Consider the following 72,089-nt stretch of genomic DNA (forward strand, 5'->3'; position numbering starts at 1 on the left):
GTTTTCTCATATCCTAGTACTTTATGCTTAGACTTGGTTTCATAAGAGATTGCATTTTCTTTAGACATAACATGATCATATATGATATTATCTTTAGGTATATCATAATCATAAATAGTACTAGATCTGACAAATTTATTTTGCCTATATCTGGTTGTAATTTTGTACTATTCTCAGTAAATTGCATTCATTTGTATCAAACAGCCAGTTTTATCATTATCCTGTTTTTGATTATCATGAATCTTATTCAAAGAGACAGGAGACTTGTTCCAAGAATTAATAGTTACAAGAAACTTTTGATTTTCTTTCAGAGTATCTTGGAGCATTTTTCTCATGTTTTCATTCTAAGTAATCAACAGATTTAGCTTTTCTAGTAGACTGTCAAGTTCCTTTAGTTGCATGCAACTAGATTCATTGACTTATCTTTGAGTTTAGAATTTTCTGTTATTACTTCTTCGAATGACTGAGTGAGTTTCATGTAATCTTTAATCATTTTTTGTAGAGCAGTAACTTAATCTTCTTGTGTAAATTCTGAAAATCCAAAATCAAATACCTCATTATTTTCTTCTTCTGGCTGGGACTTGGCCATAAGGCACTGTACCTTCTCGTCATCACTCTCATCTGATAAACTATCAGAACTGGATGATTCCAAATCTGATTCCGCCAATTTGCTTTTGTTGTCATCAGCCACTAGAACTTTTTGTTCTCTTTTCTTCTTGAATGTCCTTCTCTCATCCTTTCCTTTCTTATTTTCGACTGATTATTTATTTTCATTTGTTATGGGCTTGGTGCATTCTGCAATAAAATGGTCTTTATTGACACAGTTATAACACGCAGGACCATAATCTACGTGGTCCTTTTCATATTAAGGCTTAGTGAATTTTGATTGATTTTCCACATAAATTTACCGAACTTTTTGACAAAGAGAGACATGGACTCATTGCTAATTTGTTCTGCTGTCTTTTTTGTTGGAACCTCCTCAACTGGTGAGCATGCAACAGTCATGGTTAATGCTATTGTAGGTAGAGAAGTCGAAGGCTCCTCTTCCATTCTTATTCCAAGTTCAAACTCGTAGGCCTTAAGATCTGCAAATAAATTATGTAGCTCGATCTTTCTTAGATCCTTGGATTCCCGCATAGCGATTGTATTGAAATCCCATTCTCTAGGCAAAGCCCTCATTACCTTCAAAGAAATTTCACGATTAGAGTAAGATTTACCAAGAGAAATGAGTTCACAATCAATATTGCTAAATCGTTGATCAAACTCAGCCATAGTTTCCCCTGGCTTCATCTTGACGTTGTCAAACTTCTGAATGGCAAAAGTGGGCTTGTTTTATTTGGTTTGGTCATTTTCTTCACACATCTGGGTAAGATTCTCCCAGATCTCCTTTGCGGTAGTAAAAGTCTTGATCTTGCTAAACATATTCTTGTCCAATGTTTTTTAGAGGATATATTTGGAAACATTATCAAGGTTTGCTTTCTTTTTATCTTCTGTGGTCCATTTAGATCTATGCTTTTCAACAATTTGAGGTTTTCCCTTTGTCATGGCTGCGGCAGTATTGATTTAGTGATTTTCATAGGACCATCTGTGATAACATACCACATATCATCATCTTGTGTTGATAAATGAGTCTGCATGCAAATTTTCCAATCATCGTAGTCTCCCTTAAAAAACATAAAAATCTTGTTAAAGACAGATGCCATAATGAATATAATATTATCAATGAATAAGAAAAACCCGCTCTGATACCACTTGTTAGGATCGAATATGTGTGTAGAGGGGGAGGGTGAATATACACTTAAAATATTTCAAAATATTTTCCAAAACTTTTCGCGAGCAGTCTTAATAATGTTAATTATCAAGACTCTTTCCATTATTCTCAAAAGCAGTTTAGACTACTAGAATAGTGCGGATAAACAGTCCAAGTGTAATGCCCCGAAAAATACTCAATTAAATAATTTATGAGAATTGGGATTAAATTTCTAAGTTTCATAAATTAAAGAACTGAAATTGAAGTTTGGAATAATCAGGGACTAGATTTCAATTTTGGGAATCTCCAAGGACTAAGATGCAAATATGGGTGGACTTATTAATTGCATCATTTATTTAGTTAGTTGCATGTGATATGCATTCTCCCATTAAGAAGAAGCTACGAGAGAGAAGAAGAAGCCATAGCCGACACCCTCCAAGCTTTTGTTCTTCCGATCCGACTCAATCTGACCTGTAGAATTTCGATTCGAGCACGGTTTTGCGATCCTCACAATAAGGGCTACGTTTCTATGCAAGTATGATTAAATTATACCAAATTCTAATTTTGAGATATTGTTGGATTCGAATTTTAGTTGGATAAATATGTTCTTGAGACAACAGAGATGGTATATCTAAGACGGTTTGAGAAAATACCATCGTTTGTAAATGTTTTTAATTTTTGAAGTATTTTCGGAATTTCTGGAATTTTTGGATGATGATTTTTGAAAATTAGAGATGATTATGATGATGATATTGTGATGGAATTATGATAATATTGGTGTTTGGAATTTTGGAAATACTAGATTATTTGACGTTAAGCCGTCGGATTGAATTTTGAAGAAATTGTTAAATGATTATTTAGAAAAATGTCAAGGAATGATATTGAGAAATAATGTTGTCCATTTAGGAATTTGAATTGGAATTTATTGAACTGGAATCGCAAGAAATCGAGTTGTTTAGAGTTCGATCAAGATTGAGGTTGATTATTGTTTGAAATGCGATTTTTGGATCGAACAAGAAATTGATATGAATTTCATATTGATGTAGCTTTTAAGACTTGAGCATTTCCAGACTTGAAATTGAGGTATGGATAGATAATGAAGAGCTTGGGATTGAATCCTCGAGAAGATTTTGAGATTCTCGAGCCCAATAAAATCAAACACTTATTTGCTATATTATTTGAATTATATGAATTGATTGAATATCGTGAAATTATGAATTTGATTTTATTCGATGATTATCGATATATGATTCATGCTAATGATTTGATATATGAGATTAGATGCTCTGATTGAGCAAAGATTTTGATATATTGAATTGCATCATCTCATTCATATTGAGCTAGATTTGTTCAGATTTAATGGCAGACTTGCCTAAATTGCAGCGGACTTTTGAGTCTATATTTGAGTGGCATGAAATGTAGAGAAACTTTCATGACCAGAATACTCTATATAGTAGTGCCAAAGTCCGGGGTTGAGAAGCTCAACACCCACCCCGATTGTGAGAGTAGGTGGTGATGTTATGTTTTATTTTCCCTTGGGATCCCTTAGACTGAGATTCAGACTGAATCAGAGAATTGATAACCCCATATTCTTGAGCATGTATTTCACCCATGCATTATCCATTTGAGAGTACTTATGGATTTATATTGATATCATTGAAATGTTTAAATGCTCATTTGTTTCTATCATTCATACTGGGTTTTTATACTCACCGGTTTTTCGGCTGTTGCTTTGTCTTGTGTGTGTGCATTGCAACAGGAGGTTCGGGGTCAAACTTTAGAGGACCTTAAAGATTTTAAATGAGAGTAGAAGTGGAGCTCGGGTCTAGCAATCGAATGATTTTAAATAAATGTTGAAAACTTGTTGAATATTTGAAAGTTTCAAACTTGTTGCATTTTATACTCGTTTGAATGATTTTCGGACATCTCTTTATTGTATATTGTGATCAAGACATTGAGAGGTCACCATTCCGGGTCTTTGGAGCAAGAAAATAAGAAAAAAACAGAGATTTCCGAAGCCCCAGAGCGCCCGCACAGCCCAGGGGCGCGGCCGCAGCGCAACGAGGCGCGGGCGCGCGCCCCCTACTCTAAAAAAAAAAAAAATTCTTTCCGCGACGCATTTTTGCGTCGCCAAATGTCTTATTGATTATGTTTTTAAATATTTGCACCCGAGGTCTCCACACCAAGTGCCTTTTTAATATATATATATATATATATATATATATATATATATATATATATATATATATATATATGATAAGTGCACTTTTTGCACTTATATTTTATATGAATTAGCTCGGCTTTTGTTGTGTTTTGAGGGATATTATGCTTTTCTTTTGTTGTTAGTGTCGGTTGCAGGAGTTCAAGTGATATTTATTTTAGTTGATCTAAAGAGTCAAAAAATGCAAAAAGCAAGAAAAGAGAAGATGAAAAATGAATTTAAATTGATCAGGTCAGCGCCCCAGCGCCTGAATTCCAGCGCTCCAGCGCTATACGGAGTCTTCCGAAAGGTGAAAAGTCGAGGAAATAGCGCTCCAGCACTATCATACCAGCGCTCCAGCGCTGTTGAAGAATAAAGTCGGGCGCTCCAGCGCCGAAAGATAGCGCTCCAGCGCTAGGCAGTGTTCAGAATTTTGGAAAGTCTTGATCGAGTTTTTAAAAGGATTTTATGACATATTTTGGAGGATACGAGGGTTTAGAGAGTTTTTAGAGCATAGGGACGACTATTGAGAGTTTTGGATTGCACAAGAGCTCGATAATTTGGTACGAAGACGGTGGCATCCGGCAACGGAGAAGCTTCATTCTAATTCGTTCTAGTTTCTCTTTGAACTCTATTTTTCTTATTCTATGGATTGTTGGAAAAACATATTTTGTTTGATGTTTAAAATTATTATGAACTAATTTCTTAGTCTAGAGGTAGACGGATCTTGACTGGAAACCATGATTGACATATTTTGATTTATATATTTAAATTTCTTTGCACAATTTATTTGTGTTTTCCTGATCTTAATGCTTTCAATTTACTGGCCATAGATTGAATAATAATTTATTTAGAATCTATCACTCGAGAGAGGAGATTTTGAATACGACTTAGGAAAATACATCTTTGGTGTTTATATTGTTCGAGAGGCATATAACTCCATAGAAGTCATTAGAAGAATTCTTGTGCTATTTACCGGATTTAATAATTGAACTTTGATAGAGATATTGAGTTTGTTATTGAATAAGAATTTCTGTTTGACACTCGAGAGAGGTAGTAGAAAATAATAGGGATTCTTGGCTAAAAAACTAGAAGAATTGATAATTGAACAATAATTAGAAATAAATTGTGGTAGACAGTCAAGTGAAGTCGAACCTCTAGCATTCATCGCTTATTGAATTTTCATCTCGTGAACTCGTGGTTATTTAATTTTATTTCTTGCAAATTTTAGTTTAAAAAAATCAAACCATTTTCGTAGCTCTACATAGGAATAGGATTTTATTAGTTGCAAATATTTGATATAATATCATTTATTCATTCTCCGTGGGATCGATCTGGACTTAAATTCCTATATTATAACTTGACATCGTGCGCTTGCGAGCGAAATCACGCAACAAGTTTTTGGCACCGTTGCCGGGGAATTGAATTTTATTTGATTTATATTAAATTGTGCTAATTAGTCTTAATTTTCATTTAGAGCATTTTATTTTATTTTGTTGGTTCTAATTTTAAATCTTTCTTGTCTATGCAGTTTATGCGAAAAAGCCAAAGTTACGACTCACTGCCCTTTGATCCGGAAATCAAGAAAAATGCTAAAGCTTTGAGAAAAGCTAGAAGAGAAGAGTTGCAACAAATGGCTGAAGAAAGAGAAAGAGAAAGAGTTGTCAATAATGCCCCAGTGCCGATCAGAGATCTCTTTCGACCGGTGATCAATACTCATTATTATGGGATAGCTAGGCAGAACATCACGACAAATAATTTTGAGTTGAAGCCAGCTCTGATTAATATGGTGCAGCAGAATCAGTTCAGGGGTGCAGCTACTGAAGATCCAAATCTGCATCTGCATACTTTTCTAAAGATTGCTGACACAGTGAAGATTCATGGTGTTACTGAGGACACCATCAAACTACGATTGTTCCCGTTTTCTTTTAGGGACAATGCTCGTAGTTGGTTGCAATCAGTACCAATTGGGAGTATCACTACATGGGAGGATATGGCTTCCAAATTTCTGGCTAAGTATTTCCCACCTGCTAAATCGGCTCAGTTGAAAATAGAGATCACTACATTCAAACAGAAAGATTTTGAGCAGTTGTATGAAGCATGGGAGCGGTACAAAGAATTGCTTAGGAAGTGTCAGAACCATAATTTTCCGGATTGGGAACAGATCGAATTATTCTACAATGGTTTGAATGGCCCAACGAGGATTTCTGTGGATGCTGTAGCTGGAGGTTCAATATTTTCTAAATTTCCTGAGCAGGCTTATGAGATGCTTGAGCAAATGACTGTTAACAGTTATCAGTGGCCGAGTGAGAGATCTGCAATAAGAAAGCCTGCTGGAATTCATGAGGTTGATGCATTCACTGCTTTGACTGCTCAGATGACTACTATTTCTATACAGTTGGCTGCACTGACCAAAGGGAATCAAAGTTCTACTGAGACAACATCACTGTCGACTGCAGTAAATTCTGCTGATGGATTTGAGAGTGTGGAGCAAGCGCAATATGTGAACAACAGGAATTACAACAATTATCGAGGTAATCCTGTACCCAATCAGTATCATCCTAGTTTGCGTAATCATGAGAATTTTTCCTATGCAAACAATAAGAATGTGTTGAATCCTCCACCGGGGTTCAATACTCAGAATGGTAAGGGTAAAGCATCGTTGGAAGATTTGGTGAGTAATTTTATTGCAGAATCATCCACAAGATTTAAGAGGAATGAAAATAGGCTTGACAGTATGGAGACGCACTTGACCAATGTGAGCGCTTCTATGAAAAATCTTGAAACACATGTTGGAAAACTGGCGAGTTCCCAGACCAATTACGATTGATACCCGGTGCAGCGGAAGTTTAAAAATTTTTCATGGAACGTTTCCATGGTATGGGTATCAACCGTTCATAGATTGAATTACGTGTGTGTAAAATTTAAATAACAATTAAATAAATTTTACCTCAAATCTCGCAACGAGATTAATGGACACCAACAGAACAATTCTGCTCTTGTTGTCTCTCCCTGGAACCGATGAACGCCTTCAATCAGGTCCACGAACAGAGGTTTAATCCCTCTGATAGATTGCACTAGAAAATCTATCAGAAGTTTTCTGCGAAGAGATTACACGAATCTGATTCGTTATTCCTGACCGCGATTCAAAATCACAGACCGGAATTTTCTCGGGCAGAGCAAAGGGAGGGGACGGCCGATCGGTTTTGAGAGGGTCTAGGGTTTTCGAAATTTGCTCTCAAAATTTATGACCTGTTGTGTGTAATTTCTGTACTGAAATAACTTATTTATAATGCAGGCCACTAACACCTTAGGGCCCATTAGTCATAAGCTGGGGCCCGACAAGCAAAGCCCGCTCGTTCAGAAATTAATATAAAATTCATCGTGACTCCGATTGATGAAACGATTTCACCAATGTGCACAGAAACCATTTCTGCACGTTTTAAAGTCAAAATAAATTTTCCTGAATCCGAATTCAGTGGTTTCCAAAAATGTCCATCCCTATGTCATTTTAGGAAACCCTACTCCCTTACTCTTAATTAAGAAGTCCAACTCCTTAGTTCATTAAATTTAACTCTTTAAATTTAACTATCTCAACGGGGATTAAAACTCCATTACACTGTGTGACCCTCAATGGTTCAGGGATACAGCTAGCCGTGGGCTCACAACTCCTTGTGACTCGGAACAACACTTTCCGACTTGCCCAACGAATCATGGTAAAGCGCCTAGCAACATCGCCCCATGATTCCCTAGGTATCACTGATAGTGCCTACAAGAACCAGTAGATTTTGGTTAGCGTACAGTACGGTCCCTTCATCCATATATCCCGATCGAATCAACAACCATTGGTATATCGAGAGTCGCTCAAGATTCGATAACTATGCAATGCATCTTGAAGATCAAATTAGTGACATCGCATGTGCTACTAAGAAACCATTTCTTAAATCACATCAAGTACTCTGGCCAGAGATTTGTCACACTAATATCTCCTCAGATCGCATAGGATATCCACACTCGCAAGTATGTGGTGAATCCTTGACAACAATGCATTGACTCCTATATGTGTCGTAACTGTACCCAATCTCGACACCTGATGACCCCCTCAGAGTCGGTAAACGAGTCAAAGCACAGTACTAGCATATAGAGTCTCCATGATGTTTCAAGTCGTAAGGACTAATGGTGTACAACCAAAACCGCGGACTTTATCCACTCGATAAGTGATAACCACTTGGAAAGTCCGGATAGGGTAGTTCGACTATTCATCCTATGAATATCCATTTGCATGCTTCGAACATCTCCATGTTCCCTACCAATGAAACGTGGTACTCCGCATCGCAAATGCTAGTCTCAAACTCGAGCGATCCTTATCCTTATTATCGGACGGCTCAATCGACTAGGAACGGTTTTAGAATATACAGTGACTATAAGATGTATTTCATGATAGACATCTCCATGTTCTACCACATCTTACATACACTATAGTATATTCAAGGTCTTTATCAAAACAACAATAGTATATCACAATATAACAATATGAAGTAATATAAAGTCATTGCCATAAAAGTGTAAATAATATTAAACAAAAGATTGTTTATACAAAGAGTCAACAAAGCCCATAGCCACACAGTTGGCTCACTGGGCACCCACTCTTACAATCTCCCACTTGCCCTATAGCCAACTAGTCATACTACATAGACCCATTGCTTCGCGATGTTTGTCAAACAATGGTCCTGGCAAAGGCTTAGTAAGTGGATCAGCGATATTGTCTGCAGAGGCCACTCGTTCGACACTGATGTCTCCTCTTTCCACAATCTCCCGGATTATGTGGTATTTCCTCAGTACGTGTTTGGATCTTTGATGAGACCTTGGTTCCTTTGCTTGAGCAACGGCACCCGTGTTGTCGCAGTACACCGGGACTGGACCAACAAATTCAGGAATGACGCCCAACTCTTGGACGAAATTCCTCATCCAAACGGCCTCTTTAGCAGCAGCTGATGCTGCAATGTATTCAGCCTCAGTGGTGGAATCCGCTGTGGTGTCCTGCTTGGAACTCTTCCAAGAGACAGCACCGCCATTGAGCATGAACACAAATCCAGAGGTTGACTTCGAGTCATCCACATCACTTTGGAAGCTAGAGTCGGTATAGCCTTCCAGTTTGAGTTCTCGTCCTCCATAAACCATGAACATATTCTTAGTCCTTCGCAAGTACTTAAGAATGTCCTTCACGGCTTTCCAATGCATCTGACCAGGATTAGACTGATATCTGCTCGTGACACTCAGAGCAAATGCTACATCCGGTCTGGTAGATATCATCCCATACATGATGCTACCTATAGCTGACGCATATGGTACATGTGTCATATTCTCTATCTCTGCATCAGTCTTGGGACACATAGACTTGGATAGAGAAACTCCATGACACATGGGTAGATGTCCTCTCTTGGACCCATCCATTGAAAACCGTTTCAATATGGTATCGATGTAGGTTGATTGAGTGAGTCCTATCATTCTCTTAGATCTATCCCTATAGATCTGTATCCCAAGAATGTAGGATGCCTCACCCAAATCCTTCATCGAAAATCTACCTGATAACCATATCTTTGTTGACTGCAACATCCCTACATCATTCCCAATGAGTAGGATGTCATCAACATAAAGTACTAAGAATGTCACCGCATCCTTAACTACTTTCTTGTACACGCAAGGTTCCTCCGGGTTCTTGATGAAACCAAAGTCTTTAATTGTTTCATCAAATTTCTGGTTCCAACTTCTTGATGCTTGTTTTAGACCATAAATTGATCTCTGAAGCTTGCATACCTTATGCTCGCTTCCCATGGATGTGTACCCCTCAGGCTGCTTCATATAGATTTCTTCCTTAATGTCTCCATTAAGAAAAGCAGTCTTCACATCCATTTGCCATATCTCATAGTCATACCATGCAGCTATGGCAATTAGGATTCTTATGGACTTGAACATTGCGACTGGTGAAAAGGTTTCATCATAGTCAACTCCTTGCCTTTGAGTATAACCTTTCGCCACCAATCGCGCCTTGTAGGTCAATACCTTACCATCAGGCCCAAGCTTTCTTTTGTAGATCCATTTACACCCTATTGGAACAATTCCATCGGGAGGATCCACTAAAGTCCAGACTTGGTTAGTATGCATCGAATCCAATTCTGACTGCATAGCTTCAAGCCATAAATTCGAATCCGCATCAGAAATTGCTTCCTTGAAGCTTCTTGGATCACATCCAATGTCGGGTTCATCTTGACCCTCTTCAAGAAGAAGACCATATCGAACTGGAGGTCTAGAAGTCCTCTCGGATCTTCTAGGTGCAGGCGTGTCCAGCAATGGTTCCTGAGGTGTGGGATCGTTATTTTGTATTTCGGGTTCTTCTCGAACTTCTTCGAGTTCCATCATCTCGCCTTTCTTATCCAATAAGAATTCCTTCTCCAAGAAGGTGGCATTCCTAGAAACAAACACCTTTGTTTCAGCAGGATAATAGAAATAATATCCGATTGAATTCTTCGGATACCCCACAAAATAACACAAGCTGGATCGACTATCCAACTTATCTCCCACTGTCCGCTTCACGTAAGCAGGACATCCCCAAATCCTCAAGTACGAATACTTAGGAGCTTTGCCATTCCATAACTCGTATGGTGTTTTGTCCACTGCTTTAGTGTGGACGTTGTTCAACAACAATACCGCCGTTTCAAGCGCATAGCCCCAAAACGAAGGTGGAAGCTCAGTGAAGCTCATCATGGATCGAACCATGTCCAACAAAGTTCGATTACGACGCTCCGATACACCATTAAGCTGTGGTGTCATAGGAGGAGTCCACTGAGAGAGAATCCCATTCTCTTTCAGATAGTCCAAAAACTCGGTACTCAAGTATTCTCCACCTCGATCCGATCGAAGTGCTTTAATACTTTTACCTAGCTTGTTTTCTACTTCAGCCCTGAATTCTTTGAACTTTTCAAATGCTTCAGACTTATATTTCATTAAATATAAATACCCATACCTTGAATAATCATCAGTAAAGGTAATGAAGTAGGTGTGGCCATGTTGAGTCCCTACTCTAAATGGACCACAAACATCTGTATGGATCAAATCCAACAGATTTTGACTACGTTCAGGCTTCCCCTTAAAAGGAGATTTAGTCATTTTCCCTTTTAGGCAGGATTCACAAGTAGGTAGAGAGTTAATATCAGACATATCAAACATGCCCTCTCCCACTAGCTTGTTCATCCTCCTTGAGGAAATATGACCTAGTCTAGCGTGCCATAGGTTTGCCGGGTTTTGACTATCGATTTTCCTTTTGTTTGTTGTTGCCGGTTTGTCAATACAATTCACTGGAACGTCTTTTAGTTTTAAATTGTATAGATCGTTTTCAAGTTGTCCATTTCCAATTAAACATTCATTCTTGTAAATACTGCAAATCCCATTCACAAAATTACAAGAATAACCATCTCTATCAAGCATAGAAATAGAAATAATGTTTTTAATTAAATCTGGCACAAATAAAACATCTCTCAACAATAATTTAAAACCATTCTGCAAAATCAAACAAACATCTCCAATGGCCGTAGCTTCAACTCTGGAACCATTCCCGAGCCTCAGCTGGGTCTCACCCATTCTAAGCCTGCGACTTCTTGTCATCACCTGCAAATCATTGCAAATGTGAGAACCACATCCGGTATCCAATACCCAAGAAGTTGTATTAAGTGACATGTTTATTTCGATATAGAACATACCCTTTGCAGTTCCCAACTGCTCAAGATACTCCTTGCAGTTGCGCTTCCAATGACCCGGCTTCTTGCAGTAATGGCAAACATCCTTGGATTTTCCATCGTTTGAAGCCTTTGTCTTTTGCTTCTTCTCGGGTTCCACTTTCTTGGGTGGGGCAGAACGTTTCTTGCCCTTCATACTTGGCCCCTTCTTAGCAGAAGATGAGGAGCCCACCAAGAAAGCTGGCTTATCCTTCTTAAGTGTGGATTCATATGTAACGAGCATATTGACCATCTCTTCAAGGGTGGCCTCTATCTTGTTCATATTAAAATTTATCACGAATCCATCAAATGAAGAAGGAAGAGATAGAAGCAGCAAGTCCACATTGAGTTCATGCTCCAACACCAAATCAAGGGTCGCTAACTTCTGTATGAGCCAAATCACTCGTACCCCATGATCACGGACCGAAGTCCCTTCACGCATGCGGCACGTCATCAACTCCTTAACAGTAGAGAACCTTTCAGCCCTCGACTGAGCCCCAAAAAGTTCCTTGAGTTGCGTGTGAATGTCAGCAGCATTCACCGTGTCCTCAAATCGCCTCTGGAGTTCATCAGACATCGAGGCTTGCATATAGCATTTGGTCTTGATGTCATGGTCACACCATGCATCAAGTTTGGCCAATTCCTCCGGACTTATGTCAGCTGGTGCTTCCTTCGGAGGTGCTTTCTCTAACACGTAGAGCATTTTCTCCGAAGTTAAGACAATCTTCAACTTCCGGAACCATTCCGTATAGTTGGCGCCAGTCAGCTTGTTTTGTTCGAGGATCGAGAATAAAGGATTTCGCGAATTCATTGTATGAAATACTGAAAAGGAAAAACAGACATATATCAATGATTGTTTAACAATTTACTAAGACATAAAATAGGCGAATTTAATTTTATGAATCTCACTCCCACTATTTTAACGATTTCACCACCCTCTAGTGAAAACGGGAAACTTTTTCCTTAGTGAGAACATAGAGTCCAATTGACAAACTTATGGTCCCGAATAATATCAGCCAACCATAATTCTCAAAAGGTAGAGCCCAATTGCTTCCAAAGCAACCCCCATGTATTTACCTCATGTCCAATAAGGGCCCAATAATATGACGCCGTTTAAAGTGACATGTCAAGATGACCCATCAATATTAAGTTGTGATGGACGGTCGCCATGTGGATCCCCCAATAATATGAGCCGATCCCATGGGAGTTCCACCCAACTTACAACATTTGTCGATCCAATGTATAGCTTTCCGACGGACGGGCCCCCCCAATAATATGAGCCGGACCGTATCCGCGGGTAGCATCACATACATTGACCGTTGATGGAAGGTAGAAACATTTAAACAATATTTAAATTTCCTTTATTTATCTTGATATAAATTTTAAATCATATTTAAAATGAGGGATTTTATTTATAAAAATATTTGTCTCATCATTTTTAATTTATTGCATGCATTGCCGGATTCACGCAATTTATGTCTAAACATGCATACAATCATAATATCACATATTATATAGGATGATCGATTCCATTTCTAATTGACCCGTGGTTGCCAATCACGGGTCTTAGTCCAATCCTAGGTAATATGCAGTATGCAAATGCAATCCTATTACATATGCTTCCAATTTACATTTCTTCAGTCTTCATTGTCTGCTGGGCCCACCATCTTCAAATCTTGATCTCCCACTAAATCTAATGTATTTACAATTAAATAACAATGACAAGTAGGGGATACATTTTTAGGGGGTGGGAACGGGCTATAAACCAAGCCCACTTTTATTACATATGACATTCATATCGGGCCATAAACCAGGCCCATTAATAAAACCAACAACAATAAAGACAAAATGTAAATTCCTAACATACACCTACAAAATTGGTCATGGCAATCGATCATCCTTATCCAATAACATTTAATTCAAAATTAATTTATTGGATAACATGCTGTGGCAATTCAAATTTAAACAAGATAAAATCATATTTTATATATAAAATCACATTTCACATATAAAATCATATTTTATCTCCATATCAAATAAAATCATATTTTATCTATAAAATCCAATTTTACAAATAAAATCATATTTTATCTAATATATCATAAGATCATATCTTATCATCAATTGTACCAAAATAATTGATTTCAAAATTCAATTTACGGATAAAATATTAAAATTTTCCAAAAATTCAAATTTATCCAAAATCAATTTTAAAATTTACGGACTCGAACAATTCGATCCGAAATCTCGTGAACCAATCAAAAACAATTTTTGACCGGACCAAAAATAAAATTTTAAATATTAAAATTAATAAAAATATAATTTTTCCCGCGGGCCACCCGGGACACTCCCGGGTTGGCCCGCACCCGGGGCGCGGGCCGGGGGCAGCCCGGCTGCCCCCTTAGGGCAGCGCCTGGCGCCGCCCTGGGCGGCGCCGTGCGCTGCCCTGGGCGGCGCCGAGCGCCGCCCTGCGCAGCGCCCAGCGCTGCGCTGGGCAGCGCCGAGCGCCGCCCCTGGGCAGCGCACAGCGCTGCCCTGGGCGGCGACGGTCGCCGCCTTGGGCGGCGCTGTGCGCCCCCTTTGGGCGGCGCCGTGCGCCGCCCGGGGCAGCAACAATTGCTGCCCCACCGGGCAGCGATCCAATCGCTGCCCGGGTTTTGCCCCGGAAAAATTTTTTTTTTTTTTATTAAAAATATTTATTTTGTTTCATAAACCGAGACTCAAAAATTTTGTACAATTGATTATTCAATCGATTGATCTGAGCAACCTGGCTCTGATACCACTGTTGGAAAACTGGCGAGTTCCCAGACCAATTACGATTGATACCCGGTGCAGCGGAAGTTTAAAAATTTTTCATGGAACGTTTCCATGGTATGGGTATCAACCGTTCATCGATTGAATTACGTGTGTGTAAAATTTAAATAACAATTAAATAAATTTTACCTCAAATCTCGCAACGAGATTAATGGACACCAACAGAACAATTCTGCTCTTGTTGTCTCTCCCTGGAACCGATGAACGCCTTCAATCAGGTCCACGAACAGAGGTTTAATCCCTCTGATAGATTGCACTAGAAAATCTATCAGAAGTTTTCTGCGAAGAGATTACACGAATCTGATTCGTTATTCCTGACCGCGATTCAAAATCACAGACCGGAATTTTCTCGGGCAGAGCAAAGGGAGGGGACGGCCGATCGGTTTTGAGAGGGTCTAGGGTTTTCGAAATTTGCTCTCAAAATTTATGACCTGTTGTGTGTAATTTCTGTACTGAAATAACTTATTTATAATGCAGGCCACTAACACCTTAGGGCCCATTAGTCATAAGCTGGGGCCCGACAAGCAAAGCCCGCTCGTTCAGAAATTAATATAAAATTCATCGTGACTCCGATTGATGAAACGATTTCACCAATGTGCACAGAAACCATTTCTGAACGTTTTAAAGTCAAAATAAATTTTCCTGAATCCGAATTCAGTGGTTTCCAAAAATGTCCATCCCTATGTCATTTTAGGAAACCCTACTCCCTTACTCTTAATTAAGAAGTCCAACTCCTTAGTTCATTAAATTTAACTCTTTAAATTTAACTATCTCAACGGGGATTAAAACTCCATTACACTGTGTGACCCTCAATGGTTCAGGGATACAGCTAGCCGTGGGCTCACAACTCCTTGTGACTCGGAACAACACTTTCCGACTTGCCCAACGAATCATGGTAAAGCGCCTAGCAACATCGCCCCATGATTCCCTAGGTATCACTGATAGTGCCTACAAGAACCAGTAGATTTTGGTTAGCGTACAGTACGGTCCCTTCATCCATATATCCCGATCGAATCAACAACCATTGGTATATCGAGAGTCGCTCAAGATTCGATAACTATGCAATGCATCTTGAAGATCAAATTAGTGACATCGCATGTGCTACTAAGAAACCATTTCTTAAATCACATCAAGTACTCTGGCCAGAGATTTGTCACACTAATATCTCCTCAGATCGCATAGGATATCCACACTCGCAAGTATGTGGTGAATCCTTGACAGCAATGCATTGACTCCTATATGTGTCGTAACTGTACCCAATCTCGACACCTGATGACCCCCTCAGAGTCGGTAAACGAGTCAAAGCACAGTACTAGCATATAGAGTCTCCATGATGTTTCAAGTCGTAAGGACTAATGGTGTACAACCAAAACCGCGGACTTTATCCACTCGATAAGTGATAACCACTTGGAAAGTCCGGATAGGGTAGTTCGACTATTCATCCTATGAATATCCATTTGCATGCTTCGAACATCTCCATGTTCCCTACAAATGAAACGTGGTACTCCGCATCGCAAATGCTAGTCTCAAACTCGAGCGATCCTTATCCTTATTATCGGACGGCTCAATCGACTAGGAACGGTTTTAGAATATACAGTGACTATAAGATGTATTTCATGATAGACATCTCCATGTTCTACCACATCTTACATACACTATAGTATATTCAAGGTCTTTATCAAAACAACAATAGTATATCACAATATAACAATATGAAGTAATATAAAGTCATTGCCATAAAAGTGTAAATAATATTAAACAAAAGATTGTTTATACAAAGAGTCAACAAAGCCCATAGCCACACAGTTGGCTCACTGGGCACCCACTCTTACAATACAAATTGGTCAACTGGCGAATGCATTGAATAATCAGCAGAGAGGTGTGTTTCCTAGCAACACTGAGGTTAATCCTAGAGAGCAATGCAAGGCTGTTATTCTTAGAAGTGGCAAGGAACTTGGAACAGATAAGCCAAAGGCAGTGGATGATGAAGAAGTTGAAGAGATTGTGGTAGAGTCTGAAAAATATAATAGCCAAAATTCCAGCAAGTCTGCAGTTGTGCCTGAGAAACCGCCTGTGCCAAAAGATGTTCTGCCATATCCTCAGCGGTTCAAGAAGAAAGCGTTGGATGAGAAGTTTTCTAAGTTTCTTGATATCTTCAAGAAAATTCATATTAATATTCCATTCACTGATGCTTTGGAACAGATGCCGCATTATGCGAAATTCATGAAGGATGTGATGGCAAGGAAGAGAAAGCTTGAAGAGTTTGAAACAGTGAAGTTGACAGAGGAGTGCAGCGCCATCCTACAAAAGAAACTGCCACAGAAATTGAAAGATCCAGGGAGTTTCACTATTTCTTGTATTATTGGTGGTGCGACTGCTAGTAGAGCATTATGTGATTTAGGTGCAAGTATTAATTTAATGCCTTTGTCTATTTTCAGGTCTTTGGAGCTTGGCGAGGTGAAACCAACCACGATTACTCTGCAGTTGGCTGATCGTTCTCTTACTTATCCTATAGGAGTTGTGGAAGACGTTTTGGTAAAAGTAGATAAATTTATTTTTCCTGCTGATTTTGTAGTGCTTGAAAATACCAAGATGAGGTACATTCTTGTAATCGCATTGATTCATCTGATTCTCATGAAAATAATTTTTGTGCAGGAATGGAGTTGGAGGACGCATTGGCAAGGTGCCTGATTAATTCCATAAATCAAGTGGATGGTGAAGATTGGGAACTTAGAGAGAAAATTCTTGCTCTTGAAAGTTTGCCAAAGAAAAAAGATGGCAAAGACAAAACTGAAGCATTGCCTGAGGAAGTCAGCAAAGAGGTACCAGTTTCTTCTACTCCTGAATTGAAAGAACTGCCTGGTCATTTATGTTATGCATTTTTGGGAGAAAATTCGACTAACCCGGTAATTATTTCATCCTCTCTTACTCATGATGAAAAGGATAAAATATTAAGAGTTTTGAGAAAATTTAAATCGGCTTTGGGTTGGTCAATTTCTGATATCAAGGGAATTAGTCCCAATATTTGAATGCATAAGATTTTAATGGAGGAGTCATATAGTCCATATGTTGATCATCAAAGGAGGTTAAATCATGCGATGAAAGAAGTGGTAAAAGCTGAGGTGTTGAAATTATTGAATGCTGGTATTATTTATGCTATATCTGACAGTTCTTGGGTGTCGCCAGTACAGGTTGTGCCGAAAAAGGGAGGTATGACTGTAGTTAAAAATGAAAAAAACGAGTTGATTTCGACTCGTACTGTTACTAGTTGGAGAGTTTGCATTGATTATAGAAGGTTGAATAAGGCTACTAGAAAAGATCATTTTCCTCTTCTTTTTATTGATCAGATGCTTGACAGGTTGGCAGGTTATAAACATTACTATTTTTTAGATGGTTATTATGGATACAATCAAATTGCTATAGCGCCAGAGGATCAAGAGAAAACAACTTTCACATGTCCCTATGGTACTTATGCTTTTAGGAGAATGCCATTTGGTTTGTGTAATGCACCGGCTACTTTTCAGCGGTGCATGATGGAAATTTTTTCTGACATGGTGGAAGAAGTTATGGAAATTTTTATGGATGATTTTTCTGTGTTTGGGTCTTTCTTTTGATCATTGTTTGCACAATCTGACCCTTGTTTTGCAGCGTTGCCAAGAGAAAAATCTAGTGCTTAACTGGGAAAAATGTCACTTCATGGTGCAAGAAGGCATCGTACTTGGGCATAAAGTGTCATCTAATGGGATTGAGGTGGATCGAGCAAAAGTGTTTGCGATTGAAAAGCTTCCACCGCCAAATAATGTGAAAGCAATTAGAAGCTTCTTGGGACACGCCGGGTTCTATCGTCGCTTTATTAGAGATTTTTCTAAAATTACTAAACCTTTGTGTAATTTATTAGAAAAAGATACATCTTTTATTTTTGATGATGCGTGTTTGCAGGCATTCACAAAGATCAAGGAGACATTAACTTCTGCGCCTATTATGATTGTGCCTGACTGAAAGGAGCCGTTTGAAGTGATGTGTGATGCCAGCAATTATACTGTGGGAGAAGTTTTGGGGAAAAGAAGAGATAAGATGTTTCGGGCGATTTACTACGCTAGTCGCACTCTTGATGGAGCACAACAGAATTACACTACTATGGAAAAAGAGATGTTGGTTGTGGTTTTCTCCTTCGACAAATTCAGGTCCTATCTCATTGGCTCAAAAGTAATTGTTTATATTGACCATGCAGCAATTCGTTATCTATTTGCCAAAAAAGATGCCAAGCCAGGATTGATTCGGTGGATACTCTTACTACAAGAGTTTGATTTTGAAATTAGAGACAAGAAAGGGAGTGAGAATTTAGTGGCGGATCATCTAACTCGCTTGGAGTTGGAAGGAAAAGCTGAATATGAACTCATCAAGGAGCAATTTCCTGATGAGCATCTTTTTTAGGTAACTTCTAAACTTCCTTGGTTTGCTGATTTTGCTAATTTTCTTTCTTGTGGTGTTTTGCCTCCAGATGTTAATCATCACCAAAGGAAGAAATTTTTCCATGATGTCAAGTTTTATCTATGGAATGATCCATTGGTGTACAAGAAGTGTTCGGACCAAGATAAGGAGATGTGTAGATGAAGCTGAAGCAAAATAAATTTTGGAATAATGTCACTCTGCACCGTATGGTGGTCACTTTGGAGCCTCACGAACAGCCGCCAAGGTACTGCAGTCTGGTTTTTATTGGCCAACTTTATTTAAAGACAGTTATACCTTGGCAAAATCCTTTGATAGATGTCAAAGGAAGGGGAATATATCTAGGCGTCATGAATTGCCCCTTACCAATATTTTAGAAGTTGAATTATTTGATGTTTGGGGTATTGATTTTATGGGACCGTTTCCCCCCTCCTTTGGTCAATCTTATATTTTATTGGCTGTTGATTATGTTTCGAAATGGGTGGAAGCAATTGCCACCCCACTAATGATGCTCGTGTAATGGTTAAGTTTGTACAGAAAAATATTTTCACAAGGTTTGGAACCCCAAGATCCATAATCAGTGATGAAGGTACGCATTTTTGCAATAAAATATTATTCATTACTGACAAAATATGGTGTTAGGCATAGAGTGGCGTGTGCATACCATCCGCAAACAAATGGGCAAGCTGAAATATCCAACCGAGAAATTAAGCAAATTCTGGAAAAGACTGTCAACACGAACTGGAAGGATTGGGCAATCAAGTTGGATGATGCACTATGGGCATACCGGACCGCGTTCAAAACTCCTATTGGCATGTTGCCATACAGGTTGGTCTTTGGTTAAGCATGCCATCTGCCAGTGGAGTTAGAGCATCGAGCGTATTGGGCGGTGAAAAAGTTGAATTTTGATATGAAAGCTGCAAGAGAAGAGCGATTGTTGCAGTTGCATGAGATCGAGGAGTTTCGTAATCATTCTTACGAAAATGTCAAGCTCTACAAAGAACAGACCAAAAAGTGGCATGACAAAATATTACTGAAAAGAGAATTCAAGCCGGGACAACATGTATTATTGTTTAATTCTCGTCTCAGATTATTTTTAGGTAAGTTGAAATCTCGTTGGTCTGGTCCGTTCACCGTGGTGAAAGTGCCATATGTAGCCATTGAACTGAGATGTCAAGATGGTCAGACATTCCAAGTCAATGGGCAGAGGTTGAAACATTACTTTGGTAATGAAGTGCGGAACATGGAGAAAGTTGCTTTGATCGAACCTGCGTAAAAACACAAGGAATGTCGGGCTGACGACGTTAAACCAAGCGCTCTTTGGGAGGCAACCCAGGTTTTATTTCGTTTTATTTTTTTTTATTTCTTTTTTTAGTTAATTTTATTGAATTTTAGTAGTTTTATTTATTTTACTACTTTTGGTCCTAATTCGGAGTTTTATTGCAGGTACTTTTCTTCACAAAAATTTCATTTTGGAGTATGAACTTCGAGCAGTAAGCGCCCCAGCTACCTATTCCGCGCTCCAGCGCCCTTCTTAAGCATAAATTAAAATCAAAATTCGAGCATTTAGCGCTCCAGCTCTTGCCATCTAGCGCTCCAGCGCTATTCTGGGAATTCCGAAGTCGAAGCTTTGGTGCTCCAGCGCCACATACGCAGCGCTCCAGCGCTCTCGGACAAGCATCGGGCGCTCCAACGCCATTCATTAGCGCTCCAGCGCTGCTGCGTATATACAGAAAAAAGGGATCTCGCAAATCAGATTTCACCCTTCTCTCTAATTCGTCCGCCTCCAAGCCATCTTTTCCCCTCAGCTTCGAAAAATTCTTCAGAAATCTCCATCACCATCATCGCGTGTCTATTTATTATATCATAGAATCCAAGCTTCTTGTGCGGCGGTCCAATTTCTAGAAAAGTATCAGCTATGTTCTTCGCGCAGACAGTGCATCTGATCGATGGAATACTAACACTTAAATTTGCTCTAAAAATCTCCCAATTCCAGTCGAAATAATCGCAAGTGCATGATTCAAGTTATAATAAGATGTACTGAGTACGAGTATCGTCCTCAGGGACCAACCAATAATAATTTGTTTCTTTGATTTTTAACTACACAAAGTATCAAAAATTTGATTTTGGATTATATCTAACATTTAACACTAAGAACTCAATGTAAATAAAACTAAATTTCACAACCACGAAACCAATTTTCACCACTAAAAGAAATAACAATTTGAAAAGATTTTGTTGGAATTTCGGTTCACCTTCCCCCTAATTGAACTGGATAATTGGAACTTAATTAATGCGCATAAGTTTGACAGAAATCCCTGTAACATTGACACTCTCTCTCGAGGTTATGCCAAACTAATCAAATCAGTGAAACAATTAAATCTCTCTAATTATTTATCACGACCGATTGCTTTGCGTTCTATGAATTCTACAGCTTTCAACCTGGTGGTCTATGGCTATCAACATGTACTAAATACCATATCTCTATGCATATTTTAAGTCCATGGATTCTATCATTCGTCCAGAAATATAAAGTCCTTCTCTTGCTTTCCTCACGGCCGCATGCGTGCAATGCCTTCTCACTATAAATCAGAATTTCCTAGTGATTTTCTGCAGTACAAATAAATAAACCAGAGGAGTGACTACAAACACAATAAAACAAAAAAAACAGAACAAGAATGGTAAGGAACATACACAATGTAACCGAAACGAATGCAAAACAAACACAAAACATGCAAAATAACGCACAAAAACGACTCCTATCAACCTCCCCAAACTAACCTCTTGCTCGCCCTCGAGCAAAATAGGTGACAATTCTAACATGCAGAAACAACAAAATGACGACACAAGTAGGTAAAATCAACCTTCTCAAGCCTCAAAACTTTTTCCAATAGAAACCAATCCAATCATATCAACATGCTGACCAAAAAAAAAATTTAACAATAACTAGCAAACCTTGCAAACTTAAGAATCTCACAACTCCGTTTTTGTAATACTCTACTCCGAATTAAATTCACACATTCTAAGATCATAAGGACTTTTTCAGTTATACTGGGATCAAGATTTAGAAACATTCAATGATACACACACTCACGACTAGTATAACTCAACGAAAAATAGTGTGTGCGTGTTTTGGTCAAGAATCCACATTCATTAACCGTGTCTATCAACAGTTCATCATCAAAATTCCTACAACCCCTCTCCACTAATATATTGGGCAACTGTGACTCGGTCAATAGGTCTTATTCGGATTATAAGGCCAGGCTAGGTTAATGGCTCCAAATGAAGGACAAGAATTCAAAGAGGGAGTAAATGATGATCATTCTGAAAGAGTGGGTGCCCGGTGAGCCAACTTGTGGCTAATGGCTTTGATGACTCTATGTATAAACAATCTTTTGTTTAATATAATTTACACTTTTATAATGGCGTTTACTTTATCTTTTATCATATTATTATGTTGTGACATACTATAAGATGTTTAGATGAAGACCTTGAATATACTATAGTGTATGTAAGATGTGGTGGCACATGGGGATGGCTATCATGAAACACATCTTATAGTCACTGTATATTCTAAACAGTTCCTAGTCGATTGAGCCGTCCGTTAATAAGGATAAGGATCGCTCGAGATTGATAATAGCATTTGCGATGCCGAGTACCACGTTTCATTGGTTTGGAACATAGAGATGTTCAAAGCATGCAAATGGATATTCATACGATGAATGATCGAACTACCCTATCCGTACTTTCCAAGTGGTTATCACTTATCGAGTGGATAAAGTCCGCGGTTTTGGTTGTACACCATTAGTCCTTACTACTTGAAACATCATTGAGACTCTATATGCTAGTACTGTACTTTGACTCGTTTACCGACTCTATTGGGGTCATCAGGTGTCGGGATTGGGTGAAGTTACGATACATATAGGAGTCGATGCTTTGTTGTCAAGGATTCACCACATACTTGCTAGTGTGGATATCCTATGCAATCTGAGGAGATATTAGTGTGACGAATCTCTGGCCAGAGTACATGATGTGTTTTAAGAAATGGTTTCTTAGTAGCACATGCGATGTCACTATTTGATCTTCAAGATGCATTGCATAGTTATCGAATCTCGAACGACTCTCGATTTACCAATGGTTGTTGATTCGATCGGGATATATGGATGAAGGGACCGTACTGTACGCTAACCAAAATTTATTGGTTCTTGCAGGCACTATCAGTGATACCTAGGGATCATGGGGCGATGTTGCTAGGCACTCTTACCATGATTCGATGGGCAAGTCGGAAATTATTGTTCCGAGTCACAAGGAGTTGTGAGCCCACGGCTAGCTGTATCTCTGAACCATTGAGGGTCACACAAGTAATGAATTTTTAATCCCCGTTGAGATAATTAAATTTAAAGAGTTAAATTTAGTGAATAAAGAAGTGGGACTTCTTATATCAGAGTAGAAGAGTAAGATTTCCTAAAATGACATAGGGATGGGCATTTTTGGAAATCACTGAATTCGGATTCAGAAAATTTATCTTGACTTTAAAAGAATGCAGAAATGGTTTTTGTGCACATTGGTGAAATTGGTTTATCAATCTGAGTCACGATGAATTTTATATTAATTTCTGAACATGCGGGCTTTGCTTGTCAGGCTTGAACTTATGACTAATGGGCCCTAAGCTGTTTGCAGCCCACTTTATAAATAAGTTATTGCAGTACAGAAATTACACAACAGAGGCTCATAATTTCGAACACTAGGGTTTTTGAGACCTATAGTGGCCGCCCCCTCTCTGTGTTTTCTCTCTGAAAATTCCAGCCTGTGAATTTTGAATTTGCAGTCTGGTTTAACGGATCAAATTCGTTAATTCTCTTCGTAGAAACTTCTGATAGATTTTCTAGTGCAATCTATCAGAGGGATTAAACTTCTGTTCGTGGACCTGATTGAAGAATTGTTCGTCCATCAGTTCCTGGGATATACAACAAGAGCAGAGTAATCTGTTGGTGTCCATAATCTCGTTTCGAGATTTCATGGTAAAAATTTAATTGTTATTTAATTTTACACGCACAATTTAATCGTAAAGTTTTGATACCTATGATATGAAATCGTTCTATATAAAATTTTTAAACTTCCGCTGCACCGGGTATCAATTCTGATTGATCTGATCACAGTTTTCCAACAGTGGTATCAGAGACAGGTTGCTCAGATCAAGCGATTAAATTAATCGATTGTACAAAAATTTTTAAGCCTTGGTTTTTGAAACAAAAAAGAATTTTAAAAATTTAAAATTAAATTTTTGATGGGCAAAACACGGGTAGCAATTGGATCGCTGCCCAGCGCAGCGCACGGCGCTACCTAGGGCAGCGATCGTCGCTGCCCAAGGGGCAGCGACGGGCTGCCCGGCCCGAGCCCCTTTTGGGGCGCGGGCTGCCCAGGATCGTCCCGGGCGGCCCGGGAAAATTTATTTTTAATTTATTAATTAAAATTTTAATATGTTAAAATTCTATTTTTGGTCCGATCGAAAATTGTTTTTGATTGGTCCACGAGGCGTCGGATCGAATTGTTCGAGTCCGAAAATTTTAAAATTGATTTTTGGATAAATTTGAATTTTTGGAAAATTTATAGATTTTATCCGTTAAATCAGATTTTATGAAATTAATTATTTTTGGTACAATTGATGATAAGATATGATCTTATGGATATATTGAGTAAAATATGATTTTATGTATAAAATTGGATTTTATATGTAAAATATGATTTTATTTGATAAAAAGATAAAATATGATTTTGTATGTAAAATAAGATTTTATATATGGAATATGATTTTATCCTTTTTAAATTTAATTGCCATTGCATGTTATCCAATAAATTAATTTTGAATTAAATATTATTGGATAAGGATGATCGATTGCCATGACCAATTTTGTAGGTGTATGTTAGGAATTTACATTTGTTTTTATTGTTGTTGGATTTATTAATGGGCCTGGTTTATGGCCCAATATGAATTGTCATATGTAATAAAAGTGGGCCTGGTTTATGGCCCGTTCCCACCCCTTAAAATGTATCCCCTACTTGTCATAGTTATTTATTGTAAATACATTATACTTAGTGGGAGATGAAGATTGGAAGCGTGGTGGGCCCAGCAGACAATAAAGACTGAAGAAATGTAAATTGGAAGCACAATGTAATAGGATTGCATTGCATACTTGCATATCACCTAGGATTGGACTTAGACTCGTGATTGGCAACCACGGGTCGATTAGTAATGGAATCGATCATCCTAAAATATAATATATGATATTATCATTGTATGCATGTTTTAGACTAAATTGTATGAATCCCGCAAGCATACAAATTTTAAATGATGAGACAAATTTTCAAAAATTAAAATCCCTCATTTGAAATATGATTTAAAATTGATATCAAGATAAATAAAGGAAATTTAAATATTGTTAAATGTTCCTACCTTCAATCAACGATCAATGTATGAGATGCTACCCGCGGATACGGTCCGGCTCATATTATTGGGGGGCCCGTTCGTCGGAAAGCTGTACATTGGATCGACACGTGTTGTAAGTTGGGTGGAACTCCCATGGGATCGGCTCATATTATTGGGGGATCCACATGGCGACCGTCCATTACAACTTAATATTGATGGGTCATCTTGACATGTCACAATAAACGGCGTCATATTATTGGGCCCTTATTGGACATGAGGTAAAAACGTGGAGGTTGCTTTGGAAGTAATTGGGCTCTACCTTTTGAAAATTATGGTTGGCTGATATTATTCGGGATCATGATTTGTCAATTGGACTCCATGTTCTCACTAAGGAAAACAGTTTTCCGTTTTCACTAGAGGGTAGTGAAATCGTTAAAATAGTGGGAGTGTGATTCATAAAATAAAATTCGCCATATTTTATGTCTTAGTAAATTATTAAACAAATCATCGATTATTGTCTGTTTCATCTCAGTATTTCATTACAATGAATTCGTAATCCACATGTTTCAATTCTCGAACAAAAAAAATTTTCTGGCGCAATCTATACAGGATGGTTCCATAAGTTAAGATTGTCCTGAGTTCGGAAAAGATTTTCTAAGCGTTAGAAAAGGCTTCTCCGAAAACAGCCTCGGCTGATGTAACTACCGAAAGGTTGGCCGAACTAGAGAAATGGTTGGACCATGATCTCAAGGCCAAATGGTACATGCAAAATTCGACAAGTCTAAACAAGTTTGTCATTACTGCAAGAAACCCGGTCATTGGAAACGTAACTGCAAGAAATACCTCGAGCAGTTGAGAACTGCAAAGGGTATGTTTTACATTGAAATAAATGTTTTACTTTATACTACTTCTTGGGTATTGGATACCAGATATAGATCTCACATTTACAATGAGTTGCAAATGATGACAAGAAGTAATAAGCTAAGGATGGGTGAGACCCAGCTAAGGCTCGGGAATGGTTCTAGAGTCGAAGCCAAAGCTATAGGAGACGTTTATTTAATTTTGCAGAACGATTTTAAGTTACTTTTGAGAGATGTTTTATTTGTTCCAGATTTGATTAAAAACATTATTTCTGTTTCTATGCTTGATAGAGATGGTTTTTCTTGCAATTTTGTGAATGAGATTTGCAATATTTACAAGAATGAATGTTTGATTGGAAATGGACAACTTGAAAACGATCTATATAACTTAAAATTAAAAGACGTTCCAATAAATTATGTTGATAAACCGGTAACAACGAACAAAAGGAAAATCGATAGTCAAAACCCGGCAAACCTTTGGCATGCTAGGCTAGGTCATATTTCCTCAAGGAGGATGAACAAGCTAGTGGGAGAGGGCATGTTTGATATGTCTGATATTAACTCTCTACCTACTTGTGAGTCCTGCCTGAAAGGAAAAATGACTAAATCTCCTTTTAAGGGGAAACCTGAGCGTAGTCAAAATCTGTTGGATTTGATCCATACAGATGTTTGTGGTCCATTTAGAATTGGTACTCAATTTGGCCACACCTACTTCATTACCTTTACTGATGATTATTCAAGGTATGGGTATTTATATTTAATGAAATATAAGTCTGAAGCATTTGAAAAGTTCAAAGAATTCAAGGCTGAAGTAGAAAACAAGCTAGGTAAAAGTATTAAAGCACTTCGATCGGATCGAGGTGGAGAATACTTAAGTACCGAGTTTTTGGACTATCTGAAAGAGAATGGGATTCTCTCTCAGTGGACTCCTCCTATGACACCTCAGCTGAATGGTGTATCGGAGCGTCGTAATCGAACTTTGTTGGACATGGTTCGATCCATGATGAGCTTCACTGAGCTTCCACCTTCGTTTTGGGGCTACGCGCTTGAAACAGCGGTGTTGTTGTTGAACAACGTCCATACTAAAGCAGTGAACAAAACACCATACGAGTTATGGAATGGAAAAGCTCCTAAGTATTCGTACTTGAGGATTTGGGGATGTCCTGCTTACGTGAAGCAAACAGTGGGAGATAAGTTGGATAGTCGATCCACCTTATGTTATTTTGTAGGGTATCCGAAGAATTCAATCGGATATTATTTCTATCATCCTACTGAAACAAAAGTGTTTGTTTCAAGGAATGCCACCTTCTTGGAGAAGGAGTTCTTATTGGATAAGAAAGGCGAGATGATGGAACTCGAAGAAATTCGAGAAGAACCCAAGATACAAAATAATGATCCTACACCTCAGGAACCATTGATGGACACGCCTATACCTAGAAGATCCGAGAGGACTTCTAGACCTCCTATTCGATATGGTCTTCTTCTTGAAGGGGATCAAGATGAACCCGACGTTGGATGTGATCCAAGAAACTTCAAGGAAGCAATTTCTGATGCGGATTCAAATTTATGGCTTGAAGCTATGCAGTCGGAAATAGATTCGATGCATACAAACTAAGTTTGGTCTTTAGTAGATCCTCCCGATGGAATTGTTTCAATAGGGTGTAAATGGATCTACAAGAGAAAGCTTGGGCCTGATGGTAAGGTATTGACCTACAAGGCACGATTGGTGGCGAAAGGTTATACTCAAAGACAAGGAGTTGACTATGATGAAACCTTTTCACCAGTTGCAATGTTCAAGTCCATAAGAATCCTTATTGTCATAGCTGCTTGGTATGACTATGAGATATGGCAAATGGATGTGAAGACTGCATTTCTTAATGGAAACATTAAGGAAGAGATCTATATGACGCAGCCTGAGGGATACACATCCATGGGAAGCGAGCATAAGGTATGCAAGCTTCAGAGATCGATCTATGGTCTCAAACAAGTATCAAGAAGTTGGAACCAGAAATTTGATGAAACAATAAAGGATTTTGGTTTCATCAAGAACCCGGAGGAACCGTGCGTGTACAAGAAAGTAGTTAAGGATGCTGTGACATTCTTAGTACTTTATGTTGATGACATCTTACTCATTGGGAATGATGTAGGGATGTTGCAGTCAACAAAGATATGGTTATTAGGTAGATTCTCGATGAAGGATTTGGGTGAGGCATCCTATATTCTAGGGATACAGATCTATAGAGATAGATCTAAGAGAATGATAGGACTCACTCAAGCAACCTACATCGACACAATATTGAAAAGGTTTTCAATGGATGGGTCCAAGAGAGGAATCTACCTATGTGTCATGGAGTTTCTCTATCCAAGTCCATGTTTCCCAAGACTAATGAAGAGATAGAGAAAATGACACATGTACCATATGCGTCAGCCATAGGTAGTATCATGTATGGGATGATATCTACCAGACCGGATGTAGCATTTGCTCTGAGTGTCACGATCAGATATCAAGCCAATCCCGGTCAAATGCATTGGAAAGCCGTGAAGGACATTCTTAAGTACTTACGAAGGACTAAGAATATGTTCATGGTATATGGAGGAAGAGAATTGAAATTGGAAGGCTATACCGACTCTAGCTTCCAAAGTGACGTGGATGACTCGAAGTCAACCTCTGGATTTGTGTTCATGCTCAATGGCGGTGCTGTCTTTTGGAAGAGTTCCAAGCAAGACACCACAACGGATTCCACCACTGAGGCAGAATACATTGCGGCATCAGCTGCTGCAAAAGAGGCCGTTTGGATGAGGAATTTCGTCCTAGAGTTGGGCGTCAATCCTGAAGTTGTTGGTCCAGTCCCGGTGTACTGTGACAACACGGGTGCCGTTGCTCAGGCAAAGGAACCAAGGTCTCATCAAAGATCCAAACACGTACTGAGGAAATACCATATCATCCGGGAGATCGTGGAAAGAGGAGACATCACTGTCGAGAGAGTGGCCTCTGTAGACAATATCGCTGATCCACTTACTAAGCCCTTGCCAGGACCATTATTTGACAAACATCGCAAAGCAATGAGACTGCATAGTATGACTAGTTGGCTTTAGGGCAAGTGAGAGATTGAAAGAGTGGGTGCCCGGTGAGCCAACTTGTGGCTAAGGGCTTTGATGACTCTATGTATAAACAATCTTTTGTTTAATATAATTTACACTTTTATAATGGCGTTTACTTTATCTTTTATCATATTATTATGTTGTGACATACTATAAGATGTTTAGATGAAGACCTTGAATATACTATAGTGTATGTAAGATGTGGTGGCACATGGGGATGGCTATCATGAAACACATCTTATAGTCACTGTATATTCTAAACAGTTCCTAGTCGATTGAGCCGTCCGTTAATAAGGATAAGGATCGCTCGAGATTGAGACTAGCATTTGCGATGCCGAGTACCACGTTTCATTGGTATGGAACATAGAGATGTTCAAAGCAAGCAAATGGATATTCATACGATGAATGATCGAACTACCCTATCCGTACTTTCCAAGTGGTTATCACTTATCGAGTGGATAAAGTCCGCGGTTTTGGTTGTACACCATTAGTCCTTACTACTTGAAACATCATTGAGACTCTATATGCTAGTATTGTACTTTGACTCGTTTACCGACTCTATTGGGGTCATCAGGTGCCGGGATTGGGCGCAGTTACGACACATATAGGAGTCGATGCTTTGTTGTCAAGGATTCACCACATACTTGCTAGTGTGGATATCCTATGCAATCTGAGGAGATATTAGTGTGACGAATCTCTGGCCAGAGTACATGATGTGTTTTAAGAAATGGTTTCTTAGTAGCACATGAGATGTCACTATTTGATCTTCAAGATGCATTGCATAGTTATCGAATCTCGAACGACTCTCGATTTACCAATGGTTGTTGATTCGATCGGGATATATGGATGAAGGGACCGTACTGTACGCTAACCAAAATCTATTGGTTCTTGCAGGCACTATCAGTGATACCTAGGGAATCATGGGGCGATGTTGCTAGGCGCTCTTACCATGATTCGATAGGCAAGTCGGAAATTGTTGTTCCGAGTCACAAGGAGTTGTGAGCCCACGGCTAGCTGTATCCCTGAACCATTGAGGGTCACACAAGTAATGGATTTTTAATCCCCGTTGAGATAATTAAATTTAAAGAGTTAAATTTAGTGAATAAAGAAGTGGGACTGTAGTGACCCTTACCCGGATCACCTACTAAACAGAACTTATGCATGCAATTAACTTAATAAAACAGATATCAGAATAAACTGCGGAATCCAAAAACATTATACAATCCCAAGTAAAGGAATCTGTAATTATCCAATGTTATACAACCAAATCGAATAGCTGTATAAACCCAAACAGCAGTAATAAAACCTAGACGAAGCTCCAGCTGGCCAACCACTGACTAGCCCCTCCTGGATCCACCCTCCTCGTCCAATCGCAAACCTGCCCCATGGAATAGGGTGTCCAGAAAAATACAGAGTACGAGACGTGAGCATAAAATGCTCAGTGCGAGAGTATGAGTATACATGCATGCAAAGTGAACTCCCTATAGACTCGAGGTCAAGGATCAGATAACAGAGACAGACCGGGCCCTGGTATGTAGCATGCTGTGCCGTCGCTTCAGGAGGTGGCTCCCATACCGAGATAACTGTGGATACGCCGGACCCAAATCGATGGAAGTCAATCCACTAACAGGATAGGGTACAACCCTACTAACAGACATCTCGAAGGAGATACAGCAAGATGCAAATGAATGCAGCATAATATCATGGCATATAAATCATGCAGTCATATAATACATGCATACTCAGTCAGGATATCTCGAACAGTACTTTCGTACCTCAATACAGTGCAAGCTCTACCAACTCTAGGTCCACGCCTATAATCTGCTCTACACTGCCAAATGATACTACTATCATCAAAGTGCTCTAAAAGCCTTAACTAAGCTATTGCATACTCCTAAATATTTATAGGAAGCAAAAGCTATACCTTTGTCCGTCGTTAGCCCTTTGATGTCGATGCCTCCAGAACTTGGGCACGACTCTGCTACGACTACCGAACGCCTCTCCGACCTCCGAACCAAGCTTAAGAAAGACTAGAACAGCTCCAAAAGGACTAGAAAGGAAAGGAGAACTCGGAATTGGCAAATGAAAGTGAAGTCTCGGCCTTCTATTTATAGACAACGATCGAAACTTCCGATCCTTGATCGGAACGTCCGAACCTCGATCGGAACGTCCGATCCTGCCATCGGAGCTTCCGAAGATCCTGATCTGCCACGTGTCAAAATATCACTTGTTGACTCCGGATAGGGGTGATCGGAACGTCCAATCCTGATCGGAGCTTCCGATCTAGCCACACGTCATGGATGACGTAATATCATCGGTGCCTCCGATCCTCATCGGAGCTTCCGATCCCGATCGGAGCTTCCGATCGTCCCTTCGGAGCTTCCGATCCGTCCAATCCCCAATTTATTTAATTAGCATTAATCCTTTAATTACTCAATTAGGGTTCGGGCTACTACATTCTCCCCCACTTAAGATATTTCGTCCTCGAAATCAGATCTTAAGTACCGAATGCAAATACAGAAATCAGAAACATTCTTTATTCAATCAAACGTTTACAGAGTTTGCAACTGAATACAACTTAAAGAATGAAATCAAAACAACTCAGGATGGTCTTTACGCATCCTGTCCTCAAGCTCCCAAGTAGCTTCTTCAGTGCCTCGGCGCTGCCACTGAACTAAAACCAAAGGAATGACTTTGTTCCGTAAAACCTTATCCTTATAATCCAGGATACGAAGAGGTTTTTCAACATAAGTCAAATCCTTGTCTACCTGAACCTCAGATCGCTGCAGAATATGAGATTCATCCGCCACATACCGTCGCAACAGAGATACGTGGAAAACGTCGTGAATACTAGATAGATGCGGTGGCAATGCTAGTCGATAAGCCAAATCGCCAATACTCTCCAAGATCTCAAACGGACCGATAAATCTGGGAGACAACTTGCCCTTAAGGCCAAATCTGAGAATCTTGCGGAAAGGTGACACTCTCAGAAACACTTTCTCCCCGACCTCGAACTGCAAAGGCCTACGTTTGATATTAGCATAACTGGCCTGACGATCCTGTGCAGTCTTAATCCGTTTCTTGATCTGATCAACAATGTCTATCGCCTGCTGGATAAACTCGGGTCCTTCAGCCTGTCTCTCCCCCACTTCTTCCCAGAAGAGTGGAGTACGAGAACGTCGCCCATACAACGCTTCAAAAGGTGCCATCCCAATACTAGTGTGATAGCTGTTGTTGTAAGCGAACTCGATCAACGGCAAATGATCCTGCCAGGCTGAACCAAAATCCATGACGCATGCTCTAAGCATATCCTCTAACGTACGGATAGTGCGCTCTGACTGACCATCAGTCTCCGGATGATAGGCTGTACTCAAACTGAGAGTAGTACCCATCGCACGCTGAACACTCCCCCAGAATCTAGAAGTAAACCTGGGGTCCCGATCGCTGACAATGCTCACAGGCACTCCATGAAGTCGGACGATCTCCTGAATGTACAACCGAGCCATGCGATCCACATTGTACTCCCGGCTATAGGCAATGAAATGCGCTGACTTGGTGAGTCGGTCCACCACAACCCAGATAGCATCACAGTTCTTCGGGGATACCGGCAAATGGGTCACAAAGTCCATAGTGATAAACTCCCATTTTCATTCAGGAATAGGCAGACTGTGAAGCAATCCTCCAGGTCGTCGGTGCTCTGCCTTGACTTGTTGACACACCAAACATCTCGAACCAAACTGATAAACACTGCGTTTCATTCCCTTCCACCAGAAACGAGTACGTAGATCCTTGTACATCTTGTTGCTCCCAGGATGAATACTCAACTTAGTGCGATGTGCCTGAGATAAAATCTCCTCTCGCAACTCTTCATCCTGTGGAATCACAAGCCTACCAGACAAACACAGAAAGCCATCTGACTGATAATGAAATCCAGACGAGCTACCCTCGTTAGCTAGACGAGCTAAATGCTGGGTCTTCGAATCAGACATCTGAGCATCTCGGATCCGCGAATACAAGGCTGGCTCAGATAATATCGCAAACATCTGGATACTCTGCATACCTTTCTTATTCTTGAAGGTAAAACCTGAAGTACAACAGTCACTGATCGCACTAGACATCGAACAAGTCTGAAGTGCGGATAGTCGCACCTTGCGACTCAAAGCATCAGCGGTGAGATTAGCAGCTCCCGGTACTTAATCTCGCAATCATAGTCCTTAAGCAAATCCATCCAACGTCTCTGCCTCATGTTCAACTCCGCCTGAGTGAACAAATACTTGAGACTCTTATGGTCGGTGAAGATCTCAAATTTCTCGCCATAAAGATAATGACGCCAGATCTTCAAAGCGAACACAATGGCTGCTAACTCCAAATCATGAACTGGGTAGTTGTCCTCGTGAAGCTTCAGCTGTCTAGAAGCGTATGCGATCACATGCCCATTCTGAGTCAGGACACAACCTAACCCTTGAAGAGAAGCATCCGTGTATACCACATACCCTCCAGATCCAGACGGTAATGCCAACACCGGCGCAGAAGTCAACCGCCGTCGAAGCTCACGGAAATTCTCCTCACACTCGGAGGACCACTCAAAATCCACACCCTTGCGGGTAAGCTGCGTCAACGGTCGAGCTAACTGAGAGAAGTTCAGAATGAAGCGATGATAATACCCTGCTAGACCCAGAAAACTACGGATCTCAGCAACTGTCGTCGAACGCGACCAATTAAGTACCGCTTCAATCTTGCTTGGATCAACAGAAATCCCCTCCCTGGATATGATATGGCCAAGAAAAACCACTCTATCCATCCAGAACTCACACTTGCTCAGCTTGGCGTACAATTGCTCATCTCGAAGAGTCTGCAGTACCAACCGCAAGTGAGAAACATGCTCTTCCGTATTACGCGAATAAACCGGGATGTCGTCAATGAAGACCACGACAAACTTGTCCAAATACTCCCTGAAGACACGGTTCATCAGATCCATGAATATAGCCGGCGCATTAGTCAAACCAAATGGCATCACTAGGAACTCGTAATGCCCATAGCGAGTACGGAATGCAGTCTTGGCTACGTCCTGATCACGGACTCTCAACTGATGATACCCAGATCTCAAGTCAATCTTGGAGTAAATTGATGTGCCCTGCAGCTGGTCAAACAAGTCATCAATGCGAGGCAACGGATACTTGTTCTTCACAGTGACTCGATTCAGCTGCCGATAGTCAATGCACAGCCGCATCGACCCATCCTTCTTCTTCACGAAGAGAATAGGAGCTCCCCAAGGAGATACACTAGGACGAATATACCCCTTGTCCAAAAGATCCTGTAGCTGATTCTTCAACTCACGCATCTCTGACGGAGCCAGACGATACGGTGCTCTAGAAATAGGCGAAGTACCCGGCATCAACTCTATGCCAAACTCGACTTCCCTAGTAGGAGGAAAACCCAGAATCTCATCAGGAAACACATCTGGAAATTCATCCACAACAGGAATGCTCTCTATCCCAATACTCTCAGCGGACAAATCAACTGCATAGATAAGGTAGCCTTCCCCGCCAGACTCTAGAGCTCGACAAGCTCTCAAAGCTGATACCAAAGGCATCGGGGGTCGCGCTCCCTCACCATAGAAAAACCAACTCTCACTCCCTTCCGGATGAAAGCGTACTAATCTCTGATAGCAGTCCACTGAAGCTCGATAGGTAGTCAGCACATCTATTCCCAGAATGCAATCAAAGTCGTCTATCGCCAGGACCATGAGATTCGCCAACAGAACGTTCCCTTAGAACTCTAAAGGGCAACCCATCACTAGACGCTTAGCCAAAGCAGATTGGCCCGTCGGAGTAGAAACAGACATCACTACGTCTAGTGCAATGCATGGTAATTTATGCCTCTTAACAAAACGTGCAGAAATGAAGGAATGAGATGCACCAGTGTCAATATGTACAAGAGCAGGTATACCATAAAGCATAAATGTACCTGCGATGACTTTCTCATTCTCCTCCACAGCCTGATCATGTCTCAGGGCAAACACCTGGCCAGAAGCTCGTGGCCTCAAATGAGAACTCCCAGCAGACTGTCCCTGCGACCTCTGCTGTACGGTAGCCTGAGAACCCGATCCTGAACCAGAACCAGAACCGCCTCCCCCAGACAGTGGACAATCCCTCCGGATATGACCAGTCTCTCCACAACGGAAACAAGCTCCAGAAGCTCTACGGCACTTGTCGGATGGATGGTTCTTCCCACAATGATCACACTTGTCCTTCTTACCGAAACGGACAACACCTCCCGAACCAGAGGAAGAAGAAGATCCAGACTTCTTGAAAGTTTGGGCACGGGGACCCAAAGAACTAGCAGGCCTCGACTGAGGGAAAGACCTGTTCCGCCGAATGCTGTCCTCCGCCTGGTGACAACGGCTCACCAAACCCTCGTAGGACATGTCGTCACCAACCGCCACACGGTCATGGATCTCAGGGTTAAGGCCCTGAAGGAACAGATTATACTTCATCTCTGAGCTATCAGCAATCTCGGGGCAATAGGATAGAAGATCAAAGAACCTCTGCTGATACTCATCGATAGACATGGCTCCCTGTCGCAGACTCAGTAGCTCGCCTGCCTTCGACTGACGGAGTGCAGGAGGAAAATACCGCTTTTGGAAAGCTGTGCGGAACTCGGCCCAGGTGGCCACTCCTCTCGCCGCAACAAAAGGTGCAGAAGTAAACCTCCACCACCTGCGCGCACGCCCATCCAGAAGATAGCCAAGGGTCTCCACCTTCTGCTCATCGGTGCATTGGAAAGTCTGAAAAGTCGTCTCCATGCGGTCTAACCAGTTCTCCGCATCCTCCGGAGACTCACCTCCAACTAAGGGCTTAGGACCCATAGCTAAGAATCGACGCACAGTGAAACGCTCGTCGTCATGGTGACGATGACGCCGTTCTCGACGAGGCTCCCGGTCGGCATCACCCCAACGCCCACCAACACTGCCATGAGAACTCTGGTCGTCACGATTTGACATCTACAAAAATACCTCAAGATGAGACTAAATCCCAAGAAATCTTTTGCATGCTTTGATACCATAAATGTAGTGACCCTTACGCAGATCACCTACTAAACAGAACTTATGCATGCAATTAACTTAATAAAACAGATATCAGAATAAACTGCGAAATCCAAAAACATTATACAATCCCAAGTAAAGGAATCTGTAATTATCCAATATTATACAACCAAATCGAATAGCTGTATAAACCCAAACAACAGTAATAAAACCTAGACGAAGCTCCAGCTGGCCAACCACTGACTAGCCCCTCCTGGATCCACCCTCCTCGTCCAATCGCAAACCTGCCCCATGGAATAGGGTGTCCAGAAAAATACAGAGTACGAGACGTGAGCATAAAACGCTCAGTGCGAGAGTATGAGTATACATGCATGCAAAGTGAACTCCCTATAGACTCGAGGTCAAGGATCAGATAACAGAGACAGACCGGGCCCTGGTATGTAGCACGCTATGCCGTCGCTTCAGGAGGTGGCTCCCATACCGAGATAACTGTGGATACGCCGGACCCAAATCGATGGAAGTCCATCCACTAACAGGATAGGGTACAACCCTACTAACAGACATCTCGAAGGAGATACAGCAAGATGCAAATGAATGCAGCATAATATCATGGCATATAAATCATGCAGTCATATAATACATGCATACTCAGTCAGGATATCTCGAACAGTACTTTCGTACCTCAATACAGTGCAAGCTCTACCAACTCTAGGTCCACGCCTATAATATGCTCTACACTGCCAAATGATACTACTATCATCAAAGTGCTCTAAAAGCCTTAACTAAGCTATTGCATACTCCTAAATATTTATAGGAAGCAAAAGCTATACCTTCGTCCGTCGTTAGCCCTTTGATGTCGATGCCTCCAGAACTTGGGCACGACTCCGCTACGACTACCGAACGCCTCTCCGACCTCCGGACCAAGCTTAAGAAAGACTAGAACAGCTCCAAAAGGACTAGAAAGGAAAGGAGAACTCGGAATTGGCAAATGAAAGTGAAGTCTCGGCCTTCTATTTATAGACAAAGATCGGAACTTCCGATCCTTGATCGGAACGTCCGAACCTCGATCGGAACGTCCGATCCTGCCATCGGAGCTTCCGAAGATCCTGATCTGCCACGTGTCAAAATATCACTTGTTGACTCCGGATAGGGGTGATCGGAACGTCCGATCCTGATCGGAGCTTCCGATCCAGCCACACGTCATGGATGACGTAATATCATCGGTGCCTCCGATCCTCATCGGAGCTTCCGATCCCGATCGGAGCTTCCGATCGTCCCTTCGGAGCTTCCGATCCGTCCAATCCCCAATTTATTTAATTAGCATTAATCCTTTAATTACTCAATTAGGGTTCGGGCTACTACAGGGACTTCTTATATCAGAGTAGAAGAGTAAGATTTCCTAAAATGACATAGGGATGGGCATTTTTGGAAATCACTGAATTCGGATTCAGAAAATTTATCTTGACTTTAAAAGATGCAGAAATGGTTTCTGTGCACATTGGTGAAATTGGTTTATCAATCTGAGTCACGATGAATTTTATATTAATTTTTGATCATGCGGGCTTTGCTTGTCAGGCTTGAACTTATGACTAATGGGCCCTAAGCTGTTAGCAGCCCACATTATAAATAAGTTATTGCAGTACAGAAATTACACAACAGAGGCTCATAATTTTGAACACTAGGGTTTTTTGAGACCTATAGTGGCCGCCCCCTCTCTGTGTTTTCTCTCTGAAAATTCCAGCCTGTGAATTTCGAATTTGCAGTCTGGTTTAACGGATCAAATTCGTTAATTCTCTTCGTAGAAACATCTGATAGATTTTCTAGTGCAATCTATCAGAGGGATTAAACTTCTGTTCGTGGACCTGATTGAAGAATTGTTCATCCATCAGTTCCTGGGATATACAACAAGAGCAGAGTAATCTGTTGGTGTCCATAATCTCGTTTCGAGATTTCAAGGTAAAAATTTAATTGTTATTTAATTTTTACACGCACAATTTAATCGTAAAGTTTTGATACCCATGATATGGAATCGTTCCATATAAAATTTTTAAACTTCCGCTGCACCGGGTATCAATTCTGATTGATCTGATCACAGTTTTCCAACACATTCTCTACAGTCTACTCATTTTGACTCACAAATTCGCAGCTCTTCTCATTCATTGATTTCCAAAATTTTCTTTTCTTTCACTTGCCTTCTGCCATCATTCTTTTCTTTCTTTATTTTCCACCACTTTTTTTTTCTTTTGTACTGAACACAACCAACACACCATTCCAATCTCAATTTTTCATTCGGAGTATAAACAAAAATAAACTACATTCAATTTACTCCCCACAAGGTAGGAATGAGTGTTTAAGCTATGGGTAGAGGTTATAGGATATTGAACAAAGTCGAATGGGGGTTTACCACACGTTTTCATGCATGCCATTCGTTTTCTATTAAGCTCAAATTAGGCACTAGGGACACATTAAGTCAAGGGTGGTTTGAAAGGCACAAACATAATTCAGAAAGAATTGCCAATATCACTCCTAAATCACAGTATACCCGTATTGCGCCTCAAGGGATGTTTGAACTTGTTCTAGAGAAATTTCAATTCACAGTTAACTCATACAGATCTCAATCAGTGCAGAACAGAGAATCATCAGTAGTAAGCGATGATTACACCAAAACAAGCTTCAGATTATGCACCTCTCGTGCTCATATAAACGTGAAGGCTCAACTGGGCATCTAAGGATAATTCACGAAAGATTTTAAGCCCAAAGATCAAACAAATTGCCTCAATCATATCCAAGTTTGTATGTTTCAACTTCAGATTCAAGTGTACCTCACAGAGTGTTTAGAGATATATTCATCGACTTGGTTGTACTAGTTCAAAACTATTTGTCAAGCAAAGAAGATGATCATGGATTCAAAACTAAAAAAAAATTATTTTATTATTTTTTTTTCATCATTGTCTTTTTGGTTTCATTCACAACACTTGAAACAACAGTACAAACGACTCGAACGAACAAAAAGCATGAAAACAGAATGAAAACACAAAAGACACAACCTTCCCAAACTAAAAACGAGCATTGTCCCCAATGCTACTTGACACCACCAAATCTAAAAACACAAAAGAAACATAAAAACAAAAAGCACTAATCACTCCCCTGGTCTGAATCAGAATCCTCCCCATCGAGGTCTTCGGGCAGATCCCGAAGCGGTGGAGCATATTGGAATGGGAAGGCGAAGGATACGGCGGTGGAACTGGATAAGCTGCAGGGTCCATCCCAGCATTTGCGAGCAGCCCTTGCATCATGGCATTGGTAGATTCGTTGTGGGCTGCATTCACCTCCTGGCATTTATCCATATGTTGCACCCAGGCAGAAATTTCTCTCAGTGTCTCATTCGTGGTGCGTCGAGCAGGGGGTGGCTTAAGCACATTCCTCGATGATTGACCGGGTCTAGAACGTGCCCGGCCATCAGATGTAAACTCCCTGAGTCGGAACGACTTTTTCGCCCTCAAAATAGTGTCATCCACATCCTGCGTTGGGTGCAACCATTCTTCGTCGTCCCTGGTTTGGACACCAGCTCGCACACAAAGTGCAGAAACAATGGTCGGAAAGAATATCGCAATGTTGGAAGTACGAATGGACGTGTACAACTCTCGGTTGATAATCCGTCCGACATTGAGCGGCCATTGCTTATGCAGGGCATACAGCAGCACCGCCCTGCTCATCACCACCTCATTGGTGTGGGATACCGACATTAATATGTGAGTCAGAAAAGCATACCACAAGGCCGGTTCCAGCCGCAAATATTTTTCTTTGAAAGACACAAATTTCACTAAGTCTTTCCAAACGTTTCCATCATAGCACAGAACATTAGTAATTTCATTATAATCCGGGTTAGCCTTAAATGCTTGAAATTGGCTATCATCCACATCCGGAGTTTCCAAAAAATCATTAATAGCGGCAGGAGTGAAAGAAACCATCTTACCCCGCACGAAAACCATGCTATCTGTACGCTCGACGGCATTGGCATAGAACTCTCGTACCAAGGGGACAATCGCCGCTAGAGGTTGTTGGCAAAATTTGGTCCATCCTCGAGCCACGATGTCAAGGGAGGCGGTGCGTTCTTCGGAGATATTGAATCCCCTCTCTGCAATTGGATTCCTATTAGATTTGGCCGCCTCATACCTCGCCTTAGCTTCTTCCGAGATGAATTTTCCATCTATGATGTTGGATGGGGTAGCCCTAGAAGTGACAATCTTTTGTTTCTTTGGCGCCATGGTGTACGAAACTTGAAGAATCAATTGATGTACCTATGAATTGGAGAGAACAAAGAGAAGTATGAAGTGAAAGAGAGAGACGGCGAGAGAGATTAGGGTTAGGAAGAGGAATTAGAAAGGTAATTGTAAAAGAATGAAAGGGGGATCGGGTTTTATTTTTTCTGAGTCTGCGCGATGCGCCTGAGCGGTAGAAAACAGCCGCTCGGGCGCACCCCCCTTTTTTTTAAAACACTGGACAGTGGGCATGCGCCTGGGCGGCAGAAAATAGCCGCTCGGGCGCACCCCCTTTTTTGAAAAAAACATGAAAACAGAAGGGATGCGCCCGGGCGGCGAAAAACAACCGTCCTAGCGCATCAAATTTTTTTTTTTTTAAAACTTAAAAAAAAAAAGTACTCAACTCGGGAAAAAAACTAACTTAACAACCCTGAGAAAAAAAATAAACTAACTTAAAAAGTTCTAACTTTAAAACTAAAACTAAAACGAACAAAAATAAAATTAAATAAAAGAGAAAGTAGAATGTAGTTCTCAATTTAAAGTCGAGAGCTTGACTTTTCTTCCTCCCCAAACTAGTCTTGGTCAGTCAATGTGGTGATGACCGACATGTAATCAATGTCACCCCCCACGTAGTGCTTAAGCCTTTGAGCATTGACCGTAAAAGACTCGTTTCTGGCATCTTTGATCGCAATGGCCCCCGATGGATACACTCTGGTGATTTTATAGGGGCCTGAACACCTAGACTTCAGTTTCCCGAGAAACAGCCTCAACCGGGAGTTGAATAGCAAGACAACATCTCCTTCCTTGAATTCCCGCTGACGAATGCGCCTGTCATGTATTCTCTTGGTTCGTTCCTTTTACGAAACCGCCATATCATATGCACTGTGACGGAATTCCTCCAGTTGATTAAGCTCCAACAATCTCTTTTCACCTGCAGCAGCAAATTCAAAGTTTAGGGTCTTAGTAGCCCAATATACTCTATGTTCTAACTCAACAGGTAAATGACATGCCTTTCCAAATAACATTCTATAAGGGGAAGGGCCTATAGGTGTTTTAAATGCGGTCCTATAGGTCCATAAGGCATCATCAAGTCGAAGTGCCCAATCTTTCCGATTAGTACTCACACTTTTCTCCAAAATCTGTTTGATTTCTCGATTGGATACTTCCACTTGGCCATTGGTCTGGGGGTGATATGGGGTAGAGACTTTATGCTTGACACCATATTTTTTTAAGAGTTTGACAAAAAGTTTATTGCAAAAGTGGGTGCCACCATCACTAATGATTGCACGGGGTGTACCAAACCGATTAAAAATATTTTTCTTCAAAAATTTCAGTACAACCTGTGCATCATTTGTCGCATAAGCTTCAGCCTCTACCCATTTTGAAACATAATCGACTGCGACCAGAATGTATTTTTTTGTCATAAAAATTGGAAATGATCCCATGAAGTCGATTCCCCATACATCAAATATCTCACACTCAATGATATTATTTAAATGTATTTCATTTCGGTTTGAGATATTACCTATCCGTTGACATCTATCACAAGATAATACAAACAAGCGCGCATCCTTAAAGAGATTGGACCAATAAAACCCATATTCAAGTACCTTTGCTGCTGTTTTGACTGGCCCAACATGACCACCTACCTCACGATCATGACAATGACTGAGGATGCTTTGCATTTCTTCTTCCGCCACACATCTTTGGATCATTGAGTCAGCACATATTTTAAACAAAAACGGTTCCTCCCAAAAATAATGCTTGACATCTGATAAAAAAAATTTCTTCTGATGGAAAGACAGATTATGTGGGAGTGTGCTTGTGACTAGATAATTAGCAAAATTAGCATACCATGGTGAACTTTCTATGGCAAAAAGTTTTTCATCAGGGAACCAATCATGTATGTCCTCTATCTCATTTGTTGCACCATCAGCAATGCATTCTAATCTAGATAGATGATCAGCTACTACATTTTCAACACCTTTCTTATCCCTGATCTCTAAATCAAATTCTTGCAAAAGTAAGATCCACCTAATCAGTCTAGGTTTTGCATCTTTCTTTGCCAACAAGTGCTTAATAGCAGAGTGATCTGTGTATACTGTGATTTTTGAGAGTACAAGGTATGAATGAAATTTATCCAGTGCAAATACTACAGCTAACAACTATTTTTCAGTGGTGGCATAATTTAGTTGAGCTTCATTAAGAGTCTTGCTAGTGTAGTAAATAGTTTTGAATACCTTGTCTATTCGTTGGACAAGCACTGCGCCAACAGCAGAGTCACTTGCATCGCACATGAATTCAAATGGGAGATCCCAGTTCGGTGATGTAAGTATTGGTGCAGTCACCAGTCTTTCTCTCAACACTTCAAAGGCCTGCAAACAATTTGAATCAAAGTCAAAAGGGGCCTCTTTCATTAGCAAAGAAGAAAGAGGTTTGGAAATTTTTGAAAAATCCTTAATAAACCGCCGATAGAAGCCGGCATGGCCCAAGAAACTTTTGACTCCCTTGACTGTCGTAGGTGGAGGTAAATTTTGAATAACGTGCACCTTGGCTTTGTCCACCTCGATCCCCTGCTCAGAAATTCGGTGACCCAATACTATACCTTTTGTCACCATGAAATGGCACTTCTCCCAGTTCAGTACCAAATTTGTCTCCTCGCATCTCATTAAAACAGAATTCAAGTTATGCAGACATGCATCAAAAGATTTACCGAAAATAGAGAAATCATCCATGAAAATTTCTAAAAAATTTTCGACCATATCATAAAAAATGCAGTCATGCACCTCTGAAAAGTAGCAGGAGCGTTACATAACCCGAAAGGCATACGTCTATAGGCAAACGTACCATATGGGCAAGTGAAAGTCGTTTTATCCTGGTCTTCAGGTGCAATCGCTATTTGATTGTATCCTGAATGCCCATCTAAAAAATAGTAAAACTTATACCCAGCCAGTCTCTCTAGCATTTGATCAATGAAGGGGAGGGGAAAATGATCCTTACGGGTTGCGTCATTTAGTTTTTTATAGTCTATGCACACACGCCAACCTGTAACTGTCCTAGTGGGTATCAGTTCATTTTTCTCATTCTGTATGACAGTAATTCCCCCCTTCTTTGGTACACACTGCACCGGACTCACCCATGGACTATCAGATATAGGATAAATGATACCTGCATCCAGAAGTTTGATCGTTTCAGCTTTTACAACTTCCTGCATTTTTGGATTCAATCTCCTTTGTGGTTGGACCAATGGGTTGATGTTCTCTTCCATTAAAATCTTGTGCATGCATAAGGATGGATTGATTCCTTTGATATCCGCCACTTTCCAGGCAAACACACTCTTGTGTTTCTTGAGCACCTCCATTAGTCTGGCCTCCATCTCACCTGTCAAAAAGGAAGATATTATAACATGTAACTTATCATTCTCACCTAAAAACATGTATTTGAGATGGACAGGTAATGGTTTCAATTCCACAGTAGGTGGTTCCTCAAGGCTTGGTTTCTGGAGGACTAAATCCTTCCGGTTACCAAGGTCTTCAAGTCTAAGTTTTCCACCTCTTCTCCATGACTGGTTGTCATTCAAATATGCTGTCATCTCTTCAATTCCATCATTGAGAACGTCCACTTGCTCAGAGATAAGTGCAGCTTCTAATGGTTCCTGAAAAGTATCCTGCACATAATCAAATAACAATGAGTCCACTACATCCAGTTGAAAACATTCTTCATTATTCTGAAAAAATTTTAAAGCATTAAAAACGTCAAACGAAAATTTCTCTTCTCCCACTCTTAACAGCAACTCTCCTTTCTGGACATCTATTAATGCCTTTCCTGTCGCCAGGAAGGTTCTACCCAATATGAGTGGAATGTCCAAATCCTCTTCCATATCTAACACCACGAAGTCCACGGGGAAGATGAATTTGTCTACTTTTACAAGAACGTCCTCGATTATCCCCGGTGGATATTTGATGGACCTGTCTACCAGTTGTAACGACATTCTGGTGGACTTTGGTTCTCCCAAGCTCAATTTCCTGAACACAGAGTAAGGCATTAGATTTATACTAGCATCCCAATCACATAAAGCTTTATGAAATTGAATATCATTAATCACACAAGGGATAGAGAAACTCCCTGGATCTTTTTGCTTTAATGGGATTTTATTTTGCACCAGTGCTGAGCAATTCTCAGTTAGACTAATCATTGCATGCTCCTCCAGTTTCCTCTTGTTGGAGAGGATCTCTTTCAAGAACTTTGCATAACTTGGCATTGACATCAGTGCATCGGCAAAGGGAATATTAATATTCAATTTCTTGAATACTTCTAGAAATTTTCCAAACTGAGAATCTAGTTTTGCCTTCTTCAGGGTTGCAGGAAAAGGTGGTGGCACAACAATTTTTGCTTATGAAGTGGGTGAAAGTGTTGGGATAGATGACTTACCTGCAATTCTTGTTGATGTAGCCAATTCTGGCTTTTTCTCGACCTGTGGTGCAGGCTCTACCGTCTTCCCACTCCTCAGTTCAATTGCTTTTACCTGCTCCTTCGGATTCTTCTCCGTGTCACTCGGCAAGGTACCCTGATCTCTGCTGGAAATTGTTTTGGCCAATTGCCCTATCTGCTTCTCCAGATTCTTTATCGAAGCATCTTGATTCTGCATCCGGGTTTCAGTAGATGATATGAATTGCTGCATCATCTGCTCTAAACTCGATTTCCCTTCTTGAGGCTGTCTGCCGTAGTTCTAATTCCCATATGGCTTATTGTTCTGTCCACTCCACAAGAAATTTGGATGCTGTCTCCACTCTGGATTATAGGAGTTCAAGAATGGGTCATTCCTTGGGCAATTTTGATTCCCCATGTGACTTGTCATAACTCCCTCTGGTTGAGAAAATGTTTGACAGTCTTTCGTGAAATGTTCTGCACCACATTTTTCACACCACACTTCTTGAACTCGCATCATAGAGTTTCCTATACTCAGTTCCTCAATTCTCTTGTTCATGACTTCAAGTTGAGCGGCCACTGATGTGAATGCATCAATCTGATGAATCCCATTAGATTTCCGGGCTGCACTCCTTTCAAATAAAGGGTGATAGCTACTAGATGTCATTTCCTCAATTAATTCATAACCATCCTCTGACGATTTTCGCAGTAAATTTCCACCTGCAGCTGCATCTAACATGGTACGATTAGAGTGAGAAAGACCATAATAAAAAGTTTGTACCACAAGACCGTCTAGTAATTGGTGGTGTGGACATCTCCTCAGTAGATATTTGTAGCGCTCCCATGCTTCATAAAATGTTTCCTGTTCTCCTTGGGAAAAATTTGTGATGTCAGTTCTTAGTTTCATTGACTTAGATGGTGGAAAGTATTTGGTGAGGAAAGATTTCGCCAGATCATCCCAAGTCATGATGGAACCTGCAGGTAAATTTGTCAGCCATGCTTTCGCCTTATCTCGTAGTGAAAAAGGGAATAAACGCAAACGAATAGCGTCATCAGAAACTCCCTGTATCTTGAATGTATCACAAATTTCCAGAAAATTTGTGAGTTGCACATATGGTTCATCAATGACAGTCCCGCCAAATTGAAGTGTGTTCTGAATCATTTGAAGAATAGCAGGTTTTATCTCAAAGTGATTTGCCGCTACAGTTGGCCTGATGATGCTTGGTCTAGAACTTTCGATGTTCGGTAAGGCGAGATCCATCATGGATCTGTAAACTGGTTTTTCTTGTTCTTGTTCTTCTTCCATTTCTTCTTGTTTTTGCCTTCTTTTTCTTCTTTGAAAAGTTCTCTTGATTTCTGGATCAAAAGGCACTAGTTCTTCATATGAGTGTCGCATGCACTGCAAGAGAATCCTGCAATTCACAGATGGAAAAGAGTGATTAAAATTGTAATAGAAAAAAAACCAAATAAAACAAATTAAAATCTCAATAGTCCCCGGCAACGGCGCCAAAAACTTGATCGACGGAATACTAACACTTAAATTTGCTCTAAAAATCTCCCAATTCCAGTCCAAATAATCGCAAGTGCACGATTCAAGTTATAATAAGATGTACTGAGTACGAGTATCGTCCTCAGGGACCAAACAATAATAATTTGTTTCTTTGATTTTTAACTACACAAAGTATCAAAAATTTGATTTTGTATTCTATCTAACATTTAACACTAAGAACTCAATGTAAATAAAACTAAATTTCACAACCACGAAACCAATTTGCACCACTAAAAGAAATAACAATTTGAAAAGATTTTGTTGGAATTTTGGTTCACCTTCCCCCTAATTGAACTGGAAAATTGGAACTTAATTAATGCGCATAAGTTTGATAGAAATCCCTGTAACATTGACACTCTCTCTTGAGGTTATGCCAAACTAATCAAATCAGTGAAACAATTAAATCTCTCTAATTATTTATCACGACCGATTGCTTTGCATTCTATGAATTCTACAGCTTTCAACCTGGTGGTCTATGGCTATCAACATGTACTAAATACCATATCTCTATGCATATTTTAAGTCCATGGATTCTATCATTCGTCCTAATTATGAACCTATCTCTCGACAGCAATTCACAATTTACGAATCTATGTTAAGGGTAGCTAATCATCAACATAGAGACAAAAACATGATAAAATCAATTATAAACATAAATCAAATCTCAATACGTCCGGTGATTCAATCACACTACAGTGTTTCGGGGTTCGGATCCCCTTGATTCCAACAAAATAAAAGTTTAGCTACTGAACGTCATTAGTAAATTCAATCTAAAAACAATGCTTAACATAAAAATTCAGAAAAGATGAAGAAAAAAACTCCCAACGGAAATGAGAAATCTTCAATATTCAGAGCCGCCTCCTCCTGTGTCTGTGCGTGTGTCCAACCCTCAAAACCGTTTAATAACATCCTATTTATATGGCCCAAGAGTCCTCGTCAAACCAATTACCCGAAATAAAATATTTCCCAAAATTACGTGCAGGCGCCCGAGCGGTAGAAAAGAGCCGCCCGAGCGCCTGAGCTCTGCCTCGAGGGTTTTTCTTCAAACGAGAGTGCGCGCGGGCGGTAGAAAAATGCCGTCCGAGCGCCTTGTCTTTTTTCAGAAATATAAAGTCATTCTCTTGCTTTCCTCACGGCAGCATGCGTGCAACGCCTTCTCACTATAAATCAGCATTTCCTAGTGATTTTCTGCAGTACAAATAAATAAACCAGAGGAGTGACTACAAACACAATAAAACAAAAAAAACAAAACAAGAATGGTAAGGAACAAACACAACGTAACCGAAACGAATGCAAAACAAACACAAAACATGCAAAATAACGCACAAAAATGACTCCTATCAGAATCGTCAAATTTTTATTCTTCTGTCGCAGTGAGCGTTCGAATCCACGGATCACGAAGGCGGTTTGGGCTTTGAATTTGCCGAAATTGTTGCTATAAATCGAGGTATTGTGAAAACTTTTCTAATCACTGGGTGTTTGAGATTCATGTGGTCCGATTTTTGACTGGGGTTTGATTCGTGTTCCCTTGTAAATTAATTGGTGATTATCAGAAATTGTTGTGGCACAAGGGAGAATTGTGCGTGTATCTCAAATTGGTAGAAGTTGAGTTATCGTTTTGTTGGAGAATTGTGAATCTTGCTTGTTGTGCGTGTATTTAAGTGTGTATTATGGTTTGTCTGAGGCCATGTATATTGGGTTGGAGTGGCTACTTGGCACGGTGTATTGGTGTGTGGTTTGTGATTGTCCGGTGTAGTGACAAGGGAGTGATTACTGTTGAGTTTTAATTGAATTATTGTAATGGCACCGACAAAGAAACAAAAGCAGGGGGCATCTCCGTCAGGTACTTTCGATGCCCATTGGTTTTGGGACGAAGAGGCCGCCAAGAATTATCCTCTCATGGTGAGCAAGAGCATGGTTAGAGAACGAGACTTTGATCCTAGTGCTTTTCTGGCATTGTTTGACGTTCGAAAGGAGGCGCATGAGCGACGGTGGATGGGTTTTGTGAAACAGCCTGGTGACGCTGTTGTTTCTTTGGTTAGAGAATTCTATGCAAATTTGAAGTGTAAACATGAGCAATTTCATGTACTGGTGCGAGGTAAGCGGGTAGCTTTTGATGGGCATACCATTAACACCCTCTATGGTATGTCATCTATAGATTAGGATGAATATTTGGCATTCAAGGCAAGTGATGTGGACTGTGATGAGATTATTGCCACTCCTTGTGAAGAAGGGGCACAGTGGAAGATGAAGAATGAATCAGTGGTGCATTTTCCTTCCGGGAAAATGAAGCAAGACGCGAGGTCTTGGTTTTTTCTGATAGCTGCTCGTGTGTTGCCCACCGGCCACACTTCTGATGTGACAAAGAAATGGGCTGTCCTGACTTAAATTATTGTCACGGGAAAGACGGTGAACTTGGGGAACATCATTCAGGATTCCATTATTGTGGCGGTTAAGGGCACCACGACTGGTGGATTGTCGCACCCTGCTCTGATCACAGCACTTTGTGCACATGCTGGAGTTACATGGGGTGCAGATGAAGAGCTTTTTAAGGTCCAGGGACCTATTACTGGGACTACACGGGAGAATGTACCGCTACCTCTGAGAGCAGCAGCACCTCAGGATCGCCCTGCTAGTAGCAGCCAGCCACCACCACTACCACTTCAGGGAGCTGATACGCTTTATGATGAGCATTTGACACGTTTGGAGCAGAGGCTAGACAGTCATTTCCATCGGACTGATCAGTTCATGGATTATATGGTGGATTTCACGACGAGCCTTGCCCAGCGTTTTCTTGGATCCAGCGAGTATCAGCCGTTTCCCCAGCCTCCTGTTTGGCCCCCTCAGGGTGATGACATGGACGATGACCACTGACGGTCATTGTTGTAGGTATGTGTATGTTCCCTGTTATTCTCGATATATTGCACATTGAGGACAATGCACATATCTGAGTTTGGGGGGGGGGGGTGTTGTTGTTTTGGATGAATTGATTGTTGTTGACATTGAAGTGAAGTTGAGTTGCGAGTTTGATGGGTTGTTGCATGCTAAATTAGTCACTAGTTCCTGCATCTGTGTTTTTAGTTTTCTCGTTCGTATTGTGTTTCTGCATGTTTTGTTTTTTGTCTGTTTTATTGTTCGTTTGTTCGTTTTTGTGTTTGTTTGTGTGTTTGTGTTTTTTGAAAAAAAAATGTGAAAATTAGAAAAACAAAAGAAAAATGTCCTATGATGAAGTTGGAAAAACAAAAAGTGTTTGTAATCTAGTGTTGGCGACATTGTATCTTGAGTTCTCACTTTTTATGCACTATAGCCTTGACTATCGATACTCCTGATAAGTAGAAAAAGTATGTGGATTTTGTAAGTGGATTGGATAATTTGATTCTTAACTCTGGTGATTTATGCTCAAAACCGAGGTAGACTGATACAAGCATAGAAATGATTTTGGAAAAATTTAATTGATGACTCCATCCGGGTTAGGAATAAGGGACTGAAATCCTAGTGCCTTATGCTTGACTAAGTATGCGGATTAAGTGGGGTTGCAAAAGTTAAAATCTAAGTTTTCTTACATCTTCATACGGGCTTGGAAAGTGTTTGAAATCCTATTCACTGTTCCATGCTAAGTTTGCGGAAAAAAATAATGGGGTTGATGCTCCATCCGGGCTATAGACGAGGGGATTGAAATCCGAATTCTATCTTTAGTTATAGCTAAGTTTGCGGGTAAATTATGGGACTAAAATAAAAATAAAATAAAAACCGGGAGTAAAATCCGGTAATTTTGATAAAAAAATGTAATCACTGAAAAAAAAAAGAGTCCTTTTGATTTATGCGAGTAGAAGATGAACTTGGTTGAGAGTATTCTAAAACTAGAGGGCGGGGTTAATGACTCTTTGAGGCCTACTGGTTGCATGATTTGATCGAAATTTAGGTGGGTAGATGGGATTGGCTAATCACACACACACGAGGACTCTTGAGAAAATTAGCTACACATGGATTAATTGTTGAACATCTGAGGCCAGTTGGGTTATTCTAGTTTTACTGCTTTCTTGTGTTTTTTTTTAATTCTTTGTGTGTCTTAGTGTTTTGTTTGTTTTGTTTTGCTCGGGACTAGCAAAAGTCTAAGTTTGGGAGGATTTGATAAGTGCAATTTTTGCACTTATATTTTATATGAATTAGCTCGGCTTTTGTTGTGTTTTGAGGGATATTATGCTTTTCTTTTGTTGTTAGTGTCGGTTGCAGGAGTTCAAGTGATATTTATTTTAGTTGATAAAAAGAGTAAAAAAGATGCAAAAAGAGTGAAGAAAAGAGAAGAGGAAAAATGAATTTAAATTGATCAGGTCAGCGCCCCAGCGCCTGAATTCCAGCGCTCCAGCGCTACACGGAGTCTTCCGAAAGGTGAAAAGTTGAGGAAATAGCGCTCCAGCACTGTTGAAGAATAAAGTCGGGTGCTCCAGCGCCGAAAGACAGCGCTCCAGCGCTAGGCAGTGTTAAGAATTTTGGAAAGTCTTGATCGAGTTTTTAAAAGGATTTTATGACTTATTTTTGAGGATACGAGGGTTTAGAGAGTTTTCAGAGCATAGATACGGCTATTGAGAGTTTTGGACTGCACAAGAGCTCGAGAATTTGGTACGAAGATGGAAGACGGCGACATCCGGCGACGAAGAAGTTTCATTCTAATTCGTTCTAGTTTCTCTTTTAACTCTATTTTTCTTATTCTATGGATTGTTGGAAAAACATATTTTGTTTGATGTTTAAAATTATTATGAACTAATTTCTTAGTCTAGAGGTAGACGGATCTTGACTGGAAACCATGATTGACATATTTTGATTTATATATTTAAATTTCTTCGCACAGTTTATTTGTGTTTTCCTGATCTTAATGCTTTCAATTTACTGGCCATAGATTGAATAATAATTTATTTAGAATCTATCACTCGAGAGAGGAGATTTTGAATACGCTTAGGAAAATACATCTTTGGTGTTTATATTGTACGAGAGGCATATAACTCCATAGAAGTCATTAGAAGAATTCTTGCGCTATTTACCGGATTTAATAATTGAACTTTGATAGAGATATTAAGTTTGTTATTGAATACGAATTTCTACTTGACACTCGAGAGAGGTAGTATAAAATAATAGGGATTCTTGGCTAATAAACTAGAAGAATTGATAATTGAACAATCATTAGAAATAAATTGTGGTGGACAGTCAAGTGAATTCGAACCTCTAGCATTCATCGCTTATTGAATTTTCATCTCGTGAACTCGTGGTTATTTAATTTTATTTCTTGCAAATTTTAGTTTCATAAAAAAATCAAACCATTTTCGTAGCTCTACATAGGATTAGGATTTTATTAGTTACAAATATTTGATATAATATCATTTATTCATTCTCCGTGGGATCGATCTGGACTTAAATTCCTATATTATAACTTGACATCGATCTGAAAAAGACAACGCGGAAAAAACGTTGTTGTATCTAAAAAAGATAACGCTTTTTAAACGTTATCTTTTATAAAAAGCGTTGTCGTTTCTGGAAAAGACAACGCTTTCTAAGCGTCGTTGTATCTGGAAAAGACAACACTTAAAAACGTTGTCTTTGTACAAATAAAAAACAAAAAAAAAATAATTCACAAATTTTCAATATTATAAATCACTCAAAATTCAAAAATTTGTAAATTAAAATTTAATATAGTCTTCCAATATTATAAATCATTCAAATATAAAAATAGTCGAATTCTAAATTAATGAACACTAGGAAAAAAAAACTATGCATTAATCTCAAAAAACTTTGATTCCTTCCTTCAGCACATGTTAGCATCCCGAGCTTTCATAAAAGCTGCAACAATCTCTTTTCCTTTAATTTGTATCTCCATACTGTAAATTATTAAAAATAAAAACAAACATAAAACAAATATGAATAGATTAAAATGAAAAGTAAAAGCAAACACATATTTATCAGTAAAGAACATGAACTACGAATAACGAAAATATCACTAAGCGATTCGAATTATCAAATGAACTATGAATTACGAAATTATTACTAAGCGATTGGAATTATCAAGTTGTGATCCATTTAATTAAGGAATGCAGAAATAGCTTCTTTCCAGATACTAGATTTAAAAATAATGACTTTGTTACTCAATTATTTAATGAGTGATAAAGTTTGTATACCTCCAGTAATAGCCATCAATGTTCCTTCAGTTAGTGCAGCAACACCGATGATACCTCCACGTTTCCATGCACATAGCCCACGAGCTTTCTGGTGATCACGTTTCCAATCATGTACAACAGATTATTGAAACATAGCTTCTACTCACAAATTCATTTCTGTCATTAAACTTAAATTGAAAATTAAATTAAAATAGCTATTGACGCCCCTGTTTTAGAGACTCCTAGAAATATCATAAATAAAACAATTAGCAATATTCATGAGGATGAATCAACGCAAGAAAAATGAATAAAATAAATTACATCATGCAATCAAAATACAATATACAACCGAAAAACAAGAAAAGGAACACAAAATCATCTTCAAAACTGTAAACCAATTGCATCAAAACATGCATAAGATTACTGAATTAACAAAACCGAAGCTAAAGATGCATATAGAATCATGCTGCCAAGAATGTATTCTATTTCCATATGCATAAATAATAGACATAAACACTGAAAAATCAATCTCAAACAAAATATAAAACACAAACATCTTCAGTTTATATGCACAGGAGATTAGCTACTGCTTCCATTTCCATTTGCAGAAAGAATAGACATAAACACTGAAAAATCAATGATTAACAAAATATCAAACACAAAAGGCAGAGCCACATAATCTGGCCTTATCTGGTCAACTTTATTATTTGTACCTTCTTATGCTTAATATGAGTGAAGGTATCTTTGTGCCCCTCCAATATCCTACACATGAAGCCATGAGATGCTAAGTGAACATGAAATAGTAACTAATAATCATATTAAATGCTGAAACGAATGACAATGGATTCGGTTAGATACTTGATGGAATCCTTGATGAGCTCAAAAGACCCTGAATTTATAAAGACAACTTCTGATACATTGATGGTTTCGGTGCAAACATATCCTGAATAACAAGACACTACAAATTTCAAAACATAAACTGAATAGTACAAAAGCATTGGGTTATAAAATTTGCAAGCTCCATGAGAAATCAAATTATAAAATATGAATCAGAATTGACAATATTAAAAATTAGCGATATTGTTAGCAATGTTTTGTTTCATAATCGTCCCACTATAATTTCACTTGTCCAAACATGCGACAATGATATTCAAAACTAAGTAAGATTAATGTAGTTTTAGCCATCGGGGTATAGCACGCACGATGGTCCATGGATGTAGGCACTCGTGAATCATGATTGATGACATAAATCCTATATTATATTTTCGGTTCCAGTGAAGCCTGAAAATACTACTCTGCATCCTCCCAATTCCCATCAAAAATCATGTCCTCAAAATATTTCATATCAAAGAAACAACCTGTCTCTTGCTCAAGCCTATTTTGATAACGGATGCAGAGTAAGTTACAATGGTAATAGAAATAGTAGTAAAGTGTAAGAGAAGCCATATTATGAGACCTTGACGTATCGGTTGGAGCCATGGCAATTCCTACAGCTTATGGTACCATGACCTTGAAACCAATATTTAGCAAGAAATAAATAGGTGAAAAACAAGCAGGTTTCGAAATTAAATGAAGATCAGAAAATGTTGATATTTCTCACTGCACGTAGTCAAAGTTACAGGTAACTGTAGCGATCATGTTACTTTGTGTTGATCATAATATTGACCAGTAAGCTACTAAAACGACGAAAATGATCGCATGATAAAACTAGATGCTAAGTGTAATAATGTTAGTCGAAGATTCCGAGAAAAGGATATGATAGTGATCACCTGGTAGAGGTGTATTGGGTGTGTAGATCAACTTAAGAAATGAAGCATCTCTGGGAAGGATGCGTCTACAAAATCTTAAAAGAGTTCAATGAGCAAAAACTAACTTATAAACTCACACCCTTTAGTCTGAAGAAATGTAAATTGCCGTATTTGTGTCGATTTGTTACCCTATCTAGTAGGAGTTTGACTTTAAATCGAACCTTTTCCAACAAACGATGGCAAGCTCAAGAAAGAAAAGTAGCAAAAAAACTTACATGGATCCATCCGATGAGGATAAGGGACTCTTCATTTCGACCTCGTTCACAGTCTGGCACAATAAAGTAACAATAAATAAGTAAAAGTTTGGAAAAGGCAACACACTGTGTTTAACTAAGCAACCATTAATAGTTTCATTCTTAAAGTGGAACCACATGGGAAAGGAAAAAAAATGAAAGACGAACAACACGAAAAGCTTCAAATTCTTACAGAATTGGAGGTAGACTTTTATTTTGGGATTATTAGATTCGTCACATAAAAGGTTCCAGACTCCTGCATCATCCATAACATTTTTTTATACCATCTTAAAAAACCACATCACTATCAAATATTCTGGTAACCTCACTTTTTTATAAAAAAAACAAAGGATTTTATAACTCACGAGAAAGGCACCAAGAACTCCACATGTTTCAAGATTCTTGCTGGTGTTGTCGCTTGCAAGGTCAAGAAAATCCTCCATCAGCCGTGCTGACTAATTACTGTTTACATGTATCAAGCATTCATAGAATCATTAAGTCATTTACAAATTCTTGGATTCGATTTTCGACGTAAAAGAGTGATCATGTAGCTTTTAACTTACCATATGGATGTCCTTTAGATTTGTTGATCTGGTTGATTACTAGAAGAATACTGCGAGCATGATTCATGAAACTTCGGGAGCACCTGGCAGAGGCCGCAAAAATGAGATTTCGGGAGCCGGAAATGACTTCGTGACAACACGCACGTCCTGAAACAGAGTTAATCAGCCATGAAAAAGTCTAAAAAAATGTGTGCTGATTATTATTTATAGCAGAAACTTAAGGAAAATCACTTATTGCTGAAAGAAACATAACATCTGGAGGGGAATTGCCTTCAGAACAACATCCAACTGGATTTCTTCAAAGCAAAACAACCATTTTTCGCAATTTGATTTTCAGCAAGATTACCAATATGAATTAATAAACAGAGTTAAAAAATGCAACACCTCAATCTACAGCAATACACCATGAGACGAGAGAGTATAAAAAAATCCATAATTCAGCAACACTCGAATATCATCAGAGCCAAACGATTTCTCGCTATATCGAGTATTCAAGATCTCAGAAACGTGGAAAAAATTGATTCTTTTTCACACATAAAAAATATAAAAGTTGGGTTCAAGCAAAAAGTTAATACAAGAATCACAAATTCAATAATCAAAGATTCACCCAACAGTTGAAACGATACAAAACATGAAATTTTGCAAATCCAAACATCGGAAAAGCAAGAAATCCATGCTCATCATGAATAAAAAAAACCCCGTAATTTCAAGTAAGCTAATAAAGACACACCGTTTCCATCTAAAGATTTTGGAGGAGAAGACAGGAACACAATCACCAAAAACGCCTAAAATCAGAAGAATTTCAAGTAAAATACCTCTAAGCAACAATGGAGATGTCGAGTGAAATCTCGTCAACTACAAGAGCTACAAGAAATCAATACTTTCAAGGTATTCACCTATAGAGTAGTTCAAGGAATTGAAGATGTTCGACGAAAGCTTAGCAGCAGATGCGAGGTGGGCTTCTCGTCCCGACGGCCCGAGCAAGTACAGCAGATGCGAGGTGGGCTTGTCGAATATCACTTGAAAAATCGTCTAATGAATCGAGCAAGACCAGCAAAAATCGAGAGAAAAAGGAGAAAGCAGATTTTGAATTGAAAGAATGAAAAAGGAGAAAGGGATCGGAAAAGAAAATCGAGAAGGGATTTGGGATTTTGAGGATCTGAGAAGTAAATAATATTATTTATTTTAAGTTTTATTTTAAATAAAAATAATAGTTCTTCTACAACACTTTTTAAAAAGTGTTGTCATAATAGGAAAAAAATGCTAATAGACAACACTTTTAAAAGAGTTGTCTTTGACCTAAAAAACGCTTATAGACAACGCTTTTTAAAAAAGCGTTGTCTTTGATTAATAAAAAATATATAACGACAACGCTTTTTCACTAAAAGCGTTGTCTTTTAAGTGTTGTGTTTGTGCATTTTTGTTGTAGTGAAAATACCAAAACTTTATCCCAATAAAGATATTATGGAATTTCGAAGCAAATTGCTTCTACGTCTTCCCTTCTTCTACTTAGGAAGGAATTCACTAGAAGACTTTGGTTTATAACTCTTTTGTATACAACTCACTTCAATCGTATGACTTATCCTTTGCCTAGAACTCCTAGGACACCACACAAAATAAAACTGTAAGTTTTAACAGCAACGAATGAAGAAAATTAGGATTTGAATGAATCCGTATATTCAATCAGTTGAGCAACTCTTCTTCAACACTTCTTGAATGAGCAGTTGAAAGTTGTCTTGATGCCCTTGATGATCCTTTGAGAGAATCTGATGAATAGCTATTATATGGGCTTGGTGAACAAATGAGATATGTAAATTCAAAGTGCTCGGAGAGAACTTTCTTATGTATTTCTTTTTGTATTTCTTCACTAACTCTTTTCTGAAGTTCTCTCTAATATATATAGTCATATTTTGCAACGTTCTTCTTGATGACTTAGATTCTCTCTCTGAACTGTCTTGTTATAGTTTCGAGAGTCTTTATAAATATCTTCATAAATGTTAGAAGAGATCCAAGATGGGTGAAAATTAATCCTTGTCGCTTTTTAATATGGACAATAAATTCTCTCTGGAAAATCTTCAAATATAACGAATAGTCTTCTTGAGCAGACGAAAAGCCTTTAAACTTTGAGCAGTTCAAATAATCATTAGGCAGCTCAGATAGTTCGAAGATTCTGTTGAGCAGTTAAAGCAGTTCGAAGATTCTGTTCAGAAATTCAAGATCTTTTAACTGTTTTACAAAACTTGGCAGTTCAATTTGTAATCATCAAACTAGAGTCCAACACGAATTATTGTTGAGAGTCTTTTTTCTTGTGCCTGATTGGCAAGAAGATTTTATGGAGCTTGGTAGGTAGAGTTTTCCTTTAACCAAGTGAAACTTCTGTTGGAATAATTTTTGAATGAATTATAATTGAAATGAGCTTGAAAGACTTATTTGAATTGTGTTGGAATAGTTTGAATTTGGTAAAATAAATTGGAGGAAAAACTTGTTTTGGTTTCTCCCACATTGGAGCATGTTTAATGTTTTGTTCACCTTATATAATCCAACTTTGGATTATGGGATTGGGCCCTTAGGGCACCGGATGTTTTATAAAGGGGCAAGACGCTAATCGATGCAACAAACATACGCGCGCACGGCCGGCCATCTCGGCGAGGCAAGGCGAGGTCTTATGATCAATTATTCTTTTTGGATAAAATTTTAATTGATAAAAAAAAAAATTAGTGCGCCCAAGCGGTCAAAAATGGACCGAGTGCAGCCCTCACCTTGCGAGATAGTGGGCTTCAGAAAAGTTGGGCGCTCGGTCCGCCAAATTTTACCGACCGAGCGCACCCTTATTTGAGCGAGATAGAAAGTCTGTCAAAAGTGGGGCGCTCGATCGGTCAAAAATAACCGACCGAGCGCGCCTTCTGCAGACTGAAAAGTCACGACTCTTTCTAGGATTTTTTTGTCATGGGTTGCATCCTTACGCCTTCAAACGTGTTGTTTCATGTATAAGACTATATATACGGTGGTTATAACACAGAAAAGATATACAGAAACATCTGATAACGTATACATCAGATTTCTGAAAAATCTCTCCCTCACTTTCTCAAAAAAAAGTTGAAACGTATTTTCGTTCGCTGAAGTTTGTGATATTTGTAGTGCTGCTATATCACGATCGTTAGTCGTTGTATCTTAGGGACGATTGCCGCCAACGTTGAGCACTGTTAATGGGCAATTTCGTCTTGTGGATAGAGAGATTCTCTCGCCTTGACTAGTTGTTGCCATTGTTGCTGTTGTTGTACAAGTTCTTCAGAATTCGGAATACACCCTCATAACAATCGCAAGACGAAATTTTTGTATTTCTCGGATTCTGAAGATGTCTACCATTTCATTCACTCCTCTCGCTTCCGCACCTGCACATGGAGAAAAGCCGCCAAAGTTTTCTGGTGCCGACTTCAAACGTTGGCAGCAGAAGATGTTGTTCTATCTGACAACACTCAATCTGTCTAGATTTTTGAATGAGGGTCCCCCTGTTGTCATTGATGGCGATTCTGACTCCCAAAGGAGGACCGCAGTTGATGCATGGAACCACATCGATTTTCTATGCAGAAACTATATTCTGAATGGCCTTGATGACACTCTCCATAGTGTCTACTCCTCAGTCAAGACGACCAAGAAACTCTGGGATTCCTTGGAGAAAAAAATACAAAACTGAAGACGCAGGCATAAAGAAGTTTGTGGTTGGCAAATTTTGGAACTTCAAAATGGTAGACTCAAAAACTGTGATGAGTCAAGTGCAAGAGATACAGATCATCTTGCATGACTTATTGGCCGAAGGGATGGAAATCAATGAACCATTCCAAGTCACGTCTATCATTGAGAATTTGCCTTCGATGTGGAAGGACTTCAAAAACTACCTTAAGCACAAATGTAAGGTGTTGAAACTTGAAGATCTGATCGTGAGACTTCTCATCGAGGAGGACAACAGAAATACCGAGGCCAAGTCACATAAAAAGATGGAAACCAAGGCCAAAGCAAATCTGGCGGAGTCTAGTATGAGTCAAAAGAGGAAGCACCCCCATGATGGAAAGCAAAAGGGGAAAGCAAAGAAATTCCAAGGAAGTTGCTACAACTGTGACAAACCGAATCATATGGTAAGGGATTGCCAAATTCCAAAGAAAAACAACACAAATCAGAAACGAAATCAATCAAACTGAAAGAGTGGGTGCCCGGTGAGCCAACTTGTGGCTAAGGGCTTTGATGACTCTTTGTATAAACAATCTTTTGTTTAATATTATTTACACTTTTATTAATGGCAATGACTTTATCTTTCTTCATATTGTGATATTGTGATATACTATTGTTGTTTTGATAAAGACCTTGAATATACTATAGTGTATGTAAGATGTGGTAGAACATGGAGATGTCTATCATGAAACACATCTTATAGTCACTGTATATTCTAAACTGTTCCTAGTCGATTGAGCCGTCCGATAATAAGGATAAGGATCGCTCGAGTTTGAGACTAGCATTTGCGATGCAGAGTACCACGTTTCATTGGTAAGGAACATAGAGATGTTCGAAGCATGCAAATGGATATTCATATGATGAATGATCGAACTACCCTATCCGTACTTTCCAAGTGGTTATCACTTATCTAGTGGATATAGTTCGCGGTTTTGGTTGTACACCATTAGTCCTTACTACTTGAGACATCATTGAGACTCTATATGCTAGTACTGTGCTTTGACTCGTTTACCGACTCTATTGGGGTCATCAGGTGTCGGGATTGGGTACAGTTACAACACATATAGGAGTCGATGCTTTGTTGTCAAGGATTCACCACATACTTGCGAGTGTGGATATCCTATGCGATCTGAGGAGATATTAGTGTGACGAATCTCTGGCCAGAGTACATGATGTGATTTAAGAAATGGTTTCTTAGTAGCACATGCGATGTCACTATTTGATCTTCAAGATGCATTGCATAGTTATCGAATCTCGAGCGACTCTCGATATACCAATGGTTGTTGATTCGATCGGGATATATGGATGAAGGGACCGTACTGTACGCTAACCAAAATCTACTGGTTCTTGTAGGCACTATCAGTGATACCTAGGGAATCATGGGGCGATGTTTCTAGGCGCTCATACCATGATTCGTTGGGCAAGTCGGAAATTCGTTGGGCAAGTCGGAAATTTTTTAGGCCTCGGTTGTTGAAACAAAATAAATATTTTAAAATAAAAAATTTTTTTTTTCGGGCAAAAACCCGGGCAGCGATTGGATCGCTGCCCGGGAGGGGCAGCGATGGTCGCTGCCCTGCGCAGCGCTGGGCGCTGCACAGGGCGGCGCACGGCGCTGCCCAGGGCAGCGATGTGATCGCTGCCCAGGGCAGGGCAGCGATCGTCGCTGCCCTAGGGGCAGCCGGGCTGCCCGGCCCGAGCCCTACGGGGCGCGGGCAGCCCGGGAATGTCCTGGGCAGCCCGCGGGAAAAATTATTTTTTAATTTTTTAAATTAAATTTTAATATGTTAAAATTCTATTTTTGGTCCGATCGAAAATTGTTTTGATTGGTCCACGAGGCGTCGGATCGAATTGTTCGAGTCCGAAAATTTTAAAATTGATTTTTGGATAAATTTGAATTTTTGGAAAATTTCAATATTTTATCCTTTAATTGAATTTTGAAATTAATTATTTTTGGTACAATTGATGATAAGATATGATCTTATGGATATATTGAGTAAAATATGATTTTATGTATAAAATTGGATTTTATAGATAAAATATGGTTTTATTTGATAAAAAGATAAAATATGATTTTGTATGTAAAATAAGATTTTATATATGGAATATGATTTTATCCTTTTAAATTTAAATTGCCATTGCATGTTATCCAATAAATTAATTTTGAATTAAATGTTATTGGATAAGGATGATCGATTGCCATGACCAATTTTGTAGGTGTATGTTAGGAATTTACATTTGTTTTTATTGTTGTTGGATTTATTAATGGGCCTGGTTTATGGCCCAATATGAATTGTCATATGTAATAAAAGTGGGCTTGGTTTATGGCCCGTTCCCACCCCTTAAAAATATATCCCCTACTTGTCATTTTTATTTATTGTAAATACATTAGATTTAGTGGGAGATCAAGATTTGAAGATGGAGGTGGGCCCAGCAGACAATAAAGACAGAAGAAATGTAAATTGGAAGCAAATGTAATAGGATTGCATTGAATACTGCATATTACCTAGGATTGGACTAAGACTCGTGATTGGCAACCACGGGTCGATTAGAAATGGAATCGATCATCCTATATAATATGTGATATTATAGTTGTATGCATGTTTTAGACAAAATTGTGTGAATCCGACAAGTATACAAAATTTTAAAAATGATGAGACAAATTTTCAAAAATAAAATCCCTCATTTTAAATATGATTTAAAATTGATATCAAGATAAATAAAGGAAATTTAAAAATTGTTTAAATGTTCCTACCTTCCATCAACGATCAATGTATGAGATGCTACCCGCGGATACGGTCCGGCTCATATTATTGGGGGGGGCCCATTCGTCGGAAAGCTGTACATTGGATCGACACATGTTGTAAGTTGGGTGGAACTCCCATGGGATCGGCTCATATTATTGGGGGATCCACATGGCGACCGTCCATCACAACTTAATATTGATGGGTCATCTTGACATGTCACAATAAACGGCGTCATATTATTGGGCCCTTATTGGACATGAGGTAAAAACGTGGAGGTTGTTTTGGAAGCAATTGGACTCTACCTTTTGAAAATTATGGTTGGCTGATATTATTCGGGACCATAGTTTGTCAATTGGACTCCATGTTCTCACTAAGGAAAACAGTTTCCCGTTTTCACTAGAGGGTAGTAAAATCGTTAAAATAGTGGGAGTGAGATTCATAAAATAAATTTCGCCTATTTTATGTCTTAGTAAATTCATTAAACAATCATCGATTATTGTCTGTTTCAACTCAGTATTTCATTACAATGAATTCGTAATCCACATGTTCTCGAACAAAACAAACTTTCTGGCGCAACTATACGGAATGGTTCCATAAAGTTAAGAATGTCCTGAGTTCGGAAAAGATTTTCTAAGTGTTAGAAAAGGCTTCTCCGAAAATAGCCCCGGCTGATGTAACTGCCGAAAGGTTGGCCGAACTAGAGAAATGGTTGGACCATGATCTCAAGGCCAAATGTTACATACAAAATTGGACAAGTCTAAACAAGTTTGCCATCACTGCAAGAAACCCGGTCATTGGAAACGTAACTGCAAGGAATACCTCGAATAGTTGCGAACTGCAAAGGGTATGTTTTACATTGAAATAAATGTTTTACTTCTTGGGTATTGGATACCAGATGTAGATCTCACATTTACAATGAGTTGCAAATGATGACAAGAAGTAATAAGCTTTAGAATGGGTGAGACCCAGCTGAGGCTCGAAAATGGTTCCAGAGTTGAAGCTAAAGCCGTGGGAGATGTTTATTTAATTTTGCAGAACGGTTTTAAGTTACTTTTAAGAGATGTTTTATTTGTTCCGGATTTGATTAAAAACATTATTTCTGTTTCTATGCTTGATAGAGATGGTTATTCTTGCAATTTTGTGAATGTGATTTGCAATATTTACAAGAATGAATGTTTTATTGGAAATGGACAACTTGAAAACGATCTATACAACTTAAAACTAAAAGACGTTCCAATAAATTATGTTGATAAACCGGCAACAACAAACAAAAGGAAAATCGATAGCCAAAACCCGGCAAACCTTTGGCATGCTAGGCTAGGTCATATTTCCTCAAGGAGGATGAACAAGCTAGTGGGAGAGGGCATGTTTGATATGTCTGATATTAACTCTCTACCTACTTGTGAATCCTGCCTGAAAGGAAAAATGACTAAATCTCCTTTTAAGGGGAAACCTGAGCGTAGTCAAAATCTGTTGGATTTGATCCATACAGATGTTTGTGGTCCATTTAGAGTTGGTACTCAATATGGCCACACCTACTTCATTACCTTTACTGATGATTATTCGAGGTATGGGTATTTATATTTAATGAAATATAAGTCTGAAGCATTTGAAAAGTTCAAAGAATTCAAGGCTGAAGTAGAAAACAAACTAGGTAAAAGTATTAAAGCACTTCGATCGGATCGAGGTGGAGAATACTTAAGTACCGAGTTTTTGGACTATCTAAAAGAGAATGAGATTCTCTCTCAGTGGACTCCTCCTATGACACCACAGCTTAATGGTGTATCAGAGCGTCGTAATCGAACTTTGTTGGACATGGTTCGGTCCATGATGAGCTTCACTGAGCTTCCACCTTCGTTTTGGGGCTATGCGCTTGAAACGGCGGTATTGTTGTTGAACAACGTCCACACTAAAGCAGTGGACAAAACACCATACGAGTTATGGAATGGCAAAGCTCCTAAGTATTCGTACTTGAGGATTTGGGGATATCCTGCTTACGTGAAGCGGACAGTGGGAGATAAGTTGGATAGTCGATCCAGCTTATGTTATTTTGTAGGGTATCCGAAGAATTCAATCGGATATTATTTCTATTATCCTGCTGAAACAAAGGTGTTTGTTTCAAGGAATGCCACCTTCTTGGAGAAGGAGTTCTTATTGGATAAGAAAGGCGAGATGATGGAACTCGAAGAAATTCGAGAAGAACCCGAAATACAAAATAACGATCCTACACCTCAGGAACCATTGCTGGACACGCCTATACCTAGAAGATCCGAGAGGACTTCTAGACCTCCTATTCGATATGGTCTTCTTCTTGAAGGGGATCAAGATGAACCCGATGTTGGATGTGATCCAAGAAACTTCAAGGAAGCAATTTCTGATGCGGATTCAAATTTATGGCTTGAAGCTATACAGTCAGAAATAGATTCGATGCATACAAACCAAGTTTGGTCTCTAGTAGATCCTCCCGATGGAATTGTTCCAATAGGGTGTAAATGGATCTACAAGAGAAAGCTTGGGCCTAATGGTAAGGTATTGACCTACAAAGCGCGATTGGTGGCAAAAGGTTATACTCAAAGACAAGGAGTTGACTATGATGAAACCTTTTCACCAGTTGCAATGTTCAAGTCCATAAGAATCCTTATTGCCATAGCTGCATGGTATGACTATGAGATATGGCAAATGGATGTGAAGACTGCTTTTCTTAATGGAGACATTAAGGAAGAAATCTATATGAAGCAGCCTGAGGGGTTCACATCCATGGGAAGCGAGCATAAGGTATGCAAGCTTCAGAGATCAATTTATGGTCTAAAACAAGCATCAAGAAGTTGGAACCAGAAATTTGATGAAACAATAAAAGATTTTGTTTTCATCAAGAATCCGGAGGAACCATGCGTGTACAAGAAAGTAGTTAAGGATGCTGTGACATTCTTAGTACTTTATGTTGATGACATCCTACTCATTGGGAATGATGTAGGGATGTTGCAGTCAACAAAGATATGGTTATCAGGTAGATTCTCGATGAAGGATTTGGGTGAGGCATCCTATATTCTAGGGATACAGATCTATAGAGATAGATCTAAGAGAATGATAGGACTCACTCAGTCAACCTACATCGACACCATATTGAAACGGTTTTCAATGGATGGGTCCAAGAGAGGACATCTACCCATGTGTCATGGAGTTTCTCTATCCAAGTCTATGTGTCCCAAGACTGATGAAGAGATAGAGAAAATGACACATGTACCATATGCGTCAGCCATAGGTAGTATCATGTATGGGATGATATCTACCAGACCGGATGTAGCATTTGCTCTGAGTGTCACGAGCAGATATCAAGCTAATCCCGGTCAAATGCATTGGAAAGCCGTGAAGGACATTCTTAAGTACTTACGAAGGACTAAGAATATGTTCATGGTATATGGAGGAAGAGAACTAAAATTGGAAGGCTATACCGACTCTAGCTTCCAAAGTGACGTGGATGACTCGAAGTCAACCTCTGGATTTGTGTTCATGCTCAATGGCGGTGCTGTCTCTTGGAAGAGTTCCAAGCAGGACACCACAGCGGATTCCACCACTGAAGCAGAATACATTGCAGCATCAGCTGCTGCTAAAGAGGCTGTTTGGATGAGGAATTTCGTCCAAGAGTTGGGCGTCATTCCTGAAGTTGTTGGTCCAGTCCCGGTGTACTGTGACAACACGGGTGTCGTTGCTCAGGAAAAGGAACCAAGGTCTCATCAAAGATCCAAACACGTACTGAGGAAATACCAAATCATCCGGGAGATTGTGAAAAGAGGAGACATCACTGTCGAAAGAGTGGCCTCTGCAGACAATATCGCTGATCCACTTACTAAGCCCTTGACAGGACCATTATTTGACAAACATCGCGAAGCAATGGGTCTACGTAGTATGACTAGTTGGCTTTAGGGCAAGTGGGAGATTGAAAGAGTGGGTGCCCGGTGAGCCAACTTGTGGCTAAGGGCTTTGATGACTCTTTGTATAAACAATCTTTTGTTTAATATTATTTACACTTTTATTAATGGCAATGACTTTATCTTTCTTCATATTGTGATATTGTGATATACTATTGTTGTTTTGATAAAGACCTTGAATATACTATAGTGTATGTAAGATGTGGTAGAACATGGAGATGTCTATCATAAAACACATCTTATAGTCACTATATATTCTAAACTGTTCCTAGTCGATTGAGCCGTCCGATAATAAGGATAAGGATCGCTCGAGTTTGAGACTAGCATTTGCGATGCAGAGTACCACGTTTCATTGGTAAGGAACATAGAGATGCTCGAAGCATGCAAATGGATATTCATATGATGAATGATCGAACTACCCTATCCGGACTTTCCAAGTGGTTATCACTTATCGAGTGGATATAGTCCGCGGTTTTGGTTGTACACCATTAGTCCTTACTACTTGAGACATCATTGAGACTCTATATGCTAGTACTGTGCTTTGACTCGTTTACCGACTCTATTGGGGTCATCAGGTGTCGGGATTGGGTACAGTTACAACACATATAGGAGTCGATGCTTTGTTGTCAAGGATTCACCACATACTTGCGAGTGTGGATATCCTATGCGATCTGAGGAGATATTAGTGTGACGAATCTCTGGCCAGAGTACATGATGTGATTTAAGAAATGGTTTCTTAGTAGCACATGCGATGTCACTATTTGATCTTCAAGATGCATTGCATAGTTATCGAATCTCGAGCGACTCTCGATATACCAATGGTTGTTGATTCGATCGGGATATATGGATGAAGGGACCGTACTGTACGCTAACCAAAATCTACTGGTTCTTGTAGGCACTATAAGTGATACCTAGGGAATCATGGGGCGATGTTGCTAGGCGCTCATACCATGATTCGTTGGGCAAGTCGGAAATTGTTGTTCTGAGTCACAAGGAGTTGTGAGCCCACGGATAGCTGTATCCCTGAACCATTGAGGGTCACACAGTGTAATGGATTTTTAATCCCCGTTGAGATAGTTAAATTTAAAGAGTTAAATTTAATGAACGAAGAAGTTGGACTTCTTATTTAAGAGTAGAGGAGTAAGATTTCCTAAAATGACTTAGGGATGGCCATTTTTGGAAATCACTGAATTCGGATTCAGAAAAATTTATCTTGACTTTAAAAGGTGCAGAAATGGTTTCTGTGCACATTGGTGAAATCGGTTTATCAATCGGAGTCACGATGAATTTTATATTAATTTCTGAACATGCGGGCTTTGCTTGTCGGGCTTGAACTTATGACTAATGGGCCCTAAGCTGTTAGTGGCCTACATTATAAATAAGTTATTGCAGTACAGAAATTACACACAACAAGGTCACAATTTTCGAAAACCTAAGTAATTTTCTAACAAGTGTGGCCGCACCCCTCCCTGTCTACTCGAGAAAAATCCAGCCTGTGATTTTGAATTACACTCTGGTTTAACGGATCAAATTCGTTAATCTCTTCGTAGAAACTTCTGATAGATTTTCTAGTGCAATCTATCAGAGGGATTAAATATCTATTCGTGGACCTGATTGAAGAACAGTTCGTCCATCAGTTCCAGGGATATACAACAAGAGCAGAGAAATCTGTTGGTGTCCAAAATCTCGATTCGAGATTAAAGGTAAAAATTTTATAATTGTTATTTAATTTTTACACACACGTAATTTAATCGTAAAGATTTGATACCCAATATGGAATCGTTCCATATAATAAATATTTTTAAACTTCCGCTGCACCGGGTATCAATCTTGTTTGATCTGAAAGCCGCGTTCTCCAACACAAACTTGGTTGAACAAAGGTATGTACCTTTAGCAATTTCTGATATTGATTTAAGTGCCGTTATTTGTGAGACCAACATGGTGGATGATCCGAGAGGATGGTGGATTGATACCAGCTCTACGAGTCACGTTTGTGCCGATAAAGATATGTATTCCACATATGCCACTGTTGGGGAACGAAAGTTGTTCATGGGAAAATCCACAACGTCTGAAGTTGTTGGAGTAGGAAACGTGGTGTTGAAGATGACCTCGGGCAAAGAGGTGACGCTCAAGAATGTGCTGCATGTACCAGACATTTGGAAGAACTTAGTTTCGGGTTCTCTCTTGAGCAAGACAGGCTTTAGAATGGTGTTTGAGTCTGATAAATTTGTATTAACAAAATCCGGTGTATTTGTTGGTAAAGGGTACCAAGATAGTGGTTTCTTTAAATTGAATGTAATGAATGTTACCCGCCCTGAGGCGTAGAATAAAGTTATTGGTTCTGCTTACTTGACTGAAAGTTATGATATATGGCATGAACGATTAGGACATGTTAACTTCAACACGTTGCAAAGAATTGCAAATTTAAATATAATACCTATGTTTAAAAGAAATCCACAACATAAGTGTGAGATTTGTGTTGAAGCGAAAATGGTTAAAGCTCCATTTCATACTGTCACGAGAAGTACTACACAACTTGAATTAATACATACTAATGTATGTGATTTAAAAATGGTACAAACACGAGGTGGAAATAAGTACTTTATAACATTCATTGATGATTGCACTAGATTTTGTTATGTATATTTATTGAAAAGCAAAGATGAAGCAATTGAAGCTTTCAAGAAATATAAGACTGAGATTGAAAATCAACGAAGTTCAAAGATTAAAATGATTCGAAGTGATCGAGGTGGAGAGTATGTGGCTCCTTTTGAAGAATTTTTCTCAACTTCGGGCATCATTAATCAAACGACAGCCCCTTACTCACCTCAATCTAATGGCGTTGCTAAACGCAAGAATCAAACTTTAAAAGAAATGATGAACGCGTTGTTAATAAATTCTGGCTTACCTCAAATGTGGGGATGAAGAGATTCTCTTAGCAACTCACATTCTAAATAAGATTCCAATCAAAGGGAAAGATGAGACACCATATGAACAGTGGAAAGGTCGTAAACCTTCTTACCAATACCTCAAAGTGTGGGGGTGTTTGGCTAAAGTAGAAGTACCTAAGCCAAAACAAATAAAAATTGGGCCTAAAACGGTTTACTGCATATTTATTGGTTATGCATACAATAGTAGTGCATATCGATTCTTAGTGAATAAGTCAATAATTTCTAATGTAAATGAAGGCACAATTATGGAATCAAGGAATGTTGTATTCTTTGAAAATATTTTTCCATGTAAAGAAAGGAAAGAAATAAGTTCGAACAAGCGAACTCATGAACACACAATTGAAAATCCACAAAACAACGAGGAACCACGACGCAGCAAGCGTGTAAGAGTTGAAAAGTCATTTTGTCCTGATTTTCTAACATACATGTTAGATAATGAACCAAGAACTCTTCAAGAGACTTTAACAAATCATGAGGCTCCTTTGTGGAAGGAAGCCATACAAAATGAAATAGATTCCATCATGCACAATCATACGTGAGAGTTGGTTGATCTCCCTCCGGGATGTAAATATTTAGGATCCAAGTGGATTCTTAAAAGGAAATACAAAAAAGATGGATCTATAGATAAATATAAAGCTTGACTAGTGGTTCAAGGTTTTAGACAAAAAGAGGGATATGATTTCTTCGATACCTACTCTCCAGTTTCTATAATAACATCCATTCATGTTCTCATAGCTATTGCAGCATTGCATCATCTTGAGATACATCAAATTGATGTTAAAACAATGTTTTTGAATGGAGAGTTGGACGAAGAAATATATATAAAACAACCAGAAGGGTTTATTGTACCCAAAAAAGAAGGAAAATGTGTAAACTTGTCAAGTCGTTGTATGGACTCAAACAAGCACCTAAACAGTGACATCAAAAGTTTGACACTGCAATGTTGTCACATGGTTTCACAATAAATGAATGTGATAAATGTGTCTACATTAAAGGTACTACAAATTCATATGTAATTGTTTGCCTTTATGTAGATGACATGTTAATCATGGGAAGCAACCATGAATTGACTGTGAAAACCAAGAAGATGTTGAGACAACATTTTGATATGAAGGATTTGGGATTGTGTGATATAATTCTAGGGATTAAAGTCTCTAGACTTCCTGCTGGAATTATGTTATCCCAAACTCATTATGTAGAAAAGGTTCTTGAACAATTTAATGCCAAAAATCGTCCTCCGGCTAGAACACCTATGGAGTTGGGTACACATTTAGCCAAAAATAGAGGAAAACCTGTTTCACAAGTGGAATATGCAAGGGTTATAAGAAGTTTAATGTACTTAACTAACTGTACCCGTCCTGATCTTGCATATACTATAAACAAACTGAGTCGGTTCACAAGTAATCCAAGTGAGGATCATTGGAAAGCACTAATGAGAGTGCTTGGATATTTGAAATACACTTCGAGTTATGGAATAGTGTATACAAAATATCCTGCGGTCCTAAAAGGATATTGTGATGCAAATTGGATTTCGGACACGAAAGACTCCAAGTCTACGAGTGGATATGTGTTCACAATCGGTGGAGGAGCGATGTCATGGAGATCCTCTAAACAAACGTGCATAGCTCGGTTGACTATGGAGTCCGAGTTCATTGCTCTAGATAAAGCTGAAAAAGAATCCGAGTGGATTCGAAACTTTCTAGAAGATATTCCATGTTGGAATAAACCGGTGTCTTCCATTACGATTCATTGTGACAGTCAGTCAACAACAGAAAGAGCACAAAGTAGTATGTACAATGGTAAATCTCGACATATTCGTCGGAGACACAATACCATAAGACAATTGATCTCGAATGGTGTTATTTCGGTTGTCTATGTGAAGTCAAAGGAAAACCTTGCAGATCCGCTTACAAAAAATATAAATAGAGATCAAATGTACAAACTACTTGGAGGAATGAGTTTAAAATCCACAAATTAAAATATTTATAGCGGTAACCCAACCTTGAGAATTGGAGATCCCAAAACCTTGGTTCAATGGGACAACTAAGTTATAAATATTAGTTTGAGTGCTTGGCATTGTTACTTGCTCATTCCTGAAATATCCAAGTATAAATGACCTGCAAAATGTGGTGAGGTTAAGTTTTATTTTAATGATTCCTATACGTATGAGGTGGAGTAACGCAGGATACTCTTGATAGGAGATCACCTATATAAGTGCAAAGTATTGGTCGCTTTGATTGCAACACTTATGAATCTAAGATATAGTCCAGGGCCGAAATGGACACAACGTGAGAACAAAATATGTTAGATTATTGTTATGTAAGTACTATTGTCTTGGTTTACATAAACGGTTGACTAGTTCAAGACATCGCGTCACTATGCAACTAGTAAATCCGATAGTATTTTACTACGGTAGGTTCAAAGCCACAAGCTACCCATCCTGATGTAACAATAACTCAAAATGACTTTCTAGTGAGAATGCTACTATACGTTAAATTCATTCATGTGGGGGATTGTTGAAATAATTATTCAATGAATTATAATTGAAATGGGCTTGAAAGGCTTATTTGAATTGTGTTGGAATAGTTTGAATTTGGTGAAATAAATTAGAAGGAAAACTTGTTTTGGTTTGTCCCACATTGGAACATGTTCAATGTTTTGTTCACCTTATATAATCCAACTTTGGATTATGGGATTGGGCTCTTAGGGCATCGGATGTTTTGTAAAGGGGCAAGACGCTAATCGATGCAACAAACATACATGCGCGCGGCCGGCCGGCGAGGCGAGGTCTTATGATCAATTATTCTTTTTGGATAAAATTTTAATTGATAAAAAAAAAATTAGTGCGCCCGAGCGGTCAAAAATGACCAAACGAGCGCAGCCCTCGCCTTGCGAGGCTTATTTGAGCGAGACAAAAAGTCTGTCAAAAGTGGGGCGCTCGATCGGTCAAAAATAACCGACCGAGCGCGCCTTTTCCAGACTGAAAAGTCACTACTCTTTTTAGGCTTTTTCTGTCATGGGTTGCATCCTTACACCTTCAAACATGTTTTTTCGTGTATAAGACTATATATACGGTGGTTATAACACAGAAAAGATAAACAGAAACATCTGATAACGTATACATCAGATTTCTGAAAAATCTCTCCCTCACTTTCTCAAAAGAAAAGTTGAAACGTATTTTCGTTCGCTGATGTTCGTGATATTTGTAGTGCTGCTATATCACGATCGTTAGTCGTTGTATCTTAGGGACGATTGCCGCCAACGTTGAGCACTGTTAACGGACAATTTTGTCTTATGGATAGAGAGATTTTCTCGCCTTGACTAGTTGCTG

The 72,089-nt window shown here is 39.3% G+C and overlaps 3 protein-coding genes, 1 long non-coding RNA gene and 2 other non-coding genes across 6 annotated transcripts; 2 read left to right on the top strand and 4 right to left on the bottom strand.

Moving 5' to 3' along the window:
- Positions 1-5,992: 5,992 nt before the first annotated feature.
- On the bottom strand, positions 5,993-6,098 carry LOC140894182 (small nucleolar RNA R71). Its single transcript, XR_012153728.1, has one exon. It is a non-coding gene; the product is annotated as a small nucleolar RNA R71 (small nucleolar RNA).
- A 13,364-nt stretch (positions 6,099-19,462) lies between these two features.
- On the top strand, positions 19,463-20,261 carry LOC140889840 (uncharacterized). The gene is made up of 3 exons (XM_073297573.1): positions 19,463-19,539; positions 19,628-19,797; positions 19,846-20,261. The coding sequence occupies exons 1-3, from the start codon at positions 19,463-19,465 to the stop codon at positions 20,259-20,261; spliced, it is 663 nt and encodes a 220-aa protein (XP_073153674.1).
- A 20,992-nt stretch (positions 20,262-41,253) lies between these two features.
- Positions 41,254-45,365, bottom strand: LOC140889841 (uncharacterized). Its single transcript, XM_073297574.1, has 6 exons — positions 45,113-45,365; positions 43,468-44,995; positions 43,231-43,345; positions 42,922-43,056; positions 42,536-42,846; positions 41,254-41,509 (listed from the first exon to the last, which is right to left on the bottom strand). Exons 1-6 carry the CDS (start codon positions 45,363-45,365, stop codon positions 41,254-41,256), a joined length of 2,598 nt encoding a protein of 865 aa, XP_073153675.1.
- Positions 45,366-45,410: 45 nt separating this feature from the next.
- Positions 45,411-46,415, bottom strand: LOC140889843 (uncharacterized). The gene has a single exon (XM_073297575.1). The coding sequence runs from the start codon at positions 46,413-46,415 to the stop codon at positions 45,411-45,413; it is 1,005 nt and encodes a 334-aa protein (XP_073153676.1).
- Positions 45,907-46,013, top strand: LOC140894019 (small nucleolar RNA R71). The gene has a single exon (XR_012153574.1). It is a non-coding gene; the product is annotated as a small nucleolar RNA R71 (small nucleolar RNA).
- Positions 46,416-54,724: 8,309 nt separating the features above from the next.
- Positions 54,725-55,301, bottom strand: LOC140886208 (uncharacterized). Its single transcript, XR_012151475.1, has 3 exons — positions 55,211-55,301; positions 55,039-55,101; positions 54,725-54,880 (listed from the first exon to the last, which is right to left on the bottom strand). It is a non-coding gene; the product is annotated as an uncharacterized lncRNA (long non-coding RNA).
- Between the last annotated feature and the right edge of the window lie 16,788 nt (positions 55,302-72,089).

This window comes from Henckelia pumila, chromosome 3 (assembly GCF_033568475.1).
Source record: "Henckelia pumila isolate YLH828 chromosome 3, ASM3356847v2, whole genome shotgun sequence".
Classification (NCBI taxonomy): domain Eukaryota; kingdom Viridiplantae; phylum Streptophyta; class Magnoliopsida; order Lamiales; family Gesneriaceae; genus Henckelia; species Henckelia pumila.

Bases quoted from the DNA above. Each gene is read 5' to 3' on its own strand.
- LOC140889840 (XM_073297573.1), top strand. From the start codon at position 19,463: ATGGGTGGAAGCAATTGCCACCCCACTAATGATGCTCGTGTAATGGTT. The intron at 19,540-19,627 runs GTTTGGAACCCC...ATATGGTGTTAG, and splicing joins CAGAAAAATATTTTCACAAG to GCATAGAGTGGCGTGTGCAT. The intron at 19,798-19,845 runs GCATGTTGCCAT...GCCATCTGCCAG, and splicing joins CGCGTTCAAAACTCCTATTG to TGGAGTTAGAGCATCGAGCG.
- LOC140889841 (XM_073297574.1), bottom strand. From the start codon at position 45,365: ATGATGCAGCAATTCATATCATCTACTGAAACCCGGATGCAGAATCAA. The intron at 43,346-43,467 runs GTGCATGACTGC...TGTTTTAATGAG, and splicing joins GCTCCTGCTACTTTTCAGAG to ATGCGAGGAGACAAATTTGG. The intron at 42,847-42,921 runs GTATTCAAAACT...ACTGAAAAATAG, and splicing joins TTGTCCAACGAATAGACAAG to TTGTTAGCTGTAGTATTTGC.
- LOC140889843 (XM_073297575.1), bottom strand. From the start codon at position 46,415: ATGGAAGAAGAACAAGAACAAGAAAAACCAGTTTACAGATCCATGATG.